General features: G+C 37.2%; 6 protein-coding genes, 1 long non-coding RNA gene and 1 other non-coding gene across 11 annotated transcripts in view; 3 read left to right on the forward strand and 5 right to left on the reverse strand.

The window, feature by feature from the left end:
- The window catches only part of LOC125591587 (general transcription factor IIH subunit 2-like), a 23,757-nt gene extending 6,776 nt beyond the window's left edge, over positions 1-16,981 (reverse strand). Inside the window, exons 1-3 of one of the 2 annotated variants that reach the window (XM_048766043.1) lie at positions 16,676-16,975; positions 14,990-15,830; positions 14,570-14,759 (exon numbers count right to left, since the gene is read on the reverse strand). In XM_048766043.1, the coding sequence (XP_048622000.1) occupies positions 14,611-14,759; positions 14,990-15,830; positions 16,676-16,954 (1,269 nt within the window). In that variant the 5' untranslated portion in view covers positions 16,955-16,975 and the 3' untranslated portion in view covers positions 14,570-14,610. Of the gene's footprint in view, positions 1-14,491; positions 14,760-14,989; positions 15,831-16,675 lie in introns of those variants that run through there. The other variant, XM_048766042.1, reaches the window with a different exon arrangement.
- Positions 7,339-10,372, forward strand: LOC125591588. 2 transcript variants are annotated; one of them, XR_007327661.1, is made up of 4 exons: positions 7,339-7,856; positions 8,232-8,381; positions 9,448-9,957; positions 10,095-10,372. XR_007327661.1 is itself a non-coding variant. In XM_048766044.1 (2 exons), exons 1-2 carry the CDS (start codon positions 9,396-9,398, stop codon positions 10,100-10,102), a joined length of 570 nt encoding a protein of 189 aa, XP_048622001.1. In that variant the 5' UTR covers positions 9,301-9,395; the 3' UTR covers positions 10,103-10,372. The 2 variants fall into 2 exon arrangements, 1 of the variants encoding a protein (XP_048622001.1); XM_048766044.1 differs by lacking the exons at positions 7,339-7,856; positions 8,232-8,381 and having other exon boundaries at positions 9,301-9,957.
- On the reverse strand, positions 11,455-14,269 carry LOC125591586 (receptor-like protein 54). Its single transcript, XM_048766041.1, has one exon. It carries the CDS (start codon positions 14,108-14,110, stop codon positions 11,747-11,749), a length of 2,364 nt encoding a protein of 787 aa, XP_048621998.1. The 5' UTR covers positions 14,111-14,269; the 3' UTR covers positions 11,455-11,746.
- A 7,230-nt stretch (positions 16,982-24,211) lies between the features above and the next one.
- Positions 24,212-26,735, forward strand: LOC111199879. Its single transcript, XM_048766046.1, has 3 exons — positions 24,212-24,639; positions 24,741-26,254; positions 26,368-26,735. The coding sequence occupies exons 1-3, from the start codon at positions 24,325-24,327 to the stop codon at positions 26,516-26,518; spliced, it is 1,980 nt and encodes a 659-aa protein (XP_048622003.1). The 5' UTR covers positions 24,212-24,324; the 3' UTR covers positions 26,519-26,735.
- Positions 26,713-31,239, reverse strand: LOC111213864 (ATP-dependent helicase rhp16-like). The gene is made up of 16 exons (XM_048766045.1): positions 30,701-31,239; positions 30,451-30,528; positions 29,358-30,286; positions 29,160-29,282; positions 29,007-29,080; positions 28,858-28,921; positions 28,618-28,770; positions 28,446-28,531; positions 28,284-28,353; positions 28,051-28,173; positions 27,739-27,969; positions 27,549-27,653; positions 27,318-27,470; positions 27,143-27,231; positions 26,982-27,062; positions 26,713-26,883 (listed from the first exon to the last, which is right to left on the reverse strand). Exons 1-16 carry the CDS (start codon positions 30,744-30,746, stop codon positions 26,811-26,813), a joined length of 2,478 nt encoding a protein of 825 aa, XP_048622002.1. The 5' UTR covers positions 30,747-31,239; the 3' UTR covers positions 26,713-26,810.
- An 812-nt stretch (positions 31,240-32,051) lies between these two features.
- LOC125575075 (glycine-rich cell wall structural protein 1-like) lies at positions 32,052-33,399 on the reverse strand. 2 transcript variants are annotated; one of them, XM_048766048.1, is made up of 2 exons: positions 32,435-33,393; positions 32,052-32,404 (listed from the first exon to the last, which is right to left on the reverse strand). In XM_048766048.1, the coding sequence occupies exons 1-2, from the start codon at positions 33,273-33,275 to the stop codon at positions 32,229-32,231; spliced, it is 1,017 nt and encodes a 338-aa protein (XP_048622005.1). In that variant the 5' UTR covers positions 33,276-33,393; the 3' UTR covers positions 32,052-32,228. The 2 variants fall into 2 exon arrangements, with proteins under 2 accessions (XP_048622005.1, XP_048622004.1); XM_048766047.1 differs by having other exon boundaries at positions 32,052-33,399.
- A 3,779-nt stretch (positions 33,400-37,178) lies between these two features.
- LOC106421964 lies at positions 37,179-38,482 on the forward strand. The gene is made up of 2 exons (XR_007327666.1): positions 37,179-38,146; positions 38,265-38,482. It is a non-coding gene; the product is annotated as an uncharacterized LOC106421964 (long non-coding RNA).
- Positions 38,483-45,473: 6,991 nt separating this feature from the next.
- LOC125592095 lies at positions 45,474-45,580 on the reverse strand. The gene has a single exon (XR_007327945.1). It is a non-coding gene; the product is annotated as a small nucleolar RNA R71 (small nucleolar RNA).
- Between the last annotated feature and the right edge of the window lie 15,368 nt (positions 45,581-60,948).

Consider the following 60,948-nt stretch of genomic DNA (forward strand, 5'->3'; position numbering starts at 1 on the left):
AATCTGCTTGTTCTTTTTGAGTATCTAACATTGATAACATTTTATCTTTGTTTTCATAATTCTTTTTTGTCTGATGTTTTTATATGTGTATGGTATATTTTTCAAAACTTGCATAAAATAAAATGATATATATTTAATAAATTTGAAAGATAAATAAAAAATAATAATTTAAAATATATATAATCATCAAGTATATATATTATTAATATTTATAATTTATATTTGTAGTAAAGTATTTAACTATCCGCGCGAACGCGCAGATTTGTTTCCTAGTATTCTATAATAGCATAATATGAAATATATCTAGATAGTGTAAATAAATTTATAGCAACAAAATTTTTGCATATATTAAAGCTAACAGAAATTTTTTATCTATAAAATTATAAAAAGTTAAATGATATATAAAAATAAGAGTCCCAAAATATAGGATGTAAGTTGGGGACCTAAGAGCACCTCGATCAGGTAGAGACTATAGAAGTTTTGAAAAGAAAAAAGTACTAATATTATAATTATTCATTTATGTTTTATTTTCATAAAAGTAGTTAAAATTATTATTCTTTTTAGTAGAATGACGTGTTCTTTGAATAGACTCTTTTTTTTTTTAACATTTTGAATAGACTAACAGTTTTTTTATAACTTTTAAGTCAAGAAGTTTTTCCTATTTTTTCTCTTATTTTCTTTTTTCTTAAAATGTTTAGAACTCTTCCTAAAACCACCATTAGAGGTGAGCATCATTATCGGAGTTTGTTACGAGGGTTTCTTAAATTAATTGTGATTTAAAAAAAAAAATTACCTTTTACTAGAAGAAAACGTCGCTTATGGGACACGCGTCAAAGTCTCCTCCTCTCTCTCATCTCTCCTCTCCTTCTTCGCCGGTGTAAAGTCTAAAGGTAGGTATCATCAATCCTCAATTTCGTTTTACTATCTCTGTACTGAGTTTTTTGCGTTCCTATTGGTATAGATTTGAAACGCAAGAGAAGCGTGACATTCGTGGACGTTGATCATCATCGAAACCATTCGCCAGAAGCCCGAACCAGACCATGTGAGTTGATTTTGTCTCTCCCTCCTCTGTAATTCTCAGATTTTGAATGATCAATTGATTCTCTTCTGCAGCGATTGATGCCAAGACCTCTGAGTTTGCATCTGGATTTCTGGGCTTAAGCTCAAACCAATCGCCATTGTTTTATTCTCACCAATCGCCATTGTTCAGGGTTTTGTTCTTCTGGTTGAACACTATGAAGAAAGTTGAAATTTTTATGATCAGTCTCTGCTCAAACACTGCGTTATTTCTGGTGGTAAGTCCAAAGCTCTAATCTTTTTCGATCATTAAAATGTTTCTGAGCTTCTTCTAAAGTTTACTTATTCATTTGATTCGTGTGAAGTCTGCTGATCCACAAACGTGTCCTGCGGAGTCGGGAGCGAAGTGTAGCGGTTCTGGTGATTGGGAAGGAGAGTTCTTCCCTGAGATCCCTCGCATCACTACAAGAAAACAGGGGAATTCTGATGGCCGAAATCGTCAGAAATTCGTCGGAATAGACCGATTCCGACGAATTTCTAACGAACCTATCCGTCGGTATCGTTTTGTCGGAAAAAAAAAAATTCGTCGGAATTTCGTCGGAATTTCGTCAGAACTTCCGACGACTTTCTGACGAATACCGAGAAACGTCATTATGACGAACTTCCGACGATATTACAATGCGGACACACGAGACCAGAGTTCATCGGAAAAACTATATACCGACGGAGAACGTTCCTCGGACAATTCCGACAGAGTGGATTCCTCGGTATATTCTGACGAATTCTGGGCGTCGGAATATACCGACGGACATTGGTTCGTCGGAATATACCGACGGATATTGGTTCGTCGGTATATTCCGACGGATGTTGGTTCGTCGGTATATTCCGACGGATGTTGGTTCGTCGGTATATTCCGACGGATGTTGGTTCGTCGGTATATTCCGACGGATGTTGGTTCGTCGGTATATTCCGACGGATGTTGGTTCGTCGGTATATTCCGATGAACCGTTGTCCGTCGGTATATTCCGACGCCCAGAGTTCGTCGGAATATACCAATTTTAAAAATGAATTAAATTTGCATTTTTATATATTTTTTTATATTAAAAATTAATTAATAAATTAAAAGAATCAGAAATTTAAAACTAATAATATTATAGAATTTAAATTCATACAAACCGAAATAGAAAAAAAACATTCAGAAAGTTTAAAATTCATACAAACCGAAATAGAAAAACAACATTCAGAAAGTTTTAAATAGCCGAAAAAACTAAGAAGAACTCGAAGACATCAAACGATCTAGCTTCTGCATTATCTCGGTGTTGAACTTCTTCTGGGATGCCAACTCAGCAAGGAAAGTGACATTCTCCGAACAGATAGTGGCATTCTCAGAAATGATAGTGGTGTTCTGCTCCTCCAATGCCCCAATCTGTTCATCTTTGTCATGTAGCTCCTCGAGAATCATGGGATCGGCATACGGAGCTTGCGAAGAAGATGCCAGATACGAAGAAGCACGGCGGGCCAACCCAACTAAACGGCCTCCTTTCCTTTTAGGAACCGCCTATAAAAATATTTAAAGTTAGTAAATAGGGACAAGTTAGTAATCGATATTATAAAAAAAATATATTAATAAAAAAATTACCTTTTCAACCATCTCATTTATTTGCAATAGAGACAAGTTGGTTGAAGCTCCCGTAGAATCGCCGTCATCAGAGAGAGGCTGAGATTGAGATACTATTTCAGCTTCCACCAAATCAACGACACCTTTGATCACGGGGTCCTGAATTTGACCCGTCGTCTTGTTAGTGTGAGCCACCTTAATGAGTTGGAGACGATCAACGGGATTACCGTCATTTGCTTCGATCTAAAAAAACCGCCATTATTAGCCAAGGAATATATAAAATATTTATTTAAAAAATATAAAGATAAATAATAATAAAAAACTTACAAGTTCATCCTCCTTAGTAGACATAGAGCAAGCGCCGAGGTTGTGCACATACATACCTTTCCCGCCACGATCGCTCTTCCGGTTCTTGGAGTTCCTAGAAGACGTCTCTGAAGTTTCTTCCTTCTCCCAATGAGCTATCAACTGCTCCCACACCGTCCCGTTGATGAACCGTGGCCTCTTGTTCTTCTGCCAAACTGTCTTCCACGCGTTTATCTGCTTCGTATAAGAGTCCATGGCCTTTTCGTTGAATTTCTTACGGACTGTTTCCGTGAGATCGGAGTGCCAGTTGAACTCTTGCTACAAAACAAACATAATTTAATAAGTAAATATATTTAAAAAATGTAAAAACTTTTAAAAAATGAAGAGTTACTATACCGCAAACTGACGAAACCACAACTCTCGTTTGTCGGAAGGGATCACATTCCACTTTGAATATCCAAAACGGAGCATGGAGTACATCATCTGGTTGATGCTCCTGCTAATGCCATTTTTCGACTTGGTGAACCTTTAAAAAAAATACAAGTTAGCAAGTTAATTAATGGAAAAAAACATAATGGTACAAATAAAAAAAATACTAACCAAGTGCTATGTCCTCGTCGTGGGTTGGGTTGGAGAACCGGGAGATGCTCTCGACCTGGTTGTTGAACCAATAGTTCAACTGGCATGACCCCCGGATCATCAGAAGTTCCATCCACTCGTCGTCTTGGGTTGATTTGCGTTACAGTAACCCATGGATCGTCTCTGTACATCACCCGAGGGTAACTGATGTAGCACACCTATACATATCAATTATACAAGTATTAGTAAAATATATAACATTAATTAATTAGATTGGTAAAAAATTATGAATAGATTGACATACCTGATCAGCTTGCGAACCAAGAATGAAGGGATCATAATATTGAAGTTTCCGCCGCGAATGAACTGATGTAACACCAAACGCATCAATCTTCACTCCTCTATATGGGGTGGTGTCATACCAATCACAATAGAATACTACACAACGCAATCCAACCATTCCAGGAAATTGGATTTCCAATATTTCTTTTATGTTGCCGTAGTAGACATCGTCACCGGAAGAAGATGAAACACCAGCATCATATGTATTATGTTGTCTTATAATGACCTTTCCTTGTGAATGCATATCCTCGCGTACAAAATTTAGGATATGATTTGACCACATAGTTTGGTTCCTGCACAAATTCGCGTATCCAATCATCGAACACAAGACCTCTGGCCAAACCATCATTCACCTATAAATTAAAAACATATATGATTGAAAAGTTAATTAGTTTATATTAAATTTAAACTAATCATTTGCATAGGGTAATATGATATATGACTCACATAACTACGAAGCCACGCAGAAAATCCGTTATCTCTAAGTTGTCGAAGCTCATCTTCTGTTGCATGCCTGTGAGTCATACGCAACTCCGCCATATATACACTATATACAAAAATATTATCAATATGAAATAAATTTATTGAATATTAATCTAACAATAAATGAATAAATATTTTTACCTCTCATATTGTAGAACATCTTCACAGTTGGTGAGCAAATATGTTTGCAAATGAGCGTGCTCAGTGTCTGTAAGTCTCCGCTTCGTGAATTTTCCACTAAGTCGTCCTATTTCCTTGAACATGCTTGGGACAGTAACATGATATGTTGCTCTCTCCCCTCTATCATCATGCTCAGCAGGTCTTCGGTGTTTTGTATGCACTTCTTGTGGAAAATAATTTTCAGCAAAGATTGCAGTTTCTTCATTGATCACCTGTGCCACTATAAATCCTTCCACCCTGCTTTGATTTTTGATCATCTTCTTCAGATGATGCATATAACGCTCAAAAATATACATTCATCTGTACTGCACAGGACCACCAAGTTCCAATTCTCTTGCGAGATGAATAGCAAGATGTTCCATTACATCAAAGAATGATGGAGGAAATATCTTCTCAAGGTTGCACATGCTGACTGGTGCGTTTGTCTTCAAATTATTAATACCCTCTTCAGTCACTACTCTGCTGCATAAGTCGCGGAAAAAAACACTAATCCCTACATAGATAAAAAACATAATTTTCGTAAGTATTAAGTTTTTATAAGCATAATTGTTAAATATAAAAATAAATTAAATTGTAAAAATATAAGATACCTGCAATTGCTTCATGAACATTACGTGGCAATAATGCTGAAAAAGCAAACGGAAGGAGGCGCTGCATAATTACATGACAATCATGACTCTTCAAGCCAGTAAACTTTCCTTCGCTTCTATCAACGCAGTTCCCCAAATTTGATGCATATCCGTCAGGAAATTTCACTTTATCTGTAATCCAATCAAAGAACTCTTCTTTTCTAGCACCATCCAGCCGATAAATGGGAAAAGGGGTCGTACCGTTCTCATCAACATGAAGTTCAGAACGATCACAGATATCGACTAAATCCAACATTGACTTCAAATTATCCTTCGTTTTACCTTGGATGTTAAGGACTGTGTTCATCAGATTGTCGAAGAAGTTCTTCTCAATATGCATGACATCTAAATTATGCCGCAATAGATGACTCTCCCAATATGGCAGATCCCAGAAAATACTCTTTTTGTGCCAGTTATGTAGCTCTCCAACCGCACTGACTCGAATGTTTTCATGTCCACCTACATCTGGCGTCCTTTCTGCATCAAAATACCTAAACTGCTTCAACAAATCTTTCCCACTAACTTCCTCAGGTGGACCATCAAACACCTGCTTGTTGTTCGTAAACGAAGTCTTACTCCTGCGGTATGGATGATCAGGTGGTAGAAATCGTCTGTGACAGTCAAACCAACACGTTTTCCTTCCGTTCTTTAGTTGGAAAGCATCTGTGTCATCTTGACAATATGGACATGATAGCCTCCCATGTGTTGTCCATCCAGATAACATACCATATGCTGGAAAGTCACTTATTGTCCACATAAGTACTGCCCGCATATGAAAGTTTTCTTTGCACGAAACATCGTATGTCTCAAAACCATGCGCCCATAGTTGTTGCAACTCATATATCAGTGGTTGAAGAAATACATCTAGTGATCTTTTTAGATGATCTGGCCCGGGGACGAGAATTGAGAGAAACAAAAACTCTCGTCGCATGCACAAGCTCGGCCGTAAGTTGTACGGTGTCACAATAACTGGCCATAGAGAATACTGTCTTCCATGCTTTCCAAATGGGCTGAAACCATCAGTAGATAATCCAAGATAAACATTTCTTCTCTCTTCCGCAAATTCTGGATATGTTGACTGGAAATGTTTCCAAGCCTTCGCATCTGAAGGATGTTTAATCTCACCATTTGTGAAATGCTCTGCATGTCATCTCATTGCTTTTTCTGTGCGCTCACACTGATACAACCTCTTCAATCTTTCCGTCAAAGGCAAATACCACATTCTTTTGAATGGGATCGGAATTCTTCCCCTCGTCTCCGGATAACGAGGTTTCCCACAAAATTTGCATACATTCCGTGTCTCATCCGCTCTCCAGTAGATCATGCAGTTGTCAATAGATACATCTATCACTTCGTACGGTAGTTGAAGACCGGCAACAAGTTTCTGAACCTCGTAGTATGAACCCGGTGCAAGGTTATCCTCAGGTAGAATACCTTTGACAAAATCAGTAATCGCATCCATACATTCTTCAGCCAAATTATAGTCTGTCTTAATACCCATTAATCTAGTTGCAGATGATAAGACTGAATGATCATCTCTACAATTTTGATACAAAGGTTGTTTTCCAGCATCCAACATGTCAAAAAATCTCCTAGATTCAGGATTTAGTTCTTCCCCTCTATAATGATCATGTACCATCTGCTCAGTACCTACACCATAATCTATATCCGTTCTAGATTCTTCTAACCTAATATCAGGCTGAAGTTCACTAACAGGCTGAGGTTCGCTAGTACTACCATATTCATAACCAGTTTCCCCATGAAGGTACCAAACTTTATAATTACGTGAAAACCCTTTCATATACAAATGAGTCCAAACATCAAATTCTTTTATAACCTTATTATTATTGCAAGTAGAGCAGAGACATCTTAACATACCACTTTTTGCATCCGGTTGCTGTTGAACAAGCCTCATGAATTCTCCAATCCCTTGAACATATTATTCCGTAAGCAAATTGGTGTTCGGATCCAAATGAGGTTTATCCATCCACGAACGATAATAAACTTCTGAAGACATGATTTTCACGGAATTGTTATGACTAAAGAGAATGAACAGAGAATGAAGTGTGAATGAGTTGAATGAGGAGGGGCTGTATTTATAGGAAATTGCTTACGGCCCTCCGACGACTTTCCGACGAAATTCCGACGGATGTAAAGAAGTCCGCCGGAATTCCGTCGGTATTTTCCAATCTCAAACGGCTATACAACGGTCATATATATTTGTCGGCAACGGTCACATGGTTCGTCGGAAATTCGTCGGAAAATTCCGACGGAATACCGACGACTGTACTGTTAATCGGAATGTCGTCGGAAGTTCGTCGGTATATTCCGACGACTTCAAATTTTTGGTTTTCGTCGGAAATTGGTCAGTAATCCGTCACAAACGTCCGACGACATTGAGGTCCGTCGGAATCTCCGTCGGAATTCGGCGTGTTTTCTTGTAGTGCATTAAGTATGAGGTAAGCAGTGAAACTATAAAGTACTAGTTTATTTGCATGTGTAGTAGATTGATTTGGTTGTTAACGACTTGTTACATGGACTTAAGAGCAGTAACCCACTTGCTTACAAGTGGTATAACCCACTTGGTTCATCTCTTCTTCTTTGGTGATGTTTATAGTGTGTCAATGCTACTTGTAGCTTCTCCACTCCCATTTTTAATGCAAGACGTGGCTCACGTCTCAACTTGACTTGAAAGGATAAAGGTTTGTTATTTATCTTTGATATGCTCTCTTGCCTGTGAGGATCATTTTTGTCTCCATTTCATTCTTATACTTGTCTGTGAATCTGTTTTCTATTCCTCTCAGAGAAAGATCCTAGGAAAAAATGTTTTCTATTCCTCTTAGAGAAAGAGCCTGTTGATGTACTGCTAAACATTGATTAGGGTTTAGTTTGGTTAAGACTTAGTTATGACATTTAGGTTAATGTGGACTTGCATTATTCTTACCGGGTAGACATAAAGGTTTGGTTTTTATGGAAACACAACAAAGGTGCAATAGCATGAACTAGACAAGTCTAAGTAGGCTCATTGTGTTTTAAACAACTTTGGATTCTCATATGCTCAGTGTTTCTTTCAACAGGCAATCTGCAGAAGATGTCAGAGACAGATGGATTCATTTGAGAAGCAGTTTGTGAACATGGAGGTCCAAGCTGAGTTCATGGAGAACGCCATGGCTGGTTCAACATCATTGTCCACTCCCGAAGGCGATGTCAACCACCTAATGCAGCAGGTAACTGATGACTATGGTCTTGAAGTTTTTTTTTCTAATCTTTGTTTTTAAGTTTTTTATTTAAATCTATGTTTAAAATGTTATCTTTTATAATATTTTATTTAATAAATAAATTTTATTTTTAATTAAACAATGTTAACATTTTTTTAAGAACCCCTAAATAAGAGATTCCTATTGGAGCACAAAAAATTATGGTGTCTCTTAAGTAGGTTTCTTAAATAACTTTTAACACTTAAAAGTATTAAAAAAAAAGGGAAAACTGTTTTTTTAGAGCAAAAAAATAGTAACTATGTCCCTTTAGACTAATCTATATTTTGTGTCATATTTTCCTATAATACCCTTTAATATTTATGAAAATAATTTTAATAAATAGTTTTACAAACAAAAAAAATTTGAAAAAATAGTAACATTTGTTAAAATACCTATATGAACTTAATGGTATATTTTCCAGTTATAAAAAAGTTAAAATTATAAATTTCAGATTATGTTCTAAAAAAAGTAGAAATGACTACGAAGTAGAAAACGAAATCTATTTTTTTCGTTGAATCTACAATGTTTAGAATACGTGATCTACGTAAATAGGAGTATTCAACAAATATGTAGAATACACATTCCGCGCTTAACCTACCATTCTAAAATTCTTAGAAATCGAAATCTACACATTAATCTAATTCTAAAACATGTAGAAACCGATTTCTACAGATTTACTATAAATCTAAAACATGTAGAAATCAAATTCTAAACATTACTATAATTCTAAAAAACTGTAGAAACTGATTTCTACATATTAGTTGTATTCTACGGATAAGAAATCAGTTCCTAAAAATATGGAAAAAAAATATTTGAGAATATTCACTTTTATATTTTTTTAAAAATCGATTTAAAAAAAAAAAAAAAAAACGAAAAAGGAACAAAAAAAAGCGACAAAAAAAACCTTGGCAACCTTCTTCGCCGTCTTCTATATTCTATTGATTGTTCACAAAATTTTCACAAAAGTTTCACATTATTTCTACCATGATTCATGTCTATGCTTCATGTGGTGTTTGGGAATTGGTTGTATCTCCAGGTTGGAGTTTTAATGTTGATAAAAAGAAAGGGAGAAGGTTACTTGCTTTGGAATTGAAGTCTTCTCTGGAAGAGTTACGGAAAAATGTTATAGAGGATTTTGGTTTTGAAGAAACAGATGCTGATTTGGAGTTGAGTTACCTTCCTATTAGATTGATCAATTCATCAAAATGTCCACCAGTGATCATTGGAAACTCAAGGCAAGTTCAAAATTTTCTAGGGTTTTGTAAGAAGCATCAGTCAACTCAATTGTGTGTCAGCTATAAAGCAAAGCAAGAAAATCCAAATAAAATCGACATTGATCTTAATAAGATGCCAACTGATGCAAGTACTTGTGAAGAGAACGAGCGAAATCCTTGTGACATTGGGACCGCTTCAAATATTGTTAAGGGGGCTAAGCATAACGAGAAGAGGAAAGGGAAGATGAAGCAAAGTGAAGTTGATGGAGATGATTATGATGCTGACAAGCATAACGAGAAGAAGAAAGGAAAGATAAGCAAGACGAGTCCAGGTATTGCTCTCTTCCAAATGCTTCTTTTTAATGATCTGCAAATTTATTTTTCCATTTGTCTTTATCTGCTTGCTCCAAAAACCATCATCATCTTTCCATGTCACTAACCCACTATTATCCTCTCGCTTCACTTTCAGACCAGTGACAGCATGATACTCTTGCAATCCAAAACGCAGAGGTCTCCTAGCGAAAGTGAACCACTTCTCATGTCTCTTGCTTGTCATCAACTCCTTACACAAGAAAGAGTGTACCAACCTCGCCGAAAACTTCAGATCATTCTTCTGGATAACCATAATCTGTGAAAAAATGGGATCTTTCATAACTTCATCGAATTCTGGCTCCATTTTTTCTTTCAGCAACTCGAGAAGTTTTAGTCGGCAGCTGTTATTAATCTTCTTAACCTGAGGTTCCAATCCCTCCGTATAAACGATTAGGCAACTCCAACTCTATACCTGAAAATTGAAAACAATACAACATATATCTATTAATAAAAAATATCACAGCTCAGTTAAATAATGTCTCTTAATACTTTATCAATAACCAATGTCAAAGAATTAGCATTCTCACTATATTAATTTCAATTTTATGGTGTTTTAATTTTTTTTTTTTAAACAAAACCTAAAATTCCTAAATATATCCCAAAAATATGATTTAAGCCATGATTGTGTACAAAATCTTCTCTAATCATCACCTTAACACATGATTGAAGCCTAAACATCCTAACTAACTCAAAAAATTTACCTTTTACCTTTCTATTTTCAAACTTTAAAAAGAAGTGGAGATAGAGTTTCAGACCTTTGCAGAACAAACTAAAGAGTGATAGATTCGTAAACACCTCACGAAATCGTATGGGTTAGGCCAAATAATCGTCCAAATCAGAGTGACATTGAGTGAGTTAGGGTTAATGAACTTGGGTGAGAATTTGATTTTGTCTCCCTTTATTCGTGAATGGGAAATTATGGGTTTCATCCCAGAAAAATCGAGTTTAAAGAGTTGAAATCATGTTTGGTCGGTTCAAATCAAGTGGGAATCAATCCGGATATAATCATACAAAACCAAAAAAATCGATTTGGGATTCTTTCCTCGACACGGGATCGATCGATCTATTCTTACAGATCGGTCGATCTGTGTAAATCGACCTTCGCCGATCGAGTGAAATGGACCAGGTCGATCAGTATATATTTCGCGTTTTTTTTGTTCTGAATAATGATCGGGATCGATCGATCCACTATAACTTGTAAAGTGGGATCGATCGATCCCCCTTGTCGAACTCAATATATATCTTTTTAAAAAAATTACAATTTTAAGGGCATTACTGCCATTTTGGAAAAAATTAGTCTAATAGGACATAAAATAATATAAATTAGTCTAAAAGAACATAGTTACAATTTTTTTGCTCTAAAAAAACAGATTTCCCTGAAAAAAATTAAGAGACCCTAAATGGGTCTCTGGAATAATGATGCTCTAAGGCAATTGCCTTTCTTGTAACATAATGAGCACGGCTATGTCCAGAAGGCTTCTGAGACCGAACAAGGTGTTTTAAGCATGTAAGTTATAAGTTATGAATCTTATGATAACAATTATTTTTCTAAATGTAGATGTGTTAACAATATATTTTATGTAGTAATTTGAGTAAAGGTCACGTGTTGTTCGAGAGAGAACAAAACTGTACCTTGAGAGAAACAAACTCGTGTTATTCTTTTATTAAATCCAAAAGCCACGAGAGAAATCTGATATTATACAAATGATTCGACAAAAGAAAAAAGAAGAAAAAGAAATGATTCAAAACTCAAAGGCGAAACAACTTATAGAACAAGGCCGGTTTATATGAAGCAAAGGCTTGTCCAATGGCCACTCCAAACAAGACTCCGGGTCCATATCCTATTGCAGCTGCTTTCCAGTTCAACACTTGTTCTTGCTTTGTCGGTTCTATCTCTTGTGTCTGTGGTGTTGATGGTACTCCAGTAGTTTCCCTGAAACAAGTCTCCTCAAGCGGAAGACCACAAAGATCGATATTCCCTTCAAAGGAGGATTTAGATTGCCCTCCAATCTGTGTACCATGTGGTATTTGTCCCGTCAGTCTGTTATATGACATGTTAATGTATGCCAAGAACGTGAGGACCCTTATCTCTTGAGGAATATTTCCAGAAAGTTGGTTTCGAGATAGGTCCAGTGACTCGAGCTGTGTGAGTTTGGCCAGAGACGACGGAATACGACCTGTGAAACCGTTGTTAGATAAGTCCAGCACGATCAAAGCTTTCAAGAAACCTATGGATTCTGGAATCTTCCCTCCAAAACCATTTCCTGAAAAATCAATGATTGTGCATGTGTCTGGGATCTTTGCCAACTCCATGTTTCTTCCTTTGTTTCTAACATCAATGGAAGGATAATACCACGGCTCGGTAGGATATTTATAGTGCCAGTCTCCTCTGTACTCAGGCCAACGATTCCCTTGAGGAGGATTAACCAAAGGTCCACTCAAATTCGCAAAGTAATCTGATGGGATAGTCCCATCAAAGTTGTTAAGCGATATGTCCATTATCCTCAGCGCTGTAAACGAAAGAGTTCTCTCAGGAGAAGAAGATATGGGACCATGGAATCTGTTTGATCTCAGAACAATGACTTCAAGTTTCGGCAAGGTCTTCAGCCAGAAAGGGAAAGTATCACTGATGCTATTCCCTTCCACATTTAGAAACTTTAGGCTTGTGCAATTCACAAGAGACCTTGGAAGCTTCCCACTTAAATGATTGTGGGCGACATCAAGTAGTACTAATGAATCACTATCTATGTCAGGAAGTCTCCCAGTGAGGTCGTTGTTGCGGAGTTTCAACACCGATACATTTGTCAAGCACCGGTGAATTGACCCACTGATGTTGTTGTATGACAGATCAAGGAGTATCAGTTGAGATGCTTTGCAGAGTGTAAGAGGTATGTCCCCAGTGAAATAGTTATTTGATGCAGCCATGACCTGGATGGTGGGTGGGATAATAGGAAAGGACCCGTGGAAGGTGTTTGAACTCAAATCTAACTCGGAGAGAGACGAGTTAAGGAGCACCTCTGGAGAACCTTCCAAGAAACTGAAGGAGTTTTGAGAGAGATTTACATTTCCCAAAGAAGGAAGTTTCCATAACCATTCAGGCACTTTTCCTTTGAGCCTATTCCTGGAAACGTCTAGTCCCCTAAAGTTTTGTAAGGTCTTTATAGACGTGGGGAACTCGGTGAGGTTGCAGTTGGACAAGATAAGAAACGACAAGTTTTCGGAAGAGGTATTAAGCACTGACACGCTGTTTCCGGAAAGATCCAAATACTCTAGAGACTTGAACGGCAAGTAATCGAAGTTGATAGTGTAGGTTGTTGTGTTTTGAAAAGATAGGTCGAGGTGTGTGAGGTTTGGTAGCTTTGAGATAGGTTCTAAGATTCGAGAACTAAAAAGGTTCTTGGCCATGTCTAGATGCACAAGCTTAGAGGTTGGAGAAGAAGTCATGTTTTCAAGAGGGTCTTTAAGATTATTTTGGCGCAGATCAAGATACCATAGGGAAGGCATGGTGAATAGAGAAGAAGGAATGGTTTCAGAGAACTGATTATAGGAAAGGTCTATAGAAGAAAGAAGGGTTAAGTTATGTATATTTGGAAAACGACCGGTGAGTTTGTTATATGAGAGGTCCAAGGAGGTTAAACGGCTTAGGTTACTGATTGAGGATGGAACTTCTCCTATAAAACCATTCTGGCTAAGATCTAAATATTCCAAGTTGGCGAGTCTTCCGAATCCGGAGGGGAATGGGGAAGAGTCAAAGTGGTTGATAAAGAGACGGAGGTACCTTAGGTGTTGGAATCTGAAGAGGCTACTATTAGCCTGGATGGTGCCGCTGATACATGCACCACCAAGGTTTAGCTCTGTGACCGCACCTGTGGCGTTATCAAACACAACTCCATCAAAGGAAACAGCTTCTTTGGTCCAAGAGCCTATGTTTGGACTACGGAACACGACATCCGGCGTGTTCCAGATAGGGTCGCAGTTGCGGGATGGAAACTCATTCTTGAAAGCCAAAAGAATCTCAACTTGGTCCGGACTAGGAGGAACTGGGAAGCTGGTCACACTGACACATCCAAAGAAACAAGTGGTGAAGATGTACACGGCAAAATGAATTTTCATTTCCAACAAAAAGAAATTTGTATGTATGATTTAGTTTTGCAGTAAAATTCTTACAATACATATATAACGATGATAAGAGCCAAAGTCACATTGCTTAACTTGACTTGTAAACGGTACAAGTCCTTCACTATGTCTTCGACTAAGACCGATACCCACTAAGGAGACAAACTATATAAGACCAATTACGACATTTTGGACTTCTTTTTTTTGCTTGTCATAATTGCTACTCTGATCAAATTACGAGAAAATTAGACGTGAATATTATTATTGTCTTTGAGGATTTTCCAATAAGACAGCTTGTGTTTGAAAGTCTTCTGTATCGACCACGTATCTAACCAGGAGTTAATACATATTCTGACGTTGCTGCTAGAAATCCAATAATAATGGTAAAGGTAAGTCATATATAGCTTTCATTTGAAAAATTGTACTAATTATCTGTAACCTTTATTCAAACAAAGAGAATTAGTGTTTGAAAAAATTGTGTGTGTGAACACATTCTCTCATTCTTCCATCAAGGAAACAGATTTGGGACGGTGAGTGCTCTCGCAGCCAGGACAGTTGTGTAAGCTCTCGTGGATGTATATGTCGCAGTCCAGACAGAAATAGTGCTTGCATTTACGACATGTTACGCATGGTCCCGGTTTGTTCCCTGCACCAAAACAAAAGCACCAATGAGCCCTCCTTTATATTCAAGCTAACGGGTCTCTCGGTTGATAAAAGGGTGAACTAGTCCGAGACGCTGACTCAGTACACCTTAACAAGGGTGAACTAAGCCTGCCTTAAGTTTAAATTACCATTTAGTTGTACTAAGGCCTCAGAAACACGTGTGAAGACTACTACATAAACTGATGTTCAAACAATATGCGTTTTATTGTTTACCTGCACCAAGTAAGCTCTGTTGGCAACCAAAACAACTCTTTCCCACTTTTCTCCGAGGATCATTCGAACTTGCAAGAGTAGGAACTTCATCAAATGGAGCAATTGGGAAGAGGTGATGGTATGATCTCGCAAGATGTGGGGATGAGACAAGCGTCAGACCACAGATGGTGCATTCCGTAGGTAGCTCACACACACGAGCTTTGCATCTCGGGCACGTGTAACCAGCTCCGATCTTAACTTCCTTATGACACGAACATATTGCCATTGAACCCTCAGCAGCTCTTTGTGGGAAACCCATCTTGATCAGATTAGATATTGCAAATTCTGCTATTGCCGGAGGTGGAGGCGCATGTTCAAGCAGAAGATCTTTTAGATGCACCTCATCTACTGCAACGGAATACAATCCACCAGTTTCTTGGCATAGGTGTTTGCATATGAACATCTCTGCAGAGAGTCCGATTACAGAACATCTTAATCTTGATTTCTTGCATTTCTGAATGGTCTCCATGATATCTCCTGGATCAGAGGTGCTTAGAGCTGAATACAATATCAGAACCTCGCGATGACCGTAAGATGGGATCTGGTTGAGATGCTCATGCACAAGCTCCAGGGCGTTCTGCAAAGATGAGTCACCCGCGGCTTCCAGCTTTCCCATCAACGCTTGTATATGCGACTCGGGACTACCGCCAAGATCTGTTAGGGTATGTGCGATTCCGTTTTTTATAGAGACCAGACCGATCTGACTCAGAGGATTCTGGTCAAAGAACTCTCTAATGAAAGCTTCAACATGTTTTGCCATTATTGCCATCCGGCTTGGTCTGAAATCCGTTTCCGCAGCTGCCTAGACACACACACACAAAAAGAAAAACATATCAAGTGTAAGACATTGCATATTAAGGAACCCATGGAGTAAGACAAGCTTCCTGGAATATGAATCCAAATCACAATGTTGTCAGTAAGGATCACAAGAAACATTATTAGCATTTTTCATATGCTAACCCATTTAAAGTGAGATTATCAGTTACAAAAGATTCACCGATTCAGCTATAGACACTGTTAATAAGACGAAAGAGCAGAGATCTCCTACACGGAAGCCAAGATTTCAAAGTTAGAAGCAGATTACACTTCTCTATATATAAGTTCCAATGAAAGCAGCACATGCCCAGCTTCACTCAATTCAACAAAAGGAAAAGACTTTAAAGCTGACATTCATATAATCCCCAACTCAATTCCATAGACTTTTAGAGACATACACACACACACAAAAGAAAACATACCAAGTGTAAGACATTGCATATCACAGAACTGATGAAATATTTGAACCCGAGAAGTAAAACAAGCTTCCTAGATTATGAATCCAAATCACAATGTTGCCAGAATGGTAGAACTTAGTAAGGATCACATTAAACAGTCTCATCATCAACATCTTCATATGCACTAGCCAAAAAAACAACTTATACTGATATTATCAATTACAAAACAACACATAGCCAGCTATAGAGACACTCGAAGACGAAAGAGCAGAGATCTCCTACACTCATCTATTCTATATAAGCTCCAATGAAAGCAGCATATGTTGAGCTTCACTCAAATCAACTAAAAGGAAACGACTTTAAACCTAACATTCACACAATCCCCAACTCAATTCCACAGACCTTTCGAGCACAAAAAGGATTAGAAGTTAACCCGAGAGAAGTCAATGACGATGTACAAATAGCGAATAAGCCCCTTCTGGATACGAGTACCAGCTGCGGCGGCGGAGAGCATGCGGAGGCGGCGGCGATACTGAGCATGGTAAATGGCACTGGTGTCAATCGGCCGTAGAAGCCCAGACTCGTCCTCTTGCAAGGCCTCCCAGGATCTGTCGTCGACGTAAGCTCTCTCCCACTGGCCGATACCTTCCGCATCGTCCTCCTCGTCGTCTTCTTCTCTTTCTCCGTTGGGTCTCTTTCTCTGATTACTCATCCTTTAGCCTCTCCGCCGAAAGATCAAAGCTTATTATAAACTTCGAGCAAAATAATTACAGAAAAACCATTACGTTTAATAAAGTTCACAATTTATAGCTATAACTTCAAAATTGTGAATATTAGTCCATGTCTAGTCTACAATGAAATTGGCCAGATCAGGTGTATCCAACTCCAATTGTAATTTAATTAGGCACGCATTTCACCCGATCCGAAAACCGGAACGGAACCGATCCGAAAATACATGTTTGAGTCGAGAGCCGAATCTAGGTTAAAATACCTATTGACTATAATATTTTGAAGCTGCAGGTCTATGTTCAGTCAGAATCCTATCAAAGACCCGATTGAACACTTAAAATATCTGAAACTTCTAATATATATTAGGTATATTTGGGTGTTTGCGAATAATTTTGGTATTACAAATATTTTTTTTTAAGTTTTGGGGGATCAAATTCTATAATGGACCACTTGCATCTGAAAAAATCTATTATGGACCCCTTATAATTTGAATTTCTTTTAGAATTAAATTTAATATGAAAAGTCAGCAAAATGTCCATCAAACCTAAAAACTTTAACTTATTTACCAACCCAACCAACTAAATCCGAACCCAAACTCAATACCCAAAACCCGGCCCATATTCATTTAACTTTAAATATTTAAAATTATTTTTATCAGTTGTACCAGTTGTACTAGTTGTACAGTTATATCAGTTGTACAGTTATACCAGTTGTACAGTTATCAGTTGTACTAGTTATACAGTTATATCAGTTGTACTAGCAGTACTAATTGTACATTTGAACTAGTTATACAATTTATAATAGCTGTGGCATTGTTGTTTTTAAATAGAAAGTGTAAAACACCGATTATAATAATATTTGAGTTTTAAGAATTTTTTTCATATCCGACCTGGATTCGTGGTTAAATCAATAGACCCGATACATTATACATAATCCGGTTCATATTTAATGAAAAAAAAACGTTAATTAAAAATTAGATAGAGCCCGGTAAAAATCCAAAAACTCACTATTAACCCGCTAAAAACACAAAATATCTGATAGTATTTTTTTAAAAAAATTGATGGAATTACTCATATATTTTTTAACATTACATAAATTTGTGATTCTTTAGAATATTATGAAATTTTATTAAGTTATCCAAATAAAAAATGAAAATATAAAAAAGCTTATTGATATGAAAATATTAGTTTATTTTCGTTATTAATAACCTATTATAAGTTTGTATTTATAGTTTAGATTTAAAAATTGATCTGGAAGTTGAGTTAAAAAATCCTTAAAAAAGAATGGATCCTTACGATAAATCCCTAAATACTTTGGAAGTTTCCTTAAAAATCTCAATCACCATAGCGGCTGATCCAATTGAGAAAGCTGATTTAGATAAAAAAAATCTCCAAAATTCACTCTTCCCTGCATGCATGTCTCAAAGAGCCATCCAACCAACTCTGGATTTTATCAATAGAAATATACTTTCACCGAGAAAACAAAAGATGATGCATAAGCCATCACAAGTCGAAAAAGAATATATTATTTAACAAAATAAATCATTTTAATCAAATAATTTTGTTAAAATTACATTTAATTAGTAAATGATATAAATCAGTAGTTTTAAATGATATATATTTTTGAATAACTTCTTAAGTTGAGACTAATTTTTTGTAAAATGAACTGATGCAAATAATTTATATTTTTACATCAATTACTAAATGAATTGTTGTAAATTATGTGTATCATCACTTTCAGAGTCACTTTATAATTGTACCGACTGTACATAGTTGTACTAGTTTTTGAGTTGTAATGGTTTGTGCATAGTTGTACTTTGACAGTGAAATTGAAAAAAAATAGTTGTACCACATTAAAAATAAATATACCCCGGTTGTATTACTTCTATATGTTTAACTATCTGATATCACATATAATTGAATCATAAATTTTGTTAAAATGCATTCGGTGTATGTTTTCAAAAATATAGTGGACAAACATGTAAACAAACCCTTAAAATATAAGGTGGAACATGGAAACTTATGAGATATTGTAAATAATTGCCAAAAAACATTTAAAAAATAAAATTGTTAGGAGAGACCATTATAAACACACACTAATTTGGTCATTTGACTACTTTTTGCATAAACAAATAATGACAAGTGATAATGATATATATGAATGGTACAACTAGTACAACTACTCGAGGTCAGTGTTCAACCACAATGTTTAAAACATGATACTTGTTTAAAACGTAATACACATTTAAACAATACTAAATAAAACAATAAATAGTTGTACCAGTTTTCTAGTTATACCGACGATACATAGTTGTACTAGTTTTTTAGTTGTACCAGTTTGTGCATAGTTGTACTTTGGCAGTAAAATCTAAAAATATTAGTTGTACCTCATAATAAATACAATTACCTTAGTTGTACCACTTCTTTATGTTTACATGACATTGCCCGGTTACAATGAAATCATCAATTTCGTATAAATACATTTCATGTATGTTTTCCAAAAATTATGTAGACAAATAAGTTAACAAACCTTAAAAGTATAAGGTAGATCATGTAAACTTATGAAATTATGCAATAATTGTTTTTCCAAAATTTCAAATAAATTAAGAGAAACTTTTTGAATACATACCAATTGGGAATGAGATTGTTTTCTCATGTAGAATGCCAAATTTATTTTATCAATTTCTGAATGTCAAATTTGTACCAGTTGTACCAGTAATACTCATCTAATATATAATAAAAGTATATCAATTGTTTATATATCTAGTTTTAGGGCTTTTACTAATACTTTCACATGTAAAAATATGTTTGATGTTTGTAAAGATAAATCAAATATATTCATAAAAGTTATAGTTACATATGTTACGTAAATGATAATCATTAAATTATTTTGTTTTTGTGTCTTTAGCATAAATGCAGTCACGTAAAACATTGGGAGTGTCGTGCCGATAAATAAAATATTATGTTCTTTGTTTAATCATCAGAAGTAGATGACAAAAAAAAAAATCATCAGAAGTGAAAGTAAGAAAACAAAATAAAAGGTTGAGACTTTATTAAGTAACAAGCCGGATGTATTGACTTTGACAGACTATAAAATCTCATAGATAATTTCATAAGCTGGTAAGCCAACACTGATCACTTAGCTGCTTTTACTAGACCTGTCATCTTTCATATCTTTTGAGATTATAAGTACTTTACTCTCCAAAACATCTTTAAACTTCCTACATTCCACAGAGAGACCATCCAATTGCTGCAGATTTCAATACACATCATAAGTTAAAAACGCAAAAGGCCACTTTAATTTTTATAAGAATTTTCAGTGAAGTGTTTATCTCGAGAGGCTTAACATCAAAACTCTGACTGATCCCACTCTTATTGAAGATGTATCTTTGACAGAGCTCAGTCTTGGTATAGGACCTGAAAAAGCTGTTGATTCAGCTTCCATTTCTCAATACTTAGGCCTTGAAAGCAAGATTTTTCATGCATGTCGAGTATGCTATACTCGTCTTTGACACAAGGGATCACCAGAGGTCACATAAGAGAGATGAGGGAAAAGTGACGGATAGAGAACTTAGAGAGGACAAGCTGTGGTGGTGAATCGTAGTGTGGTGAAGGCACATGGGTTCAGTGAAGATTTCAAGCTCTGGTCTTGGAAGAGAGAAGGCCACGGTGGATAAAGAGCTTCATCCACGATGCAGATGTCATGGAGTCGAATACATGCTGAGCACCGAAGCTGTTGGGATCGCTGGGATCGATGTCTCAATCAGGTTTGGTTGTGGCTCACCAAACCGGCGGAGGAGTTGGAGAATAAAGCTGAGAAGAGGTTGTGGCATCAGAGCTCAAGATAAAGCAAGGGATGTCACGAGTTTTGACGCCATTTAACATGGTGGATAACAAGCTTCATCTTTGATGCCGATGCAGTGGAACATGGTTGAAGACGATGAGTAGTAGAAGAAAAGACGCAGAGAATGAGGAAGAAGAAAACCCTACGCCGGCGACCACAATTTTTTTTAATTTTGTGTTTTTAATTTTATTTTAATTTAGTTTCATTAAGGGTGTTAAAGTAATTTACATGATAGAGGTCCATACAGATTTTTTTTGGATGCTGTAGATTATTTTTTGACCTTTTGGTCCATATGAGATTTTGGTCCAGTTTTGGGTTGGGTTTTCATGTATATTTTTGGGTTTCGGATAAAATTTTAGATTTTCATAAATATAATTCATGTATTTGAATAAAATTTAGGGTATTTTTAAATCTTCGGATCAGACTTTGTATTAAAATCCAGGTATTTTTTGATATTTTCGGATATTTTTTCGGTTTTCAGGTTTTTGGGTGTAGTTCAAGTACTTCGAATTTGTTTTGGAACATAAATATCTGAATCGATCCGATCCGAATCCAAACAAAAAATTTCTAATTATTTAGTTTGGTCCAAATGTCTAGAAACCGAAGGACCGGGATCCTACTCGAACCCGAAGAGCCTAATGCCCTTGTGTAAATGGGACAAAAATCTGATATAGACCAAATGCCTTCAAAAAAATCTACAACTTCCTAAATTAATCTACATGGACCAAGGGCTGTGTAAATAACAATTTTGCCATTAATGATAGCTCACCCTTAGCCATCAGATCTTATCTTTATGTTTTAATCTTGGCCATTGAATTTACAATTATATTTCCTTCTTTCTATTTCTCTTTCTTTAATTTTAACCACATTAACAATTCACAGCCACACAATCTTCCTTATCTAATTCTCTCATTCTACCGAGTATATAAGTAATAGAACTCGTACAACTAAACATGTTAAAAATTGTATAACTGATATAACTCGTATATAAATATTATAATTTATGTATAATATGTAGCTACTAGACACGGCTAATAAATCTTGTTTTACATATAAAATAGAGAAGCAAATATCCTAATTGGTATATAATGACAAAATTTCATCTATTTTATTTAACTTTTTTTTTCAGATTGTTGTTAAATTACTACATTATACTCCTAATTTTATATTATATACTATATATTTTTAAGGTATGTTAACTACATTAGTCATATTATTCGAACATATTTTTACAAACCTATGATGTAAAATATTGGTACAACCCCTAAAACTAGACATATACACAATTTATATAATTTTTTATTATATATTAGACGAGTATTACTGGTACAACTGGTACAACTTTGACATTTTAGAAATTAACAAAACCAATTTGGTATTCCACATGAGAAAAACAATCAAATATCTCAATTGGTATGTACTCAGAAAGTTTCTCTTAATTTATTTTAAGTTCTGGAAAAGATAAAAAATTATTACACAACTCCAAAAGTTTACATGATATACCTTATACTTTTAAGGTTTGTTAACTTGTTTGTCCACATAATTTTTGGAAAACATACATGAAATGTATTTTTACAAAATTGATGATTTCATTGTAACCGGGCAAAGACATGAAAACATAAATAAGTGGTACCACTGAGGTAACTATATTTATTATGTGGTACAACTAATATTTTCTTTTTTACTGCCAAAGTACAACTATGCACAAAGTGGTACAACTCAAAAACTAGTACAACTATGCATAGTCGATACAACTAGAAAACTGGTACAACTACTTGTTATTTTATTTAATATTGTTTTAAATGTGCATCACATTTTAAATGTGTATCATGTTTTAAACATTTTGGTTCAAACACTAATGTCGAGTAGTTTTACTAGTTGTACTATTCTTACATATTATTGTGTAGTTGAACTTGTTGCATTAGTTATAGTAAAATACATCTAAATTTTTGGGTTGACCTGATGATTTATGGGGCTTACTAGTGTGCTGAGATGGAGAAGCCGTTGATGGTTCCGGGAAAAGATCGCATTGAGGGGCCGATGGAGATGCGGTTTCTCTCTCGCAATTTCGAGCCCACTTGTTTTGGTTTGACGAAGATCCACCGTGGACACCACCGTCAAGCTTCCTCTTCTTCGCCACGACTTCACTCTTGTTTTTCACATCTCTCTTCTTCTTCACTGCGTCTTTCTTCTTCTTCGATGCATCATCTCTCTTCTTCACAGTAGAGACCTTCTTTTTCTTCAACGACGGTGGTTACTCTTACTCATCGTCGACGCTCCCTCCTTTTTCTTTTTCCAGTGACTCGTGTTTTTTGGAACCATGGTTGAATATTTTTTGGATCCGCATCTACTTTTTTTTGCCTTGAGAACAAAAAGATGAAGATGATTTTTTTTTCCGAAAATAGTACAACTAGTATAACTAGTACAACTTGTAAATAAATCATTATCCAATTCTAATATTATGAAAAATATACAATTCATGTATTTGATACATGTAGGCGGGAGAAAATTAGACTAACATGTCTTATTGGTTCTACGTCATCCTTTTTTCTATCATTTTTATACGCTGAAAACAAAAAATAAAGATCACCAAATTATTGTAAAGTTGTACTAGTTATACAAGTTTTTCTTGTATCAGTTATATTGGCTATACTCAGTATATTTATACTAGTTATACTTGTTTTAGTTGTACTAGTTGTACTAATTTGATTTGTACTAGTTGTACTAGTTGGAGTTGTACTAGTTGTATTAGTTATACTTTGCGTTCTTTTTTATTTTGAACCTCGTTCGTAGAAGATGAAATTTGATTCTAGATAAGATATAATTGATTAAATATGACTATGAGTTTATCGATTTAGATTAAAAATGAGAAAATTAGTGGATGGTTGAAGAAATTTTTTGATTTTGTTTTAAGGTGAAAGAACATCAAATGGAGAAGAAAAGGGGAAGAAGAAGAAGATTAGGTTAAAATTGGGTCGGGTTTGGATCCGGGTCGGGTTTGGATTTGGATCCGGATTGGAATCTAGGTAGGATTACAATGGCATAGGTTAGTAAATATATTTAAATTATTAGATCTCATAGTCTTTTCTCCCTATTTTTCATTTATTTTTAATTCATTTTTAAAGTAAAATAACAAGAGGTCTATATCTGATTTTTTTGACTCATGGTGGTCTATTTTAGCATTTGATCCGCGTAACTGTAATCGTCCGAGTAAACATTTACGGAACAGACCCTGCTTATTATAAAGTTCACAATTGTTAGCTATAACTTCTTATTGTGCAATTTAGACCTTGTCTACAATGCAATTAGCCAGATGTGTCCAACTCCAATAGTAATTTTAATCGTCTGAGCAAAAAATCACAGAAGAGTCCTCACTTATTACAAAGTTCACAATTTTCAGCTCTAACTTCCCATCGTGAATATTTAGACCTCGTCTACAATGCAATCGACCAGAGAGGGAGACGAGACTCTCAGAATCATCAATTCCCCAAACCCTAGATTCCCCACGAAATGGCGACGGAGATCTCGTCGGATCTGATCAACCAACTTAACCTCTCGCTTCGTAAGAACGCCAACCTCTCCTCTTTCGATTCCTCTTCCCTCAGCCTTCCCACAGCTCCGGAGGCGATCGCGGAGCTCGATGCTTCACTTCCTTACCTCCGTTGCAGAAACTGTGAAGGCAAGCTTCTGCGAGGGATCGAGTCCCTGATCTGCGTTTTCTGCGGTCAGCAGCAGCGGACGAGCGATAATGCTCCTGATCCGATCAAGTTCACCTCCACTTTTGCTTACCAATGGTTTCTCACCTCTCTTGATCTAGACGGATCGGTAAAACATCGAATCTGTTGAGAAATGCTTTTCGTTATGTTGATTGTGTTTGTGTGATATTGTGAAAGATTGAGACTTTATGAAACGGTTTGCATCTGCAGGAGATGGTAGAGGCAATAAAGGAAACGAGTGGATCAAGCAGAGGAGCTAAGGTGCCTGTTGTAAAAGGAGTTGCTTTGTCTGAGTTTCTTGATTTGGAAGTGCAATGGTGTGCAAGAGATGAAACGAGTGATGGAGTATCAGTACAGAAGAAAAGCCCTCTGAATCTAGGAGGAATCAGTCTTGATGATTATTCCGTTGAGGAAAGGGGAGATCTTTCCAAAGTTGAGAGTAAACCAGAGGATGATGATTTTAAGGATCCACGTAGTCTTAGCTTGTTTGATAGTGTCAAGAGCCAAGGAGTTGTTGAATCACAGCAGAATGATAATGTTGGTTTGGTTAAGGGAAAAGCTTCATCTGAAGGACATGAGAGTCTTAGTTTGTTTGCGGGGCAGGATAGTGTTTCTTTAGCAGAGCAGGGAAACTTTGGGTTCTTTGAGGGAAAAGATTCCGAGCACTCTTTTAAAGAGGATGAAAATCTCAGTCTGTTTCAGGAAAAAGATGCTCCGAGAACTAGTTCTTCTATAAAAGATGATAGTTTTGGATTCTTTGAGGGTAGAGATGCTCAGGGAACAAGTTCTTTTAAAGACGATGAGAGTTTTGGTTTCTTTGACGGCAAAGATGCTCAGAGAAACAGTGCTTCGAAAGAGGATGGTAATCTTGGTTTGTTGGAGGGTAAAGATGGTCAGAGAAATAGTTCTTCTAAAGAGGATGAAAGCTTTGGTTTGTTTGAGGGAGCACCATCATCAGATGATGGACTCAAGTCTTTTGATGACAAGGTTGTTGCCTCTTCTTCTGATTGGGATCCTGACTTTCAATCTGTCTCCCAGGAAAAGATTAGTGGCGATCCGTTTGTAAGTTCTCCGGTTGATTTATCTGCTCATATGGATTCTGTCTTTGGTTCCGGAAAACAAGCAGATTCTTCAATTGCTTATGTTTCCAATGCTGGTGATTGGCTGCAAGATGATTTGTTTGGTAATGTTACTGGCAAGTCTCAAAACAATGACCATAAGATTGAGGGACAAGTTGTGGGCGGCAATGGGAGTTCATCCATGGATATTGATTGGATGGGAGATGATCTGTGGCAAACCAGTGAAAAGAAAGCCATTGAGAAGACACCTACGGATGATAATGATGATGACGATGACTGGAATGCTTTTGCAAGCTCAGCCAACTCCAAGACTCCTAGTAATCTTCTTTCTACAACCATGGAAAGTTCCCAAGAAGAGATATTTGATGGGCTGTCACATGTTAAAAACGATGTTAAAGAACAGAGCGAATATGAGAAGCAGAACACTGATGCAAGCGTGATATCTGACATAGCCAAAGGTCAAGAAGGCGATCTCTTCGGAGCTTGGGACAGTTTCGCATCCTCAACCGTTTTGCAAACACCTGTGCAGCCTCCCACAAACCATGTGAATCCATCTGCTGAGCAAGATCAGGGAATGAACTTGTTCGGGGAAAGTAACTCAGAGGAAGTCAAAGCAATGCCTTCCAAAACCTCAACCTCAGAGAGGTTTCTTATACTCTCCTAAACTTGTTCTCTAATCTCTTAACGCAATATTCATTTCGTATTAACAAGAAGCTTCAGATGTAATACCCTTGTGTTTTCTTTTCCTTTGTTTACAGAACGGGTGATCCTGATGGTCAAGATCAAGTAACAACAGTATCCCGCAAGTCAAAGAGTGAAGTTGCGGAGGAGCTGATGTCACAGATGCATGATCTCTCGTTTATGCTCGAGACCAAACTCTCTGTGCCTCCAATCTCCAAGGCAGAGTAATATTATGTGACACACTGTACTATCTATCTCTCTTTCGCCTCTCCTGTTTTTTCTTGGGGCTCGAAGATTGTTTGTAATCACGTATGTATTCCATTTTCAATAACTCAAAAGATCCAACTTGCTTGCATTGTATCCAACAAATGGTATAACTCTAGTCTAGATTTCTAGTCAAAAACATGTCTTTAGGTGAAATAAAGTTTAACTGGTTTGTTTTTGATATAAGGTAAAAAAAAAAAACAAAAACCATTTGCTTCCGTCTTATGATTAAGTTTCGAATTCTAAAAAGATTAAGTTAGATGGTAAACAGAAACCTCATATCTTCCGCTGTCAACTTTCCTATGGCCTCCTGAGAACCACCAACGGTCCTGTAATGAACAAAACGTGTGTTCATGATAACTTCTTATCAATAATAGTTTATGTTCTGAAATCAAAACCAACAAAAGTAGAGAATCTTTTTACTTACCCTTCAAAAACAAGTTCCTTCTTTTTTTGAAGCTTCAGAATCTTTTCCTCCACTGTGTTCTCTATTATGAATCTCACAACCCTGTAATTTCACCCAAATCACAAAATGTATCCAAAATTTGTTCTCACCAACCAACAATATAGAAGAATTTACAGTGTAACCTGATTGGCTTGTACTGCCCGATCCTATGTATTCTGTCTTGTGCTTGCCTCTCAACCGCTGGGTTCCACCACGGATCCATCATAAACACCTACAGAGTTTTTTTTTCCACAAACAACCAATGTTAGAATATGTTTTCAATGTGTCCATCTCCATAGTTGTTAACTAGACACTTACATGTGAAGCGACTGTTAAGTTGAGAGCAACCCCTCCAGCTTTCAAACTCATCAAGAAAACTTTGCAATTCGGATCTTCTCTGAATTTGTTGATAGCAACATCTCTAGCTGCCATTGACATGCTTCCCACCAGTTGAGTGCAACCAACCCCACACTGAAAGAGTATTTCATTCTGTTATAACTAATGTTAAAGGAACATTTTCATAGCATAGTGTGTTGCTCTTTATATTACCTTCCCGAGTGTGTAGTTTATCAGATCCAAGAATGATGTGAACTGGCTGAAAACTATTGCTTTGGCAGACCCATCTCTTTCGACCATGAGCCTTATCTCTTCCCTCTGCATCCAGACATGATCACCATATGGTTAAAGAAAAAGAAGAAAAAGGCTTCAAATGCAAAAGAAACTAAACAAGAGCACATACCAAAGCCTCTATCTTTGTACTAGTCTGAAAATCATCCAGCTTAATCCGATTTAAAATGCTTGAGGCTCTAAATCCTTTAATTGTTGTCTTGTTTGCCTGCTGCTCTATGTCAGCTTTAGTAGTCCAGTCCATAGTCACTAGTGTTGAGCATGTTGGACAGGAGACTTCCCCCAGGGATGCAGCGAAATCAATCAAACAAGCTTTACAGAACACATGTTCACATGAAGTCACCTTCAAAGTTAAAATAACCAAAGAAAAATATTAATCCAACAAATTAGTCACAGATTCCTGAACAAAAATTGATACACTTACAACATTGTCCTCAGCTGGCTCATGGCATAGACCACATTCTTGGTCCTTTTTGTTCTCATCATTCAAGTTAGCATTAGCACCTCCAGAACTGGAATACACCACAAGGTATGGATGATCAACAGCCTGAAAAAAAATCCAGAGAAGATGCATCACAAACCTTCAATCTCTATAAAATCCAGAAAGTGCATTAGCTGGTTAGTTGAAACCAGAAAACTGTAGATGATGCCACACACCTGTCTCAGACGGGTTAGAAGATCAAATATGTGAGCAAAGTTAATCATAATTGTCCCAGCCTCAATATACCTGCAAACACAAATGCACATGGCACAGTCAAATATATGTTTACATGAACCAAAAGACATTAGAAAACCATAGAATAGTAGAAGGTACTTAACGTATTGAATTGGGATTGACTGTTTTGGTATAGTGATTCATAGTAATCAGACTCTTTTACATCTAGTGCATCCCTCCTCAGAGTGATCTACAAGAAGTAAAAACTTAAATGTAAAGGTCAAGCTAATAAGCAACTACATTTACATCAAGACAAGGGAGACAAAGCTAACATACGATTCTAGGAGGAAGCGCAAGATCAGCTGCCCGGCCCAGTTTAGTACGTCTTAGGAGGATGTCTTTCAGAACTTTGTGTTTAAGCAATATCATTGCTCTCTTGCCCCGTTCCTCGTTTCCATAAGCAGGCTCCGTTATTGGGTTGGTCACATTCTAGCAAAGATTTTAAACAACAAAAACAATCAGAAGGAAAGTACAAAATGGTGATCATGCTTTCAAAAATCAAGACCAATACAAAACCTTGTTCCACCAACAGAAATGCCGCACTGCATTGTGAGGGCAGCTGTGACAGTTTGCATGCGTACTACAACCAAAAGGAGATCAAACAAAAGGAAATTGAACATCTTTATTATGAGCTATGAAACAAGAGAAAGGAGAAAAAAGTTTACGTGTAATCAAGAATCTTGCAGTCACAGTCCTTGCAGAAGTAATAAGAGTATGGACTAATCTGCAGGAAGCGTATCTGAGAGGAAAAAAAAAAGAAAAATAGTCAAGATAAGAGACGTTAATGATAATGTGCAAATGCTATAAGATTAACCAACCAGAGAGTAAAGCTCTCCAACACGATTCTGGAGCGGAGTCCCACTCAAAGCCCATCTATAAGTAGCCTCCAAAGCAAAAACAGCTCTCGCAGTGTTGCTACGTCTCTCTTTGATGTAATGAGCCTGTTTATGTAGAAAAAAAATGTAAATTAAACTCTATACTGACAAAAACAAAAGAGACATGTCTTGTGTATTGACCTCATCCAAAATGACCCTGTTCCATTTAATAGAATACAAAACAGATTTCTTTCTATTCACTGAATCTTCTTCCTCTAAAGCTTGTTTAGTCTTCTTCTTCTTAGATCGCTTCCCCTTGCTACTAGCCTCTTCAGCCTCGGCTGCTGCTCTCTCTCTTTCCATTACAGCAAGAGGGTTTCTCAGCGCCTTCGCAGAAGATGGCCCACAGTGATACGCATGGTGGGTCACAAGCCTGTTCGGAAGAAACCATTTGCTGCAGTACTCGCATTGCCTCTTTCCAGGCATCACACACTTCCTGAACTCATTCTCGACCGTGGAGTATGTTGTCAAGACAAAGTCGTACTTCTTGAACTCGTTACCGTTCTTCTCTCTCTTGGCTCCGTGGTAGACAAGAACCTTAGTGCTTCCTGGTGATGTGAACCGATCGATCTCGCTTAGCCACTGAGAGACAGCAACGAGTGGACAAAGCACAAGCGTGCAACCAACTGGTCTGTCGACTTGGCGTTGCGCGAGGACGAGAGAGATGGCTTGTATGGTTTTCCCCATCCCCATCTCGTCTGCTAGTATGCCTCCTGAGACTGAGTGTTCTTGTTTCGACGCCCATGCTAAAAACTCCCTTTGGTACCTTAGGAGCGGCATGATGAGATCAGGAGGCGGCTCGGCGGTTTCGGTGATGACGGCGTTGTTGTGCTGGTCCAAGTCTACATCCTCTGTCATGTGTTGGTCGACCCATTTTTCATCCTCTTTCTCCCAGAGCTCCCACAGGAGCTTGCCTTTCTCTTTGATGAATGGGGTGGTGCTTTTCCTTTTGGTGCCTCTTGATTGGTTTGCATTTGGCAAAGGCACAAAGACAGCAAGAGGGACAGCATCCACAGGTGCAGGGACAGGATTTGGTAAATCATCATTACCATCAACATCCTCCTCAGAAACTGTTTTTCAGAAATTAGTTTTTAACATAATAAGTCTACCAAGATTAGTATACTATACTATAAAAACAGACATTATATAACATGCAAAAACGCATCATCACAGAAAAGAAGCCAAAAAGACATTAAACGTTAGAAAAACATAACATAACTCTTCAACAACATACCTTGAAACTCAGAGTCGGTAGAATCATTATCTGAAGAGGACATATCATAAGCTTCTTCATCTTCCTCCAGATTCACACCTATTTCACAAAACGTGGTAAAATACTTAAAAAGTTATGGTTTTTCTCAAACAACTGTAAACTCTGAGTCCAAAATCGAAAAAAAAAAAAAAACAAACAAACAGAGAAGGTGAAGGATCAAATAATAGACGGAAACGAAAAGTAGTGAGAAGAATGATGGATGATAATAAACCTTGGTCCGATGAAACAATCGCCTTGTTGCGAGGTCGAAGCTCCATCGTCGCACCCAGAATCTGAGGGAGGGAGGAAGAAGAAGAGAAGAGATTGAGGTTTATTCAAAAGGAGGTGTCGTTCTACATTTCCATATACAAATACGAATAGAGACCGAACATTAAAATTGAGTCGAGAACCGCGGGGGAACGCGTCAACTTTAATATTATTAAACCGAGAATATATATCTATTGCAAATTTTCATATAATTCTTTTTTTGGTATCATTAAAATGAAAATTTAACAAAATAGATTTTAAGATAGCACCGTATCGTATATTTTTGCCTGTTATTGTGTTTCCTAAGTCTTTATATAAAGATTTTTCCTTAACTTGGAAATCTTTTTACTTACAAGTTACAAGTGAAAGAATATTCATCAGTGCATGGTGGTATGTGAGATTAAGACTAATCCTTCTACAAATCCCAGAGATTTAGGTATACTAAGGCCCAATAACGTGGAAGACAACAACCTTTAGGTGAATTACTATCTCGTGGCCCATGATGACAGAGGCAAAATAAGGGCCCATAATGTTATTTGATTAATGTGCATGAGGAAAAAAAGACAAGCGGTTGAAATTCTTGAGTTCTTGACGTTAACACCCCGTGGGGTGTTAGCTTCTGGTTTTTATTTCTAGATGTCATTGAGGACAAGGGTCGGGCTAGAGATTTCATTTATGAACTCAAATTTTATAACAGCGTATCATGAGTGTTGTACAAGGAAAGTTTATAGTGGGTAAACCTTATGAGCTTTAGACATGTTGATCATGATCAACGTCTGATTTTCCACAGTAACGTTATTTATAACACTAGTTTATGCAAATTTTGAAAAAATTAAGTGAAGGTAGTGAATATCTATAAAAGCTAGATTCCGTATTGTGTTGGTTTGGTAGAGAAATATCTGACTATAGGACCTCAAAATTGAAGTCGATGGGGTATACGTACGTAACTTGTGCATGTGGACGGGATGCGGTAGCTCGTTTGGTAAGGATCTTGGGGGCCAATTGTCATGCTCCCGGGTTCGATGCCAGGCGGAGGGGAACTGCCCATCCTGTCACCAAATGCGGTACTGGGTGTTGGGCCTTGTCCCCAGCCCAGGTAAAACCCTCCCGGGTGAAGTGGACCGCTGTCTAACCGGGCCCAAAGGAATGGCCCACGTAAGTGGGGAATCCCTGGATTATCAAAAAAAAAAAAAAAAAAAAAACTTGTGCATTTGAAACGAGTCAATTCATTTGAAAGTCCACGAAGAGAAATAAATTGTGGAAACTGTTGGATTTGTTCCGGTTTGAAAAAAATCAAGAATTAAGATTAATCCGTCTTCAATATTTTTCTTATTGGAATTTCCCAAAACATTCTTACACAAAAATCGAAAAACACACATCCTGAAATGAACAATGATGTAAATCATACATTTTTCTGCTTTTAAGCATATGACACGAGTAGAATCACAAGTACGTAGTAGACTAAAACGTGAGATTGTCAATAAGTGCCTTGATTAACGGTGGCCACCACCACCACTTCCACTTCCAGAACCTTTGCCGGAGCCTCCACCAACCCCAACACCTATTCCTATTCCAATCCCAAAGCCTCCTCCTCCACCGTGTCCTATCCCATGACCTCCACCCGCGCCACCACCAGCACCACCACCGTGTCCAACGCCCCCTCCAGCACCACCACCGTGTCCAACGCCCCCTCCAGCACCAAATCCACTACCATGTCCAGATCCACCGCCCACACCGCCTCCTCCACCACCACCAAATCCACCGCCTCCCCCAACACCTCCTCCGGCTCCACCCCCAACTCCTCCTCCAGCTCCAAAACCACCACCGTGACCTGATCCACCACCAGCACCACCCCCTCCACCACCACCACCGCCTCCACCTCCTCCACCTCCTCCACCAAGTCCTCCGCCACCACCAACTCCTCCTCCAGCTCCAAATCCTCCACCGTGTCCGGATCCTCCACCAACACCACCGCCTCCACCGCCACCAGCTCCACCTCCACCACCGACTCCTCCACCGGCTCCACCACCTACTCCTCCCCCAGCTCCAAATCCTCCGCCGTGACCTGAGCCACCACCGATACCTCCTCCTCCACCGCCACCAGCTCCACCTCCACCACCAATTCCCCCACCAGCTCCGCCACCAACTCCTCCTCCCGCTCCAAATCCTCCACCATGACCTGAACCACCACCAATACCTCCTCCTCCGCCGCCTCCAGCTCCACCTCCACCACCAATTCCTCCTCCCGCTCCGCCACCAACTCCACCTCCGGCTCCAAAACCTCCACCGTGTCCTGCACCGCCGCCAATACCGCCACCACCCCCTCTACCTCCACCTCCTCCGAAACCTCCACCACCTCCGCCCCCTAGACCGCCACCACGTCCAAACCGGCCACGTCCACCACACCTGCGGCCCCACCTACAATCATCGCCCCTGTACCTCGCAGGATCGACCACAGATCCATCCCCAAGAACACATTCCACACCCAAATGTAGGAAAATTAAAGAAAGAATTAAACATGTAATACTCTTGAGCTTCATCTCTAGAGAAATGATAGTTTCTCTTGTCTTGTTTTTCTTGGGGTGTCTCAGCCTCTAGAACTAGCTGCCTTATATAGTGGATAATGAATCATCAGAGTTGGGAAAAATAATAAGCAAGTGGGATGAAGAAGCCATTAATATGGATCCCCATGCATGTTTACGTTCTACGCGTTCGGGGCCGTTGGGCCGTTGGCGGGAACACATTTAATGAAATTTTTGTTTTCTTCAAAGTCAATATATATAGATCTATACTTAGTTCAGACTCTCTCACTAGCTTTCGATCTCTAGTTTGGTCATTAAATACAATCCTTAATCATCCAAAGCTTCGTTGACATTTGAAACAATCACATCCGTAAATCACCATTAATGATTACACCAGGTTTTACCAATAACTATTGTGCTACTTGACTTGACACTTGAAAGTTGAATATTCGACTTTTGCTAAAGCTTTACCATGAAAATAATTTGAACTAGGTTTAAAATGAGATAATTAATATTTCTTTCCCTCTATTTCATAATAAGTGTCATTTTAATCTTTTCTTGTTACAAAAAAATATCACTTTACAATATCAATACAAATTATATTTACTTTCATCTGAAAATTAATTGAAAACTGCATTGATTTTATAGATAATTTTATTTATTTCAAATATTATTGGTTATAGAGGTATAATTAATAACAACTTACAAATATTTTCGTCATTTTCTTAATCCATGTAAAAAATATCAAAGTGACACTTATTTAGAAACGGAGGGAGTAATAACTTTTCATGGTTTAAACTTTTAAATTCTGCTTTTTAGTTTCTTTTTAACAGTGGTTTGTTTTCATTCGCATTTCTCGTGGATGATGGAAATATTACACCCATGTGTATACGGAAATCTATATTATTAAAGTTGAAGTACACAATGAGATTGTTTGAAAACTTGAATAGTAGTTTTAATAAAATTTGTTTGGATATATGAATAGCAGTATCTATTAATTGTATTTCCATATTTCACTTAGTTTAACAATTTCATTAATTATATTACTTTAACAATAATTCACATCATTAATTATATTACCATAATAATTGTGCATATTTTTATTTATTAGTTAATCAATATTAATTTTTTGCCAATTATAAAATCAAAAATGTTAAATAACTAGGTTTTGCATATGATTAAACGTTTGGTTTAGTTTGTTTATTTGAGTTTCAATCAGTGGAAAATTACGTAGCCAAAAACATAATTCAAAGATATATTTTTGTAAATAAAATAATAACTTAAATCAAAATAATAAAAATGTGCACATTTATTGCCACTTAATTTTCACTCCATATAATTATTTTACTTAACAAAACACTCTTTATATTTCACTTATTTTAGCCAAACACATAAAAATAGATTTTTTTATTAGTTTATAAAATCAGTTATAAATGAACATTATCTATCCATTTATGTACATGTTGTTCCTTTCGGGTATCGTTTTTTTTTGTTTTGAAACAATGTCCCGCTTAAACATTATAAATTTTATGTGTGGGTTTTGGGTTGGGTCATTCTGGATCTGGATGAATTAAGTTCTGATGTATAGGAACCTAAAAATATCTAAATAGCCAATGTATCTTAAACGGATTCAGATATTTGTAACAAAATAGCCATATTATCTGATTCGGTCCATGTCTTTTGAATATCATTAGTTATATTATGATACATCTAAAATATATAACACTAATTATGAAAAATAAATATCGATGTATAAAATGTACAAACCAATATCCGCGCGGATCAATCTCTAGTTAAATTTAAGAACAAAGCAGTGAGAGACTGAGAGTCAACGGTTGAATTCTTGAGAGAAAATAAATTTGGCTCACATGCATTTGTAAGTACATTGTCTAAACCTTACTATACACATTTAATCCCCTATATATTATTTATGAAACATTACAACTTCTTTTTGTAGCCACGTGTCATCACTAGGATGATTCTTAGAATTATTAGAGAAATATGTTGGTCCATCTAATTATATAATAAGTTTTTTATTAAACTAACCATAAATTCATTATTAATGTCATTTATTATTTCCTTAAATAAAGATTACGGAATTGCCTAATGTGGCTAAAGTATATATGACACTTAATGATTTTGAATAATAAAGATCTGATAAAAAAATAATGTATCTTCTATCAAATTTGTTTAATTTTAAACTATTAAAATAATTTAAAAAAATCACAATAACCATATTATAAAAAATTTAGATTTTTCTGTATATGTTATATTTTGAATTTTAAAAAATGACTATAAATTACTAAAACTGTTAAAAGTCTCACATTCAAATTTTGCGATCCATGGTTTAAAATTTTTGTTATGACAAAATAAAAATGATTACAAAATCATATAAATAAAAGTCTAACTTAATTAATCATTAAAAATTAAAATATAAATGTATATATATCATTCTAAATTAAACTATAAACCATATTGAATATATATTTACTGAGTTTTAATTATTCAATATATATTTATTATTTCATAATATGTAAGAACATATAATACATAAAATAATTTTTATATATTATATATAATGTTTATCCCGCGCAAGGCGCGGATCTTAATCTAGTGTGTTAGTATTTCCCCAACTAAAATCACCAATCATACCCACTTCCAAATTTATTAAAAAAATTGTATAAGCACATATGCATAATTGCATATTTATAAATATCTTTATATCGTAGATTAGGATTCTCAGAATAACAAAGGAAAATATTGGACGTGTGGTAAAGCTCAACTTTAATTTAATGTTGTAGGTAGTCTCACGATTGGTTCTTTTCCTTATACGGAGTAAACCAAATCGAAACCGGTTAAATAGAAATTTACCACAACCGAATAACAAAAGGAATTAACCGAACCAAACCAATTCACCACCTCTCATCTGATATGCAAGAACATCATCATGACACACTCTCCAACTATTGCGTCTCTCTCCGCTCTCATCCAAAAGTCCCCTCGTACTTACACGTTTCCACTCAGAAGCCTAAAGTCTGTTTGTATAGACTTCCATGAGGTTTGAATGTTCATCCTGGATCGAGTTACATTTTAATTTTCCAGGTCATGAATCTGGTGTTTGAACTGATCTGATGTACATTAAAAGATTGTACATTTGAAACTTTTTGAGACGAATTTCTAAAATAATAATAATGATAATGTTGATCAGACTAATTTCTTCTTTTTTTAATCCATTTTTGTTTTATTCTTTTCTTCTATTTTATGCATTATATAAATGCATAATTCAATTTTTTTTGTATTTTCCTAATTAATTAATTAATCGTTCCAAAAGGTTACAAATATATGATATACATTCCAACGCAAAAAGGAAAAGAAGAAAGGCATAATTCAAAAAAATTATGCATTATATATAGGCATAATTCAATAATAAATTGTAGTTTCCTAATTAATTAATCGTTTCAAAAGGTTACACATATATGATATACATTCCACGTAAAAAGGAAAAGAACAAAGGTAAAAGGAAAGTTAAAAATGGTAATATTTTAAGGTTTCCTTATCTAATCTCTATTAATTTCTATTAATTTAGGATTCTATTTTTTATCCGGTGTACAAAGGTTGTTTAAATTTGAAATGGTCCAAAAAAATATATAATAGTATCTATATATATATTGATTTAGAATCAACACAATAATAAGGCTAGGTTCTCTCCAGCAGTTGACACCTAAGCTTTTAAAATCACTAAGAAACTGCCATGTCAATAAATGAAAAAAGTTAGAGAAGCCAATGAAAACATTTTATTTGTACATATCACATTTAATATCGACAGATAAGCACGTAAGCTCGAGAATCTTCTTCATCCTCTCTAAATCCAGCGACCATCGTTCTCATAAAGTTTTGATCTTTATCTGAAGTAAGATTTAATCGAAAGGACAAAGCATAGGGATCCTACGACGAAGGATTAATCAGAAAGGGGAAGAAATAAGACGATTAGAACCAAGAACGTAGTCGGAAATGCATTGATTTGATGGGGTGAAGAAAGGGATACATGTAATATTATTATTAACTATCTCTCTCACACTCTTGATGATGCAACGGATCTGAAATTAGAAATCTTTGAATCTTCCATCTTGCATCAGAATGCATAAACGCCAAGATCTAAGATTTGTTGATTTTGAAAGAATTTGGGAAGATAATGAAGCAGATGATACAAAGGAGAGAGAGATGATGACGCCTGTGTAAGAGATGATTCCGGAGGAGATGAGTCCTAATATAATAATCACCCAGTCTCCTCAAGAGCTTCACTATTCATTTCAACATTTGCTTGTTCTGTGATTGAGCCTCTCGGCAGAAAATCGTAGGTGAAAAAAAATGGAAAAGGAGCGAAGATGATCAAGTGTCCAAAAAGACGAGTCATGTCTTTTAAGGTTATCAAGAGTGTTAGCTGAGGTTGAACATAAATTTGGATGTTCTGCTCCCTTTTTTCTTGGGATATCTCAGAACAGCCTTGCATCTTTCTATTTTATTCTTTGTGTGAATGTTTGCAGAGAGGAAGAGAAGATAGCAGCTTGGAAACATATGCACAAGGTTTGGGACAGTTGTGAGGATGAAAGTAGAACCTGCCATTAGAAAACTCGGGGTCCTCCGATCCTTCACTTATATGAAAACTCACAAAAACCAATCAAACCATGATGCTTCTATTGAAATTTCTTTTTGCTTGAATCGCAAGTGAAGCTGGAGAAAAAGAAATGAGCATCACTGGAAAAGATCTTGTACAAGATTCAAACAACCAAGTTGAAAGCATAAGAGATCAGGAGTTCAGTATTCAGTGATCATGAACAAGAAAAAAAAGTTTTGACTATAGATCCCTGCAATAAAACAGTAGCGCAACCGTAATCTTCTTTCCATGCTTTGTACATATAATTTTAAAATGTTTATCTATACTGATATTTTTTTTTTTGTTTATTTGAAGTAGAAATTACAATATATCGTTGTTATGATCTGTTTCAGGCTGTTGAAAAAACTTTCGACGAATCAGCTGTTCTTGCCGCAAAGTATCAATACCACCAAAGGTCTTCAGGGTAAGTCTGTGCGAGAGTTTGTGAGCTTCAGAGGTGAAAGCATCAATGGAGAGAAAGCTTTTTATATTTATCGTGTATCCTTTATCACAATGCTTATACATTATGTTTTCTTCCATCTCAATAGCGACAACCCAAAAAGTTGAGATATGAGATTCATGACATAGTGATTGGTGTCATAGAAGTTATTGAGAAAGCAGAATTAAAATCTCATATATAGTTACAGTTGGTTCTAAAGGTCTCCACCAAAACCTGTAAAGTTGACACACGTAAGAAAAGTCATGGCTTGTGGTTAATTTGATCAAAGATGCGTGTGTATTGTTTTATAGGAAAATTATAAAATGAGATATGATGATGGTTAAATATTATGCTCGTGTCATCTAAAAAAATAGACTGCACATTCAAAGTGATGAAACGAGCAGAGAAACGAGCTCAATGATTAAGAATATAAAGATACTCGAACAATATGCAATACAAAAAAACAAAAAATTTCTTTCACTTTGTTAATAAAAATATACACATTTGAATTCTATAAAACTAACAAAAAATGGAATAGTGGATTAAATCAGACATGTCAAAAACTGTTGAGCCTCTCTTCTTTTTGTTACTTAAGGGTACGACTGGTTTCCCCGCTACCACCGGCAAACACAACTTTGACGGTTGGTAGCGGTTATTGGCGTTTGCAACAATCACTCAAACCGTTCTAAACCGCTGCAAACCGTTCTAAACCTCATAAATTTTAAAGTTGGTTTCAGCTAGCGTTTGCGGTTGCGGACGGTTACGGGATGATAATTTTTTTTTTCTTTTTTAAAAAACAATATAAATACAAAAATAGAAATATTCAATAAAAATATTTTCTATATTTTTTAAAAAATTTAAAACTATAACTTTCTAAATATAATTTTTATATTTATTATAATATTATGATTTTTGATATTTTTATAATTATATAAAATGTAAATATTGTTAATTTATTATTTAACCACTGCTTCATTTGGTATTTAACCAGTCATAAGTATCCCACAAACGCACCAATTTATAACCGCATAATCAATCGTACAAAACTCTTAAAACTGCTAGAAACCGCAACCACCCGCATCCGCAAAATCTAACAAAAAAGTATTGTCAAAATAATAATTACATACAATAATATTTGTCATGCTATTAAATCACATCAAATTTCACCTATTTATTCTCTAACATTTTAGTATTTAATAACAAGTGATAACACAAATATAAAAACTTATAATTTATACTGATATACCTATTTATTTTAAAAATATTTTTTAATTATAATAAATATAACAAAAAGTTTTTTAAAAAAGTCCCGCAGCATCGCGCGGGTAATTACCTAGTCCTAATAAATAGCTAATCTTATCCTGCCGTAATATTTTCTGATTGTGCCACTCTAATTAAATCATAGCCTAGAAACTTCAATAAGATTGTATCTATATTACAAAAAATTGGCTATATATATATATGTTACGTTCGTTTGTAAAAAAATGGTTAACACGTAGATTTTGAGAAAAAAATAAAAAAATATTTTTTTAATGCATAGTTGTATCATGAACTAACATATAATAATGGTCAGAGAGGTTTGAAACCTTTGTTGTCTCTGTTTCTCTAAAACTAACATACAAATGTAGAATGTGTTTAAAATTTTTAAAATAACACTAAAGATTATAGACTTCAGTATATTAACTATTTAACAAAAAACAAAATATTTTAAAGGGGTTATACATAGATTTTGATAAATTTTTTAAAAATATGAAAATATTTTTTTAATGCATAGTTGAATCATGAACTAAAATATGATGATGGTCAGAGAGGTTTGAAACCTTTGTTGTCTTTGTTTCTCTAGAATAACGATTTTATTGTGGTTTGTCAACTAATTTAGGGAGCATATGAAGTTTTACTAAATTAATTGATAAAAAAATTAACGATGCCCATCTACCATGAAAGAGAGTTTAGAATACATTAATACTAATGTATAATGTGGTTAGAAATTTTAAAACAAAACTAAAGATTATAGGCTTCAGTATATTAACTATTTACCGAAAAACTAAATATTTTGTAGGGGTTAACACATAGATTTTGAGAAAAATTCAAAAAACATGAAATCTTTTTTTAATTCAAAGTTGTATCATGAACTAACATATGATAATGACCAGAGAGGTTTGAAACCTTTGGTGTCTCTGTTTCTCTAGAATTAACATACAAATGTAGAATGTGTTAAATTTTTTTAAAATAACACTAAAGATTATAGACTTCAGTATATTGACTATTTAACGAAAAACTGAATATCTTATAAGGGTTACACGTAGATTTTGAGAATTTTTTAAAAAATATGAAAATATTTTTTAATGCATAGTTGAATCATGAACTAAAATATGATGATGGTCAGAGAGGTTTGAAACCTTTGTTGTCTCCGTTTCTCTAGAATAACGATTTTATTGTGGTTTGTCAAATAATTTATGGAGCATATGAAGTTTTATTAAATTAATTGATTAAAAAATATAACGATGCTCATGTACCACAAAAGAGAGTTTAGAATACATTAATACAAATGTATAATGTGATTAAATTTTTTTAAAAAACACTAAAGATTATAGGCTTCAGTATATTAATTATTTACCGAAAAGCTGAATACTTTGTAGGGGTTAAAACATAGATTTTGAGAAAAATTGAAAAAATATTAAAGTATTTTTTAATGCATAGTTGAATTATGAACTAACATATGATGATGGTCAGAGAGGTTTGGAACTTTTGTTGTCTCTGTTTCTCTAGAATAACGATTTTATTGTGGTTTGTCAACTAATTTAGGGAACATATGAAGTTTTACTAAATTAATTGATAAAAAATATAACGATGCTCATGTACCAGGAAAGAGAGTTTAGAGTACATTAATACAAATGTATAATGTTGTTAGAAATTTTAAAATAACACTAAATAGTTTTAGTATATTAACTATTTACCGAAAAACTGAATATTTTGTAGGGGTTGTTAACACATAGATTTTCAGAAAAATTGAAAAAATATGAAAATATTTTTTAATGCATAGTTGAACCATGAACTAACATATAATGATGGTCAGAGAGGTTTGGAACCTTTGTTGTCTCCTTTTCTCTAGAATAACGATTTTATTGTGGTTTGTCAACTAATTTAGGGAACATATGAAGGTTTACTAAATTAATTGATAAAAAAATATAATGATGCCCATGTATCACGAAAGGTAGTTTTGAATACATTAATACAAATTTATAATGCGGTCAGAATTTTTAAAATAACACTAAATATTATAGGCTTCAGTATATTAACTATTTACCGAAAAACTGAGTATTTTGTAGGGGGTTTAACACATAGATTTTGAGAAAAATTGAAAAATATAAAAATATTTTTTTAATGCATAGTTGAATCATGAACTAACATACGATGATGGTCAGAGAGATTTGAAACATTTGTTGTCTCTGTTTCTCTAGAATAAAGATTTTATTGTGGTTTGTCAAATAATTTAGAGAGCATATGAAGTTTTACTAAATTAATTGATAAAAAAAAATATAACGATGCCCATTGATATCTTGCATATTTCTAATGTTTTATCCATTCACCCATGTGCATTTTGATCATATAGATTAGGATTTAGCCATGTTTAGGTTGCATTTTGCATACATGAGTCCTTATCAGGTATTGGAGTACCACATGGAGTTCTTGGAGACATTTGGGTGCAATTGGAGTCCAAAAGAAGTGTTTAAAGTGATCATTGGGCGAGCACCTTACCGGAGCGACCAGTCCGGAGCGACACCGTCAAGTCGCTCTGATCTCCCTATCAGAGCGACCTTACCAGAGCGACAGGGAAGAGTCGCTCGCGTTTTGATCACCCGGAGATGCGAGAACGAGTCCGGAGCGACCTCTCGCAGCGACACAGCGAGGTCGCTCCCAAAGCATGGAGCGACTACTCGGAGCGACGAGCGGAGGTCGCTCGCGTTTTCATGTCCGGAGCGACCTCTCGCAGCGACACAGCGAGGTCGCTCCCGAAGCATGGAGCGACTAGTCGGAGCGACGAGCGGAGGTCGCTCGTGTTTTCATCACTCAGAAACGCGAGAACGAGTCCGGAGCGACCTCTCGCAGCGACACAGCGAGGTCGCTCCCGAAGCATGGAGCGACTACTCGGAGCGACGAGCGGAGGTCGCTCCGCGTCTTATTTCTGCTCGAACTTATGGTTTCTCAAGGGCCTTTTGGTCATTTCATGATGCACGTTTTTATTTTCTAAACCTATGTTTTAATACTCTGTAAGCCACCAGGAGGCGGATCATCTTTTGTTCTTAAGAAAAACCACCAAAAACCTTTGGAAAGTCATCTCTTGAATCAATTGATCAGTTTTGTTATTGAAATTCTGTGTTCTTATATCTACTTTTTTTTGTGTTTCTCTACATGATTAATCTGAAATCCAACATGGGTTTAAGAGGAATTATGGAGATTAGTGAGTAATCCCCCTTTGAATTCATGGGTTAGGGAGATTAAGAGTGATTAGGTTAGAGCTAGGATGTTTTAGTGTAGATCATTCATAATTCCTTGCTAGCAGAGTGAACCTAATGCATCTTCTGAGTTGGCCACTCAGTTATTGATCTTTAGGCATTTCTCACCCGAAAGGTGTTCGAGGAAATGCCCGAGACAACTCTTCCTAGCTTTTAGCATACTTTGCCAAAGACATTTGTTGTTAAAGGTGCTAAGATAGCCATTGGACTTGCTAGTTATGATTACTTTCATATTATTCAACCAAAGACATTTGATGCTTGGATTGTGTTAGTAAATGAACATTCATCTAGACATAAAGTTTGTTTAGGATTGCGTCTAAGCTTAAGGTTGATAGTTTGATTGATCGTTTGCCATCCTTAGTTCGAAACTTGATCACCCGAGGTCTAATCCCTATATCCATGAGTTCTCTTTTCCCATAGTTAAGAAAGTATCTTTTAGTTATTCCTTTTAGTTAGTTATAGTTTAAAAACCCTTTTAAAAACCATTGGTTGCACTTAGATTAAGTGATTACTTGCATTTTCGGTGCTTTCATATCTCTCAGAACTGGTTCGACAATCATTTATACTACAACATTTGTCTTAGGAGCCTTGAAAACTCCTAACATCAAATTGGCGCCGTTGCCGGGGATCGAACCCGGGTCACCCGCGTGACAGGCGAGAACGAGTCCGGAGCGACCTCTCGCAGCGACACAGCGAGGTCACTCCCGAAGCATGGAGCGACTACTCGGAGCGACGAGCGGAGGTCGCTCGCGTTTTCATGTCCGGAGCGACCTCTCGCAGCGACACAGCGAGGTCGCCCGAAGCATGAAGCGACTATTCGGAGCGACGAGCGGAGGTCGCTCGCGTTTTCATCACTCGGAAACGCGAGAACGAGTCCGGAGCGACCTCTCGCAGTGACAGAGCGAGGTCGCTCCCGAAGCATGGAGCGACTACTCGGAGCGACGAGCGGAGGTCGCTCCGCGTCTTATTTATGCTCGAACTTATGATTTCTCAAGGGCCTTTTGGTCATTTCATGATGCACGTTTTTATTTTCTAAACCTATGTTTTAATACTCTGTAAGCCACCAGGAGGCAGATCATCTTTGTTCTTAAGAAAAACCACCAAAAACCTTTGGAAAGTCATCTCTTGAATCAATTGATCAGTTTTGTTATTGAAATTCTGTGTTCTTATATCTACCTTTTTTTGTGTTTCTTTTCATGATTAATCTGAAATCCAACATGGGTTTAAGAGGAATCATGGAGATTAGTGAGTAATCCCCCTTTGAATTCATGGGTTAGGGAGATTAAGGGTGATTAGGTTAGAGCTAGGATGTTTTAGTGTAGATCATTCATATTTCCTTGCTAGCAGAGTGAACCTAATGCATCTTCTGAGTTGGCCACTCAGTTGTTGATCCTTAGGCATTTCTCACCCGAAAGGTGTTCGAGGAAATGCCCGAGACAACTCTTCCTAGCTTTTAGCATACTTTGCCAAAGACATTTGTTGTTAGAGGTGCTAAGATAGCCATTGGACTTGCTAGTTATGATTACTTTCATATTATTCAACCAAAGACATTTGATGCTTGGATTGTGTTAGTAAATGAACATTCATCTAGACATAGAGTTTGTTTAGGATTGTGTCTAAGCTTAAGGTTGATAGTTTGATTGATCGTTTGCCATCCTTAGTTCGAAACTTGATCACCCGAGGTCTAATCCCTATATCCATGAGTTCTCTTTTCCCATAGTTAAGAAAGTATCATTTAGTTATTCCTTTTAGTTAGTTATAGTTTAAAAACCCTTTTAAAAACCATTGGTTGCACTTAGATTAAGTGATTACTTGCATTCTCGGTGCTTTCATATCTCTCAGAACTGGTTCGACAATCATTTATACTACAACATTTGTCTTAGGAGCCTTGAAAACTCCTAACATCAAATTGGCGCCGTTGCCAAATTCTGAGTAGATTTAAACATTGAGATTTAGTCAATTGCTTGAGACTAAGTCATTTTTATTTTCTTTTGTTACTGACTCTTTTTCACCTCCTCTTATTCTACAGGTGTATGAACTTGCGGAGCAACGGTCCATCAAACCTAGTTCCACGAGCTGCAGACATCAGAGCTTTAGAGAGAGAGTGTGCTAGAAAGAAAAGAGAAGAAGAGCAACAGGCTCAACTGCAAAGACTGAACACTGATATGGGAGACGTTCATCAGCATGATGCAGGCGTCAATGGCGCTAATAACAATGCTCCAGCTAACCAACAGCGAGCAGCTCGACCCATTGGCACTTACGATCGCCCCAACATTCATGGTCATAGATTGGGAATCCGAGCACCCGCTGTGGCAGCCAACAACTTTGAGATCAAATCAGGACTCCTCAACGTGATCGAGAACAACAAGTATCATGGCTTGGCTCTAGAGGATCCATTTGATCACTTGGACAGGTTCGACAGCTACTGTGGGTTGTCAAAAACCAATGGTGTGTCCGAAGATGCCTTAAAGCTCAAGCTATTCCCTTTCTCTTTGGGGGATAAGGCACGTCAGTGGGAGAAGTCTCTACCCAGCGACTCTATCACCACTTGGGATGATTGCAAGAGAGCATTCTTGGAGAAGTTCTTCTCTACTTCAAGAACTGCTAAGCTGAGAAATGAGATTTCCAGCTTTCAACAGAAGGGCTTGGAAGGATTCAGTGAAGCCTGGGAGAGATTCAAGGGCTACCAAGCTCAATGCCCACACCATGGTTTCTCTAAGGAGAGTTTGCTGAGCACATTCTACCGTGGTGCTCTTCCTAAGTACAGGGCCAGACTGGATACAGCTAGCAATGGGTTCTTCTTGGGGAGAACTGAGGAGGATGCAGAGGAGCTGGTTGACAACATGGTTAAAAGTGATGCAGTCTACAGTGGAGACCACGACAGAGGTAGTAGAACAGATGATAAGCAGACGAGGAAGGAGTTGAAGGCTCTACAAGATAAGATAGACATCCTCATTGCTGACAAAGCTACCCAAGAGCAGCTGCACTTTGTTGGCAACCCAAGCCAAGAGACACCAGTTGTTGTCCATGAAGTTGAGGGTTTGGAAGGTCAGGAAGAGCTGTGTTTCATCAACAACAATGGTAGCTGGTACAAGAAAGAGCCCAACTTTCAGTACAACAACTACCAACAGAAATCCTATTCCAACAACCAACAGAGTGGTTATCAGCCTCGGAATAATCAGCAAGGCAGCTATCAACCTCAGCAAAACCCTCCTCCTGGTTTCAACAACAAGGGCAACCATTCTTCCCAACAGCAATCTAATCCCTCTACCTCAACTCCTCAGGTCAACACCACTGAAGCTCTACTGAAACAAATCCTGGAGTCTCAAACAAGAAGTGAGAAGCATGTTGGCTATGAGTTGAAGAACCTTCACTCAAAGATTGATGGGAGCTACAATGAGCTCAACAACAAGTTCAGAGCTTTGGAGAACCAGTTTGCTGCCATGAACACTCAACAAAATCGCCAACAAGGTTCTCTACCTGGAAAATCTGAGCAAAACCCAAAGGAAACCATGAAAGCTATCACTCTCAGGAGTGGTAAGGAGTTACCTCAGAGAACTCTCACCAAGGATGCTGAGAAACAAAGTGAGGGGGTTGCCATCAACATAGATGATGAAGTGGTGATTGTTGATGAGAAGATCAATGACGAGATCTTAGAGAAGATAGTGGAAGCCAAAGGAAAAGGAAAGGTTGGAGAAGAGAAGAAAACAGTTAAGGATGGTGAAGTTGTCACTCCTGCCAGTGAAAGTTCTTTTGTTCCTCCTGCCTATGAGCCCAAGCTCCCATTCCCAGGTCGATTCAAGAGGCAGCTGCTAGAGAAGTACCAAGCTCTATTTGAAAAGCAAATGAGTGAAGTCCAGATCACAATGCCCATTATTGATGCTTTCATGCTGATTCCTCAATACAGCAAGTTCCTGAAAGATGTTGTAGCTGCAAAGAAGAAAGAGATGGAGGGCATGGTGATTCTCACTCATGAGTGCAGTGCTATCATTCAGAGGCTTGTCATTCCAAAGAAGCTAGAAGATCCAGGATGCTTCACATTACCTTGTGCTCTTGGACCTATGGTATTTGATAGATGTCTCTGCGATTTGGGAGCTAGTGTCAGCTTGATGCCCCTATCTGTTGCTAAGAAGCTCGGCTTCACTCAGTACAAGAAGTGTAGACTTTCTCTGGTATTGGCTGATCGTTCAGTGAAGTACCCTGTGGGTATCTTAGAGGACCTCCCAGTGATGGTTGGAAATTATGAGATCCCTACAGACTTTGTGGTGCTTGAAATGGGTGAAGAAGCTCAAGACCCTTTAATCCTTGGAAGGCCTTTCTTAGCAACAGCAGGAGCTATTGTTAATGTGAAAGAAGGCAAGATTGATCTCCATCTGGGTAAAGGGCACATTCTCCATTTTGACATCAAAGAGGTAATGAGGAGGCCAACAGTTCAAGGGCAAGTGTTCTACATTGAAGAGATGGACGCCCTTGCTGATGAACTCCTTGAAGAGTTGTCACTAGAGGACCCTCTACAGCATGCTTTGACTGTAGAGAGAGAGGCTGTGGTGATTGAGAACCTGGAGAGTACTGCCTACGGGATGATGCTGGATTCACACCAGGGGTTTGTCAGTAAGGATCAGTACGAGGAGTTTCCACAGATGGTTCACCAAGAAGTCTCAGCCACTCAGCAAGATGACACCCAGCAGAATGACTGGAGTGAGCTTAAGGCACCTAAAGTGGAGCTTAAACCTCTACCCCATGGTGTAAGGTATGCATTCCTTGGTCCTAATGAAACTTATCCTGTCATTGTGAGTAGTGAACTTACTGAAACTGAGCTATCTGAACTTTTGAAAACGCTTAAAAGATTTAGAAAGGCAATAGGTTACTCACTGGATGACATCAAGGGAATATCACCCTCTTTGTGCATGCATAGGATACATCTTGAGGATGAATCAATGACTTCTATCGAGCATCAAAGAAGGTTAAACCCTAACCTGAAGGATGTTGTAAAGAAAGAGATTCTTAAACTCTTAGATGCTGGTGTTATTTACCCTATCTCAGATTCTAAATGGGTATCACCTGTGCATGTTGTACCAAAGAAAGGTGGTATCACTGTGATTAAAAATGACAAGGATGAATTGATACCAACAAGAACCATCACAGGTCATAGAATGTGCATTGATTACCGAAAACTAAACTCCGCATCTAGAAAGGATCATTTCCCATTACCATTTATTGATCAGATGCTTGAGAGACTTGCAAATCACCCATTCTACTGCTTTCTTGATGGGTACTCAGGATTTTTCCAAATCCCCATACACCCCAATGATCAAGAGAAAACGACATTCACATGTCCCTATGGTACCTTTGCATATCGAAGGATGCCATTTGGTCTATGTAATGCTCCAGCCACCTTTCAAAGGTGTATGATGTCAATTTTCTCTGATCTGATTGAGGATGTTGTGGAGGTATTTATGGATGATTTCTCTGTCTACGGATCTTCGTTTTCTGCTTGTTTGTCAAACTTGTGCAGGGTCCTACAGAGATGTGAAGACACCAACCTTGTGCTGAATTGGGAGAAGTGTCACTTCATGGTCAAGGAAGGGATTGTGCTGGGACACAAGATTTCAGAGAAGGGGATTGAAGTGGATAAAGCCAAGATCGATGTTATGGTTGGTTTGCCCCCACCAAAGACAGTGAAAGACATCCGGAGTTTTCTTGGTCATGCTGGGTTCTACAGGAGGTTCATCAAGGACTTCTCCATGATCACTAGACCTTTGACCAGGCTGCTGTGCAAGGAAGCCACCTTCAGTTTTGATGTGGAATGTCTACAAGCTTTCAAGAAGCTGAAAGGTGAACTCATTAGTGCTCCAATTGTCCAGCCACCTGATTGGGATCTCCCTTTTGAGATCATGTGTGACGCTAGTGACTATGCTGTGGGAGCTGTTTTGGGGCAGAAGAAAGATGGCAAAACCCATGTGATCTACTATGCCAGCCAAACCCTCAATGATGCTCAGATACGGTATGCCACAACAGAGAAGGAGATGCTGGCAATTGTTTTTGCCTTTGAGAAGTTCAGGAGCTACTTGGTTGGGTCTAAAGTCATTGTCTACACAGATCATGCTGCCTTGAGACACCTTTTGGCCAAGAAGGATGCAAAACCCAGGCTTTTGAGGTGGATCCTTTTGCTTCAAGAGTTTGATATGGAGATTAAAGACAAGCCCGGAGTTGAGAATGGTGTAGCTGATCATTTGTCCAGGTTGAGGGTAGAGTCTGGTATTCCTATTGACGAAGGACTTCCTGAGGAGCAGATCATGGCTATTGAAGCAGTGATAGCAGTTTGTGAGACTGGTAGGAAGCTGGAAGAAGTCAAGGCAACAGAAGAGAAGGAACCTTGGTATGCTGATTTGGTGAACTACCTAGCCACAGGAAGAGAACCTTTGAATCTTGTGGGCTATGCCAAGAAGAAGTTCTACAAGGATGTGAAGAGATACTACTGGGATGAACCCTATCTCTACATTCTCTGCAAGGATCAGCTTTATAGAAGAGTGGTTGCAAATGAGGAGATTGATGGGATCCTTACACAGTGTCATGGATCATCTTATGGAGGCCACTTTGCCACCTTCAAGACAGTTGCGAAAGTATTACAAGCTGGATTCTGGTGGCCACATATGTTCAAGGATACACAAGACTTTGTCTCAAAGTGTGATTCTTGCCAAAGAAGAGGAAACATCACAAAGAGGAATGAGATGCCTCAGAATCCAATCCTTGAAGTTGAAGTGTTTGATGTGTGGGGTATTGACTTCATGGGACCATTTCCATCATCTTTTGGAAACAAATACATCCTTGTGGCTGTCGATTATGTCTCCAAATGGGTGGAAGCTATTGCAAGCCCCACCAATGATGCTAGAGTTGTAACCAAGATGTTCAAGAGCAACATCTTTCCAAGGTTTGGAGTCCCAAGAGTTGTGATCAGTGACGGAGGTTCCCACTTCATTAACAAACTGCTTGAGGGACTTCTCAAGAAGAATGGTGTGAAGCACAAGGTGGCAACCCCTTATCACCCCCAAACAAGTGGCCAAGTTGAGATTTCTAACAGGGAGATCAAGTCTATCTTGGAGAAGATTGTGGGGATCACAAGGAAGGATTGGTCCAATAAGCTCGATGATGCACTTTGGGCTTATAGGACAGCGTACAAGACACCACTGGGCACCACACCTTTCAACCTAGTGTATGGGAAAGCTTGCCATCTGCCAGTGGAGCTTGAGTACAAGGCACTATGGGCAATAAAGTTGCTGAACTTTGACATCAAGAGTGCCAAGGAGAAAAGGATTTTTCAGCTACATGAGCTTGATGAGATAAGAATGGATGCTTTTGAGAACTCAAGGATCTACAAGGAGAAGACTAAAGCTTTCCATGACAAGAATATCCTGAAGAGAGAGTTTAAAGAAGGAGATCAAGTTCTTCTCTACAACTCTAGGCTGAAGCTATTTCCAGGAAAGCTTAAGTCAAGGTGGTCAGGTCCTTTCAAAGTCAAAGAGGTTAGGCCATATGGAGCAATAGTTTTGTGGAGTACTGATGGAAGAGACTTCACAGTCAATGGGCAAAGGGTTAAGCTCTACATGGCTACTGCACCAGAGGAAGATGGGGTTTCAACTCCACTGTCTGACCCTACCCCGGCCTAATCCAAAAAGAGGCAAAGTCAAGCTAGAGACTTAAAACAAGCTCACTTGGGAGGAAGTCCCATGCGTATCCTTGTATATATTGCATTGGTATTTTCATTTTCATCTTATTGAAAAAAAAAAAAAAAAAAAAGAGAGAGAAGTCGTGTGCAGGTGCTTGATCGATGCAGGTTCGAGCAAAAATCGTGCGTGGGAGCGACCTCTCACAGCGACACTTCGAAGTCGCTCCAGCTGGGAGCGACGTTACGGGAGCGACACCTCGAAGTCGCTCGGCTTAAAGACGTTTTGTGCTCCAAAAACGCTCTCGGAGCGACCTCTCAGAGCGAGCACATGAAGTCGCTCCAACTGGGAGCGACGTTACGGGAGCGACACCTCGAAGTCGCTCGCGTTTTCGTCGTCACGGAGCTCAAAAACTGGCTCGGAGCGACGTCCTAGAGCGACACCTCGAAGTCGCTCCAGCTCCAGAGCGAGGTTTCGAGAGCGACACTCCAGAGTCGCTCGCGTTTTCGTCGAATCACGACGCGAGAGAAGGACTCGGGAGCGACCTCTCGCAGCGACACCCTCACGTCGCTCCCGAACCGGTCCAGGTAAGTTTTCTGACTCTAAACCCCGGTTTACTTCAAGTAAACCGACCCTAACCACCCTAGACCGAACCGGACGACCCTAAACCTACCCCCAGCCCCCGCGAATCCATCTCTATCACTCTCCCCTCCTCTCACAAACTCTCAAACTCTCTCAAACTCACCCACACCAAAAATCCCAAAACTTTCTCAATTCTCACCCAAATCGACTAGTTCTTGTTTCTAAATCCAAGCTTTCGCCCCTGTAGCCTATTCCTCACCACCCATTCACCATTTCTTTTCATCCAAAGCAAGGTATTGAGTTTTAAAATTCAAATTCGTAGGTCCATGAACCCTAGGATTTAAAAATCGAAATTTGATCATTTTCTTGCTAGATTGTGGTGAAATAGACTAGGGAAAGCTTATCTATCAAGTTGGGTTGTCGAATAAACGGTGAAATTGAGTTTAATTTTCACTTTGGCAAAGTTAGGGTTCATGGATTTGGGGTTTTCGAATTTGACCTTACTTGGGTGTGTCTGTGAGTGAACTAGATGCGTTAAGGTGTTACAAGAGTGAAAATCGTTGCATTGTGTTGAACTTGAGTTTAAATTGATAATTCATTTGTTAAGTTCACTTTTGCAAATTTTCACTTGCAAAGTCTTGCCCCTCTTTACTTCCATCTACTTATCCCTTTTCAAGTTTTTAATTTTTCATGTGAAAATGGTTAAGAAGACAAAGGGAAAGTTGGAAGCTGAGAGGCAAGAAGCTGAAAGACAAGAGTTTGCACTAAGAGGAAAAGCTTTTCCCTGCGAGCCAACTGGCTCAGGGACAGCAGACTTTGGCTGCAAGGAAATCGAAAGAACAGGAGAAGAGGGTAGGGAAAAGTGTAGCAGTTCCCATCCATGAGGAAAGTGAAACTGAGAGTGCTGATGAGCAGGCACCTACGAAGAAAGCCAAGATGTCCAAAGGCAAAGGGGTTGCGGTTGATCGCGATAGGGCGAAAACTCCATCTGTGGAGGAGCTGTATGATCACTTGAAGAATGAGGTCACTTGGACTCCAACCAGGTTCGCCGACCTTGATCTGCTGAAGGAGTTGGGTCTTGAATCTGACATTGAAGAGATGCTAGGACATTTGAAGATGCCAAAACTCCTCACCATGGCATATCCTTTCTACAAGGATGTCACTTGTCAGTTCTTATCTTCTCTTGCGGTCACTTACCACGACACCGCGCATGTGAGGCAAGGATGGGGCAAAATCAGTTTCAAGGTCAATGGACGAGAATACAACATGAACTTCAAGGACATTGGGAGAGTCATGGGGTTCCAAGACCTAGAAGACCACTCCCTACCCAAGTGTGAGAACCTTCCCACGGAGCTTTGGAAGTTGATCACTGGAAACAAACACACTACCGGGGCTGACAAGAATTCACACATCCGACACCCGTCCGTACGTTACCTCCACAGGATGCTAGTCCATGCATTCTACCCACGGAAGCAAGCTGGTACGGTTACTGAGGAAGACATGCGACTGCTCTGTCCGGCTATCCGTCCCTACGCCCAACCTGGAGTTTTACCCCTTCCCAGCACCGACATCTATGCTACCTTCGGGATGGTCAGTTTCTTTGTGGGTCGTCTCCAGCACTACAGAGACTGGGCGTGGTACACCACTGATTCGCGCCCAAAGATGGGGATAGGTGGAATGATCACACCACTGCTCCAATTTCTCAATGTTCCCTTGGGAAAGGACGCAGTGGGACCGAAGTTCATTGATGGCACCTACTTGAGGATTGCTACCTATTTTAGTGGGATGTATGGGAAGGACTACGTCTACCACTACTATTTGCAGGGCAAGCCAGTCGAAGTGGTTCTTCCAAACCGGAACCTGACGAGTTTAGAGATACCTGGAGCTATTAGCTTCAACATACCCCAGGAGTACTTTCTTGGAGAACACGGGCCTCTCGATCCAGTTAATGCTGCTCCATCAAGGAGAAGAAGTGTTCCCACGCGACATGACTCGCCTGTTGCAGACCCTTCTGAGCATATCTACGGACCTCCGCGCTACTACTTCAAGCCACATGACGGAGTTCTTCCCCCTGGAGCTCTTCGTGATGCTCATGACCACATTAGTCGCCTTCAGAGGTGGAACAAGGCTCAGGACAGAACGATAGAAAAGCTGAAGGATAAGTGCAAGGCGCTAAGTAAGACAGTAAAGAAGCAGGCAAAGACCTCAGCCAAATTCATGAAGAAAGTAGCTGATGTCTTAACCAGGGGAGGAATTGCGGGATGTAGCTCAGCAGACTTCGCTTTCGCGAACACCTCAAACCCCCAGCCTCCACCTCCGCCTGATGCTCTTGGCTTCCCCCTCACTGCTGCGCAGCTTCAGCGTAAGAGGAGGAACCCACCCACTCAACCTTCCACTTCCGGTAACAAGTCCCCCTCCCTCGCTTCTTCTGATAGTGAGGTCGAGATTGACGAGGTTGAGAGCCAACCATGGTATGGAGGCTCCGGTTCAGCATCCGGTGGTTACTACACCTCCTTCCCACCTGACGACGACGATGCTGGGGCATCAGCCCCCACCTACTATCCATAGGAGGTACTTCTTTCTCTCCCTTGTATATACCATTCCCTTTTTGCATATTAGTTTTCATTTCGGTATCTCTCTCTTTACTTGACAACACAGAGACTGTGTAACTCAAGTTTGGGGAGGTACCAAGCATTTGATCATGTTTGCTTTGATGTTGTTTCATGAGTCATGCATTGCATACCTATTTGCATATAAAAAAAAAAACAAATTCATTTAGTTTGCATCATTTTGCATTTCTAGGAGAGTCTAGGGCATATAGGTTGCATTCACTTGCACTGGGAGCAATGATTTTAAATGCCTTATAAAGAACACTACGTTTCACCTGAAAAGCTATGCACCTCTCGAAAAGACTTGTATGTTTCGTGCCTTGAAAACTCTTCTTGAAACTTGTTGATTGCTGAAACCTACTCTTTGAAGCCAACTACAACCCTATTTGAACTAAACGAACTTAATGCTTCTTGCTTAGGGTCCCTTGTGTACTGAGTCATGGCTATACACACTTGAGTTGTCACATCTTTTATGCCAATCTTTTTTGACAAACTCTAGTGGTAGACCACTCCCAAAAACCTTTCCCTCCTTTTAAGCTTTCATTGTTTGATGAGTGAGGCCTTCTTAGGAAAGTCTTACATGTGCATAATGTTGAGAGTATCGGGAACGACAATGCTTGATCTTCATTCTTGCTAGATTAGGCACATCATTGTCTAGCCATAGATGGGGGTGAGTGTTGTAAAGTTTGATTTGGGAGTTTGAGAAAATGGAAGGAAAAGAGTGAACTCTTGTGCTTAATTGGCTAGTCTTTATGGGATAAGTAGAGAAACTTCTAGCTCAGTTTATGAAAAGTCTTGGCCCCCGAAAAAAAAAAAAGAAAAAAAAAAAAAAAAAAAGAAAGAAAGGGGGCTAGCAAAACTGTTTAGAGCTAAGTTTTGTTTTGAAGTTGAGAAAAATCCTTATGAGATTTCAAAGAAAAGAGTTTTGTCGTGCAAGGTGTTCTTGAGATCTTTTGGTGAGAGATGTGAGTTGGGCTTGACATTTGGGAAAAATTGTGTAATTGTATGTTTGGGAAAAGGGTAGAACAATGGAGATTGAGCATTGTATGCATGAGTTGGTCCCTTTCTTAGATATATTATGTGCAATGTCAAGGCTACTTGTTTCGAGAGTAAACCACCGTAAAGATTTTATGTTTCGAACCTTTTGAATCACTTGAATAAAAGCCTTCCCTTACCCAAATGACTTGGACCGACTGACCATTTGCAAGAATTCACTAGATGTTTTGTGCTTAATGAATGTGAGAGTTGGTTGATTTGAATGTGTGGATGCTTGATGACGAGTGTAGGGACAAAAGGAGTTGAGATAGGCCTAGAGAAGCTAGAGTGTAATAAGAGAGTGTGCTAATCGTGTTTGCTAGTTGTGTTTCTTTTGGCTATGAGCTCCCACCTTCAAACCTCTCTCCCTATGAGTTCTAGAAAGTTCACTTGTGGACAAGTAAAGAACAAGTTTGGGGGAGTTGATATCTTGCATATTTCTAATGTTTTATCCATTCACCCATGTGCATTTTGATCATATAGATTAGGATTTAGCCATGTTTAGGTTGCATTTTGCATACATGAGTCCTTATCAGGTATTGGAGTACCACATGGAGTTCTTGGAGACATTTGGGTGCAATTGGAGTCCAAAAGAAGTGTTTAAAGTGATCATTGGGCGAGCACCTTACCGGAGCGACCAGTCCGGAGCGACACCGTCAAGTCGCTCTGATATCCCTATCAGAGCGACCTTACCAGAGCGACAGGGAAGAGTCGCTAGCGTTTTGATCACCCGGAGATGCAAGAACGAGTCCGGAGCGACCTCTCGCAGCGACACAGCGAGGTCGCTCCCGAAGCATGGAGCGACTACTCGGAGCGACGAGTGGAGGTCGCTCGCGTTTTCATGTCCGGAGCGACCTCTCGCAGCGACACAGCGAGGTCGCTCCCGAAGAATGGAGCGACTATTCGGAGCGACGAGCGGAGGTCGCTCGCGTTTTCATCACTCGGAAACACGAGAACGAGTCCGGAGCGACCTCTTGCAGCGACAGAGCGAGGTCGCTCCCGAAGCATGGAGCGACTACTCGGAGCGACGAGCGGAGGTCGCTCCGCGTCTTATTTATGCTCGAACTTATGATTTCTCAAGGGCCTTTTGGTCATTTCATGATGCACGTTTTTATTTTCTAAACCTATGTTTTAATACTCTGTAAGCCACCAGGAGGCGGATCATCTTTTGTTCTTAAGAAAAACCACCAAAAACCTTTGGAAAGTCATCTCTTGAATCAATTGATCAGTTTTGTTATTGAAATTCTGTGTTCTTATATCTATTTTTTTTTTGTGTTTCTCTACATGATTAATCTGAAATCCAACATGGGTTTAAGAGGAATTATGGAGATTAGTGAGTAATCCCCCTTTGAATTCATGGGTTAGGGAGATTAAGAGTGATTAGGTTAGAGCTAGGATGTTTTAGTGTAGATCATTCATAATTCCTTGCTAGCAGAGTGAACCTAATGCATCTTCTGAGTTGGCCACTCAGTTATTGATCTTTAGGCATTTCTCACCCGAAAGGTGTTCGAGGAAATGCCCGAGACAACTCTTCCTAGCTTTTAGCATACTTTGCCAAAGACATTTGTTGTTAAAGGTGCTAAGATAGCCATTGGACTTGCTAGTTATGATTACTTTCATATTATTCAACCAAAGACATTTGATGCTTGGATTGTGTTAGTAAATGAACATTCATCTAGACATAGAGTTTGTTTAGGATTGCGTCTAAGCTTAAGGTTGATAGTTTGATTGATCGTTTGCCATCCTTAGTTCGAAACTTGATCACCCAAGGTCTAATCCCTATATCCATGAGTTCTCTTTTCCCATAGTTAAGAACGTATCTTTTAGTTTTTTCTTTTAGTTAGTTATAGTTTAAAAGCCCTTTTAAAAACCATTGGTTGCACTTAGATTAAGTGATTACTTGCATTCTTGGTGCTTTCATATCTCTCAGAACTGGTTCGACAATCATTTATACTACAACATTTGTCTTAGGAGCCTTGAAAACTCCTAACATCACCCATGTATCACGAAACAGAGTTTAAAATGCATTAAAACAAATGTATAATGCGGTTAGAAATTATAAAATAACACTAAAGATTATAGGCTTCAGTATATTAACTATTTACCGAAAAACTGAGTATTTTGTAGGGGATTAGGTTAACACATAGATTTTGAGAAAAATTGAAAAATATGAAAATATTTTTTAATGCATAGTTGAATCATGAACTAACATATGATGATTGTCAGAGAAATTTGGAACCTTTGTTGTCTCCGTTTCTCTAAAATAAAGATTTTATTGTGGTTTGTCAAATAATTTAGGGAGCATATGAAGTTTTACTAAATTAGTTGATAAAAAAATATAACGATGCCCATGTATCACGAAAGAGAGTTTAAAATACATTAGTACAAATGTATAATGCGGTTAGAAATTATAAAATAACACTAAAGATTATAGGCTTCAGTATATTAACTATTTACCGAAAAACTGAGTATTTTGTAGGGGTTAACACATTGATTTTGAGAAAAATTGAAAAATATGAAAATATTTTTTTAATGCATAGTTGAATCATGAACTAACATATGATGAAGGTCAGAGAGGTTTGGAACTTTGTTGTTTCCGTTTCTCTTGAATAACGATTTTATTGTGGTTTGTCAAATAATTTAGGGAGCATATGAAGTTTTACTAAATTAATTGATAAAAAAATTTAACGATGCCCATGTATCACGAAAGATAGTTTAGAATACATTAATACAAATTTATAATGCGGTCAGAATTTTTAAAATAACACTAAAATTATAGGCTTCAGTATATTAACTATTTACCGAAAAACTGAGTATTTTGTAGGGGGTTAACACGTAAATTTTGAGAAAAATTGAAAAATATGAAAATGTTTTTTTAATGCATAGTTGGATCATGAACTAACATATGAAGATGGTCAGAGAGATTTGGAACCTTTGTTGTCTCCGTTTCTCTAGAATAAAGATTTTACTATGGTTTGTAAAATAATTTAGGGAGCATATGAAGTTTAAATAAATTAATTGATAAAAAAATATAATGATGCCCGTGTATCACAAAAGATAGTTTAAAATACATTAATACAAATGTATAATGCGGTTAGAAATTATAAAATAACAAATGTATACATAGATTTTGAGAAAAATTGAATAATACGAAAATATTTTTTTAATGCATAGTTGAATCATGAACTAACATATGATGATGGTGAGAGAGGTTGGGAACCTTTGTTGTCTCCGTTTCTCTAGAATAACGATTTTATTGTGATTTGTCAAATAATTTAGGGAGCATATGAAGTTTTACTAAATTAATTGATTAAATTTTTTAATGATGCTCATGTACCACGAAAGAGAGTTTAGAATATATTATTACAAATGTATAATGTGGTTAGAAATTTTAAAGTAACAGTAAATAATATAGGCTTCAGTATATTAATTATTTACCGAAAAACTGAATATTTTGTAGGGGTTGTTAACACTTAGATTTTGAGAAAAATTGAAAATATAAGAAAATATTATTTAATGCATAGTTGAATCATGAACTAACATATGATGATGGTCTGAGAGGTTTGGAACCTTTGTTGTCTCCGTTTCTCTAGAATAACGATTTTATTGTGGTTTGTCAAATAATTTAGGGAGCATATGAAGTTTTTCTAAATTAATTGATTAAAAAATATAACGATGCTCATGTACCACGAAAAAGAGTTTAGAATACATTAATAAAAATTTATAATGTGGTTAGAAATTTTTAAATAACACTAAAGATTGTAAGCTTCAATATATTAAATATTTACCGAAAAACTGAATACTTTGTAGGGGTTAACACATAGATTTTGAGAAAAATTGAAAAAATATTAAAGTATTTTTAATGCGTAGTTGAATCATGAACTAACATATGATGATGGTCAGAGAGGTTTGGAACTTTTGTTGTCTTCGTTTCTCTAGAATAACGATTTTATTGTGGTTTGTCAACTAATTTAGGGAGCATATGAATTATTTTACTAAATTAATTGATAAAAATATAACGATGCGCATGTACCATGAAAGAGAGTTTAGAGTACATTAATACAAATGTATAATGTGGTTAGAAATTTTAAAAAAACACCAAAGATTATACGCTTCAGTATATTAACTTTTTACCGAAAAACTGAATATTTTGTAGGGGTTAACATATAGATTTTGAGAAAAATTGAAAAAATATGAATTTTTTTTTAATGCATAGTTGAATCAAAAACTAACATATGATGATGGTCAGAGAGGTTTGGAACCTTTGTCGTCTCCGTTTCTCTAGAATAACGATTTTATTGTGGTTTATCAAATAATTTAGGGAGCATATGAAGTTTTACTAAATTAATTGATAAAAAATATAACGATGCTCATGTAACATGAAAGAGAGTTTAGAGTACATTAATACAAAGGGATAATGCGGTTAGAAATTTTAAAATAACACTAAAGATTATAGGCTTCAGTATATTAACTATTTACCGAAAAACTGAATATTTTGTAGGGGTTAACACATAGATTTTGAGAAATATTGAAAATATATGAAAATATTTTTTAATGCATAGTTGAATCATGAACTAACATATGATGATGTTCAGAGATGTTTGAAACCTTTGTTGTCTCCGTTTCTCTAGAATAACGATTTTATTGTGTTTGTCAACTAATTTAGGGAGCATATATGAAGTTTTACTAAATTAATTGATAAAAAAATATAACGATGCTCATGTACCATGAAAGAAAGTTTAGAATACATTAATACAAATGTATAATGTGGTTAAAAAAATTAAAATAACACTAAAGATTTTAAGCTTCAGTATATGAACTATTTACCGAAAAACTGAATATTTTGTAGGGGACACATAGATTTTGAGAAAAATTGAAAAATATGAAGATATTTTTTAATGCATAGTTGAATCATGAACTAACATATGATGATGGTCAGAGAGGCTTGGAACCTTTGTTGTCTCCGTTTCTCTAGAATAACGATTTTATTGTGGTTTGTCAACTAATTTAGGGAGCTTATGAAGTTTGATTAAATTAATTGATAAAAAAATATAACGATGTCCGTGTACCATAAAAGAGAGTTTAGAATACATTAATACAAATGTATAATGCGGTTAGAAAATTTAAAATAACACTAAGATTATAGGCTTCGGTATATTAACTATTTACAGAAAAACTGAATATTTTGTAGGGGTTAACACATAGATTTTGAGAAAAATTGAAAAAATATGAAAATACTTTTTTAATACATAGTTGAATCATGTTACAACATATGATGATGGTCAGAGAGGTTTGGAACCTTTATTGTCTCCGTTTCTCTAGAATAACGATTTTATTATGTTTGTCAACTAATTTAGGGAGCATATGAAGTTTTACTAAATTAACTGATAAAAAAATATAACGATGCCCATGTACCACGAAAGAGAGTTTATAATACATTATTACAGATGTATAATGTGGTTAGAAATTTTCAAATAACACTAAAGATTATTGGCTTTTGTATATTAACTATTTACCAAAAATTGAATATTTTGTAGGGGGTTAAACACATAGATTTTGAGAAAAATTGAAAAAATTTGAAAATATTTTTTAATAAATAGTTGAATCAGGAACTAACATGATGATGGTCAGAGAGGTTTGAAACATTTGTTGTCTCCGTTTTTCTAGAATAACTATTTTATTGTGTTTGTCAACTAATTTAGGGAGCATATGAAGTTTTACTAAATTAATTGATGAAAAAACATAATGATGCCCATGTACACGAAAGAGAGTTTAGAATACATTAATATAAATGTATAATGTGGTTAGAAATAATAAAATAACACTAAAGATTATAGGTTTCAGTATATTAATTATTTACCGAAAAACTGAATGTTTTGTAAGGGATAACACGTAGATTTTGAGAAAAATTGAAAAAATATGAAAATATATTTTGATGCATAGTTGAATTATGAACTAAGATATGATGATGCTTAGAGAGGTTTGTAACATTTGTTGTCTCCGTTTCTCTAGAATAACGATTTTATTGTGTTTGTTAGCTAATTTAGGGAGCATATGAAGTTTAACTAAATTAATTGATAAAAAAATATAACGATGCTCATGTACCACGAAAGAGAGTTTAGAATACATTAATACAAATGTATAATGTGGTTAGAAATAATAAAATAACACTAAAGATTATAGGTTTCAGT

Source organism: Brassica napus, chromosome C8, assembly GCF_020379485.1.
Source record: "Brassica napus cultivar Da-Ae chromosome C8, Da-Ae, whole genome shotgun sequence".
Taxonomy (NCBI): Eukaryota; Viridiplantae; Streptophyta; class Magnoliopsida; order Brassicales; family Brassicaceae; genus Brassica; species Brassica napus.

Coding starts and splice junctions, on each gene's coding strand:
- LOC125591588 (XM_048766044.1), top strand. CDS start 9,396: ATGATTCATGTCTATGCTTCATGTGGTGTTTGGGAATTGGTTGTATCT.
- LOC125591586 (XM_048766041.1), bottom strand. CDS start 14,110: ATGAAAATTCATTTTGCCGTGTACATCTTCACCACTTGTTTCTTTGGA.
- LOC111199879 (XM_048766046.1), top strand. CDS start 24,325: ATGGCGACGGAGATCTCGTCGGATCTGATCAACCAACTTAACCTCTCG. Junction 24,640..24,740: donor CTCTTGATCTAGACGGATCG/GTAAAACATCGA, acceptor TTGCATCTGCAG/GAGATGGTAGAGGCAATAAA. Junction 26,255..26,367: donor AAAACCTCAACCTCAGAGAG/GTTTCTTATACT, acceptor CTTTGTTTACAG/AACGGGTGATCCTGATGGTC.
- LOC111213864 (XM_048766045.1), bottom strand. CDS start 30,746: ATGGAGCTTCGACCTCGCAACAAGGCGATTGTTTCATCGGACCAAG. Junction 28,532..28,617: donor TTGCGCTTCCTCCTAGAATC/GTATGTTAGCTT, acceptor TACTTCTTGTAG/ATCACTCTGAGGAGGGATGC. Junction 27,063..27,142: donor GGGCAGTACAAGCCAATCAG/GTTACACTGTAA, acceptor GTGAAATTACAG/GGTTGTGAGATTCATAATAG.
- LOC125575075 (XM_048766047.1), bottom strand. CDS start 33,275: ATGAAGCTCAAGAGTATTACATGTTTAATTCTTTCTTTAATTTTCCTA.